The sequence below is a fragment of the Pezoporus wallicus genome, unplaced genomic scaffold (genome assembly GCF_028554395.1).
Source record: "Pezoporus wallicus isolate ANWC-B61680 ecotype Strahan unplaced genomic scaffold, APGP_CSIRO_Pwel_v1 contig_229, whole genome shotgun sequence".
Classification (NCBI taxonomy): Eukaryota; Metazoa; Chordata; class Aves; order Psittaciformes; family Psittacidae; genus Pezoporus; species Pezoporus wallicus.
In genome coordinates this window covers 3,137,378-3,208,280 of record NW_026638360.1, presented here as the reverse complement: position 1 = coordinate 3,208,280, position 70,903 = coordinate 3,137,378, and the positions used below count along the sequence as shown (strand labels likewise).

The following is a 70,903-nucleotide window of genomic DNA, read 5'->3' as shown; positions in this document are numbered from 1 at the left end:
AGCTAGAGCAGTCAGAGGTTAATATAACTTCTGCATACCTAGCTTCTACATTTCACTGAAAGAAGGTGGACAAGCCATAAATGCACACCAGTCAGTTTCTACTACACAGAAGCAGTAGCTGCTGCTTACTCCAGATGAACACACTTTATTTTTCAGAATCAGTTACACACTCTTCAAATAGAATGCAAAAGAATATGTTGCTACAGGTTAATATCCTGATGTCACAGACTACATCAGCAATGTTGTTACCACAGTCCATTTTGTTTTCATGAGCCTTAGACAAACTATTCTCCCAGCCAAAGCTTTTATAGTAGAGAATAGTAACAGACAATTCAACAATATGAGTACTATCCATGTAACTAGAACAAAAATACATATTAATTTTGTAATGTGTATGCAAACCCAGAATGACTTTTACCAATGACTGTTGGGGCTGAGTGAGCTACCCCAATAAGAGGGCACAAAGTCAGGTCTGACAGAATCTGTTAAATGTCTCCTTTACAAAAACAACTCCTTAGTTCAATTACCTGTAAAACCCATATGCAGAGTACTAAGTTGCTGTTACTTTTTACCATGTGGAAATTACATGTTTAAAGCTCCCAGGCTGCATCACTCTAACTCAGCTCAAGAGCCACTATGCCTTTACTTGGTTTTACTTCCCCTTGAGAATTTTGTCATGCAAGTGGACAGAATTCTATTCCAATTTTAACCCACCATTTATGCCTTACCAGTACTATTCCTTGCACTTAAGAAGTGTGCTAAGGTTGTAAGTCATCATCTTTCCCTCAACTTTACTTTCCCATTAAAGGAGAGAAGCATTACTGCATTGTGCTTCCTAGGCAGAATTTATTTTTCAGGAAATCAGAGATTCAAAGTGCAAGACCACCAGGGAAGCAGAGCTGCAAAATAAATGAATTTTCCATCATCCTGCAACAGTTGTTAGGAATCCCTCTCAATATATACAGAACAACAGTATTAAATGAGTTACATCAAGTTAGTGTACTCATTATATAGATTTTACAGTTCTCAATACCAGAAACACTACAGGTTTTTAGATACTAGGGCAAGACAGTTACTGCCCTAGTTAACAGCCCACTGCCTACCTATAAGGATACCTGTAGCTAGGTCTTCCATAGCTTATGTACTATTTTAAGATGCCGGTGATAAGGTATAAACATGCAAAGGAACTGTAACTCCATATTTCTCCATTTCTGCTCAGATTCTGCACCTCAGTCTTGAAGATAAACAACATCTTAAACATAATAATGAATGCTCTTTGGTTTGTGTACTCTAAATATGAACAATAATGAATTCTTGTCTTCATAAGAACTGAAACATGAAACTTTAACTGCAACACCAACCCCTGGAAAGAACTCAGAGACACAGTTCTGTATGTTCTGAAGTATCAATGCAGCAAGAACTGTCAATTAAGAAACTTAACATTTTAACAACATTATTCCAATGCAGAGAAGCCCTTAGCACTACCAAACAGACATTCTTACTTGTTACAACATCCCCAGATGCTTAATTGGTACATCGCAGGCTTAGACACTTATTGTCCCTTACCTGGTGGAGGAATTCAGCAGGCAGAACAGAAGAATTCAAGAAAATTTAGTGATACAGGCAAACTTAGGTAAGAGGCATGAAAATAGTTCAGTGATCCTGCAATACTGGAAGAAGGGCATTAACTGGCCTCACAGCAACTGTAACAGGCTTCCAACTAAACAGCAATTGGCCTTTTTAAAACATACTGATCAGCATGCTCAAACTTATTCATAAATGTGCTGACCTCTTATTTTGACTGTGTTCTGTTTGGGTTTGGCTCCCCCACCCCCACCATGCAGAAGAATGAGCTACCTAATCTTCACTTTCAGTTCCTACAAGGAATGCAATAGCTATCTTCTCAGTTAGTTGCTATGGAAACAGTATTTCACAACTGGACCTCTCTTGGAACAAAATGTAGAAACAACTGAAAAAAATAATCTCGTTTCTGACAATCAGTTGCTTAAAGACACACAAAGGACAAGGCTCTGACAACAGACTTTTTGGGAACTAGTTCAACACTTATACATCCATAAAATGAAACAACTAACTTCTTAAGTATCCTTAAGTCTCCCAGTTTTTTATGTGGCCTCAAATAATTTATGACTGGTATCTACCCAGCATGACTAAACTTGTGAAGTTATATCTGCAGATTCATATATCTGCTGGCATTTGATATTCCATTCAAAAAATACCCGTAACACCTAAACTTGTCTTCAGTTTCTGAGGGACATACATTGTTTTAAAACAAAAAACTGATGCAAAAGAAAAAAAAATAAATTTATATTGTACTTGCTCCTGATGTATATAACCTGTGCCTCCAAAAGAACATTAGTAAATGGACACATTTGCCACCACATTTCTTCCAAGGCATTTCATAGAAAGTCTTTCTGCCTTGAATGACCACTCAAACTTTTTGTGGCTAGAACTGACAGATTACAGCAAACCTTCAAGACTGTTACACCTTTTAATTCCCCTATTGCAGCCCTTCCTACCTTCAATGCTGCCACCCCACCCTCCCCATCACTTCCTGGGGAAGAAACTTTTATGAAGTTATGTCTTCCACATGCAGGAGAGAGCAAGGAGGTTATAAAAAAAATAAAGAACTTGTTTAGAATCACACAGACCACTAAGAATTCTTCTAATCCAGTGATATTGACTAATCAATCTTGAATTTGAACTCCGTCCAGTAAGAAATAGAATGAGTATGGCATATATTTTTAAAGAGGAGGTACAACTATCAGGTTCCTTCAAAGTAAGTCTTCCTGTAGATGACCAGATTTAAAGACAACAAAAATCTTGTTAATAGTTTTACCATTCTAACAAGAACTTGAACTATCAAAGTTTGCACATAAGATGAAACATTGCAAACTGGAAAAAATTGCTGGTTATCTTAGGAAAACAAGGAAAATTAGAATTTACAGCTGTCCTGGATGTAAAAAAGACCTTCAGTTACTGAAAGGCTTGGTTAGATCAGATGCACTTTTCAGCAGTCGAGTAATTCCTCTTCCTCGCATGGTGCTTGTTCCATAAAGGGAACAGGTCTTCACACCACATGGAGAATCACCTATTAAATTAAATACAGTTTGTAAATCAAATCAACCTTCGAAGCTTGCGTAAGTTAATGGACTAGTACTTCATACACTGTGGAGCTGAACCTATTGAGCAGCTCTAATATGAAAAGTCAGAGACAGAGGTTGTGCCCTCTATGCACACCAAAATCGTAAGAAATCATGATTTTCAGCTGCAACAGTTTGAGTTTGAATTTGAATTAAATTATCTGACACTACAGCATCTATTTCATATGCAAGGAAATAAGCTACAAGCTTAGAACTGCTACAGTTATTTGTCTTGCAAACTGGATTCTGTCCCTCTGAAGATTAGCTATGAACTACCCAGATGAATTGAGCTCATGTGCCTTCCATTAAGGAAATTTCATCTCTAAAAGCAAGACTTTAAATGAGCAGTCTCGATAAACTAAGTTATAGTGGAATACTTGCAACAAATATTAGTTGAGCCTTCACATATAATTATTTGAGAGCAAGGAGAGCATTTTAAATATGGCCCTGCCTCAAAGCACCTAAGCATATAAGAATGGATATCATATAGCAGAAAAATAAGAGGCTACGAATCAGAGAGCAAATTTTATAGAAAATTACATTTTGAGAGACCTTTTTGACCCCAAGATTGTGTCCAATAAAAAAAGGGTAACTCCGTCTTCAGAAATTCAGTGAAAGCCATATCCAGGAACAAATGCAGCTTATGCAGAGGTGTTTAAGCTTTATGTCACTTACAGGTAACGTCTAAACCCAGCAACTTGAAAAAGCATCAACTGGATTAAGTTTAAATACCTCTTTCCCCTTATAAATGTGAAAGTATCAAACTCACAATTAGAAGAGACAAACTCTTGATGCCAACTTGGAGAAGCAAAATGTCTGTCATATGCAGGACCCTCAGCCTTCATATTCTGTACGAAGAAATGAACATTCAAAATGATCTATGTGACTTTTAAAACGCAGCATACGCAACTATCCATGAAACCTACCAATTGCAGTGAAAACTCACGTGTACTGACCCAGGTAGTGATTATTTTTATTTCATCAGTCTTACCAATATATGCCACAAAGCATCTAAAGAGAAAACAGCTAAGCTAAAATTGGCAAATCTGAACACTTAAGTAAGAATAAAACAGGGTATCAGTTTAAAGAATCTGACCTGAAAACGTCCAGCATCCAATATCACCATCTTGGTATTTGTGCTTTCACTACTATCAAGGTCTTGAAGAGGCAGGTGAGCTGCTGTCAGTGAGACTCCATATACACTAGCTAAAGATTTACTGATGCAGTAACTTTATGGAGAAAAAAAAAAAACAAGAAGAGTTTAGCTAAGAGGGCTGTAATGCTCATGTACAGAAGTACAGCATTTTTAATTCTTCAGCTGGCAAACAAAGCAACCCGAGATGCACAGCTAAACAGTTACCCTATATCCTTCCAAGGCCACTAGCCTATACTACAGCTACACATGAAATTAAAACAATTGCTTCCCCAACTATCAAATGCAGTCAATTAGAAGGGTGAAAAGCAATATTCTTTTCACAAGACCTAGCAGTACATAAGAGGCTTCTGAATGAAAGGCTATTCATTATCACCTCCCTCAAACTGCTGCCAAGTGTGATCTTAAATTGCATTTCCTTGTGTCCCAACTATTTACTTTCCCTTTCCTCACACCTGAAAAATTTTAGAACCTTACGTATTCATGTTATATGTAAGGCAGTATAAAAGTTTATAAAACTTTTATGAGTTTAAAGCCTCTTTGAGGGTTTGGGGGAGGGGGGCATCATTCCATCCCAACACACCCAGTCAGTTGCCAGCACCTATAATAAGTGCTCGGAGCAATTTACATATATTCCAGCTGCTCCAGCCAATGAGCTGGCTTCATTTGGAGCTCGGCTCCGATGCCTCTATACAAACGCCTGTAGCATGAGGAACAAACAATAGGAATTAGAGATGTGTGCACATCTACGGGGGTATGATATAATAGGCATCGCAGAAACATGGTGGGATCGCTCCTATGACTGGAGTGTTGGAATGGAAGGTTACAGGCTTTTTAGAAAAGACAGGCCTGGCAGGCGGGGAGGGAGAGTTGCTCTTTATGTTAGGGATAGTCTGGAGAGTATGGAACTCTCTCTGGGGACAGGTGATCAGTTAACTGAGTTTGTGGGTCAGGGTTAAAGGGAAAACAGCTATGGGAGACATTACTGTGGGGATCCGTTACAGACTGCCTGATCAACAAGGACCTGCGGATGAAGCACTCTATAGACAGATAGGAAAAGCCTCACGCTCGCAGGCCCTTGTTGCCATGGGTGACTTCAAGCACCCTGACATCTGTTGGAATGATGGTAAGGCCCAGCACAAGCAATCCAGGAGGTTCCTCGATTGTGTGGAAGACAACTTCCTTCTGCAAGTAATAGAGGAGCTGACAAGGAGAGGTGCCATGCTTGACACCAACAGGGAAGGGTTCATTGGAAATGTGACACTCCAAGGCAGCCTTGGATGCAGCGATCACAAGATAGTCGAATTCGAGATCCTCAGGACAGTGAGGAGAGTGTGCAGCAAGCTCACTGCCCTGGACTTCAAAAGAGTAGACTTTGGCCTCTTCAGGAACCTGCTTAGTAAGGTTCCATGGGATATAGCCCTAGAGGGCAGGGGGGCCCAAGACTCTTGGTTGATATTCAAGGATCACCTGCTACACCCTCAGAAGTGTTGCATCCCAACTAGAAGGGAGTGCAACAGGAGGGCCAGGAGACCTCCTTGGATGGATAAGGAGCTGCTGAGGAAAATTCAAATGAAAAAAGAGGCTTATAAAAGGTGGAAGCAAGGACAGGCAGCCTGGGAAGAGTACAGGGATGTTGTCTGGGAAGCTAGGGACCAAGTTAGGAAAGCTGAAGCCTAGTCAGAATTAGGCTTGGCTAGGGACGTTAAGGATAACAGGAAGGCATTCTACAGGTACGTAGCGAATAAAAGACAGACTAGGGACAATGTAGGCCCCCCTCTGGAAGCTCTCAGGAGAACTGGCTACACAGGATTTGGAGAAGGCTGAGGTTCTGAATGACTTCTTTGCCTCCCTCTTCACTGCCAAAGGCTCTGACCATACCACCCAAGTCTTGGAAGGTAGACGCAGGGACTGTGAGAATGAAGACCTTGGGCCCACTGTAGGAGAGGATCTGGTTCAAGACCATCTTAAAAACCTGAACGTGCACAAGTCCATGGGACCTGATGAAATCCATCCACAGGTCCTGAAGGAAGTTGAAGTCCTGAAGCGAATGAAGTTGCTAAGCCGCTGGCCATCATATTTGAAAAATCATGGCAGTCAGGTGAAGTTCCCAATGACTGGAAGGGAAATATAACCCCCATTTTCAGGAAGGGGAAAACAGATGACCCAGGGAATTACAGACCAGTCAGTCTCACCTCTGTGCCTGGCAAAACCTTGGAGCAGATTCTCCTGGATGGCATGCTAAGGCACATGAAAAACAACAAGGTGCTTGGTGACAGCCAGCATGGTTTCACTAAGGGGAAATCCTGCCTGACCAATTTGGTGGCCTTATATGATGGGGCTACAGAACTGATAGGGTAGAGCAGTTGATGTCATCTATCTGGACTTGTGCAAAGCGTTCAACACTGTCCCACACAACATCCTTGTCTCTAAATTGAGAGACATCAATTTGATAGGTGGACCACTTGGTGGATAAAGAACTGGCTGGATGGCCGCACACAAAGAGTTGTGGTCAACGGCTCAATGTCCAGCTGGAGACCACTAACGAGTGGTGTCCCTCAGGGATCAGTGTTGGGACCAGTCTTGTTCAACATCTTTGTCGGTGACATGGACAGTGGGATTGAGTGCGTCCTCAGCAAGCTTGCCAATGGCATCAAGCTGCGTGGTCTGGCTGATACCCTGGAGGGAAGGAATGCCATCCAGAGGGACCTCGACACACTTGTGAGGTGGGCTGATGCCAACCTCAGGAAGTTTAACCATGCCAAGTGCAAGGTCCTACAGCTGGGTCAGAGCAATCCCAGGCACAGCTACAGGTTGGGCAGAGAAGAGATTCAGAGCAGCCCTGCAGAGAAGGACTTGGGGTGCTGGTCGATGAGAAAATGAACATGAGCTGGCTTCAGTGTGTGCTTGCAGCCCAGAAAGCCAACCGTATCCTGGGATGCATCAAAAGGAGCGTGACCAGCAGGTCGAAGGAGGTGATCCTGCCCCTCTACTCTGCTCTTGTGAGACCTCACCTGGAGTATTGTGTGCAGTTCTGGTGTCAACATAAGAAGGACATGGAACTGTTGGAACAAGTCTAGAGAAGGGCCACGAGGATGATCAGAGGACTGGAGCACCTCCCGTATGAAGACGGGCTGAGAAAGTTGGGGTTGTTCAGCCTGGAGAAGAGAAGGCTGCGTGGAAACCTCATGGCAGCCTTCCAGCATCTGAAGGGGACCTATAGGGATGCTGGGGAGGGACTCTTCATTAGGGACCGTAGTGACAGGACAAGGGGTAACAGGTTAAAACTTAAAAAGGGGAAGTTTAGATTGGATATAAGGAAGAAATTCTTTCCTGTTAGGGTGGTGAGGCACTGGAATGGGCTGCCCAGGGAGGCTGTGAATGCTCCATCCCTGGCATTGTTCAAGGCCAGGTTGGACAAAGCCTTCGGTGAGATGGTTTAGTGTGAGGTGTCCCTGCCCATGGCAGGGGTGTTGGAACTAGATGATCTTAAGGTCCTTTCCAACCCTAACTATTCTATGATTCTATGTTCCCAAAGTAGACATATACTAGAAAATACTGAGAATGTCTCATCAAATACAGGTATAATAAACCTCTACAGAAATTCAATGAATTCTAATGTAATTGACACTTCTCTCAACTCTCCAATAGTAAATGGATGTCCTGGGTTCAGCAGTAGCAGTCATTTTTCTCCTTCTTAGTAGCTGCTGCAGTGCTGTGTTTTTTACTTTCAGCCTGGGAACAGCGCTGATAACACTGATATTTTTAGTTGCTGCATAGTAATATTTAGTCTGACCAAGGACTTTTTGAGTCTCATTCTCTGCCAGGGAGGAGGGGAAGCTGGGATGAAGTAGAGACAAGACACCTGACCCAAACTAACAGAAGAGGTATTCCATACCGCAGCACATCATACCCACTATATAAACTGGGGGCAGTCACCTGGAAGGGTTAGATCGCTGCTCAGGTCAGGCTGGGTATCAGTCGGTGGGTGGCAAGTGCTTGTATTCTCATGTTATTTCCCTTATCATTATTATTATTATTGGTGGTAGCAGCAGTGGTTTGTGTTATACCTTAGTTACTGGACTGTTCTTATCTCAACCCGTGGGAGTTACATTCTTTTGATTTTCCTCCCCATCCCTCTGGGAGCTGGGGGGGCAGGAAGGGAGGGGAGTGAGAGAGTGGCTGTGTGGCTGGGCTTAAACTGAGTGGAGGTAGTGAAAAGATGAAGAGAGTGATGGATTAGTGTCACACAAGTTATATTACATCTAAGTGCTAAGACCCACAGCATATTGCTAAGCCACATAAACAACAGGTAAAGTTAGAACAAAATCTTGAGAGTGAAGGGAACAAATGAAACTCAAGATCTAGAACTACAGTGCTCCAGGCAGTCAGAGAAGCCAGAGCCAAAAAAGTGTCTCTATAGCAAAATAAAATTCATCATAATGAAGATAACTCCTTAGCAATACTTACACGATCTTTTTACAGGATGCCAAAGCACAGCAGAGTATGTCATTCTCTTCATGCCACTTGCACCTACATGAAATGAAGTTCACGCTTATTTCAGAAGCATCAGCATTTTTAATCAACATGAATAGCCGAGTCTGGTCAGAAGAAACAGGAACAGATATTTAAGATTTTTGTCTCAGTGACCTTATAATACCTTTACAATTTCACGGAGGACCAGTACTCAACAAGGAAGCTCTAAGTGGTTTATGAAGAGTTAAAAGGCATGCATAAAGGCAACCTTCTTTATGCTGAGGTGGGAGTAAAGAGAGGAAAGAGAACCCTGTAAGATAAAAGGGATTTAAAGGTAATAATTTTAAGTTTCACATTAATGTGAAACCGTTCCTTTTACTATAAGCACTTCACTTTCCTCTCCAAATGTGTTTTTTAAAATACATTTTCCCACTCTTGAGGTTTCCCTCCAATGTGAGGATACTCATGGAAATGGAAAACTTCCTGTCTATAAAAAGATAGTGTGACAATGATTATCCCAATGGATCTTAAAATACACACTGTAAGGAGACTTCAAACAATAGCATTTTCTTATTTTAATGATCTACTAAATTTTAAGATCAAATTATTGGTTCTTACAGTAGCAGAGGAGAAGTTAAAGCATATTTCCAAGCCAACTGTGTCATGACTAAACACAGCCCAAGCTACATCCACCACAAGCTACATACCACTTAGTTGTACAATACAGAAGACCGTGAAGGCAGAAAGAGCTTTACTGTCCAAGACACATTAAAAGCTAAAAAAAAAACCAAACCAACCCAAACCAAAAAAAAACCAAACCAAAAACCCACCAAAACCAAAAACAAACAAAAAACCAAGAAAAAGCCAACACCACAAAAACAAAAGAAAAAAAACACCCCACCAAAAGCAAAACAAGAAAACACACACACAGAAAAAAATCCTACAAAGTAAATACAGTTCCAGATATGTAACAAAGAACACTCATTCTGAAAGAAAAAAGACATGATTGAACCTTGAACACTTAGGTTTGAGAACTTGATTTGTACCACTAGCAAATATACCTTGTCCCTCATCACAGCAGCACCATGAGGCATTTGATACATAGTAACAGCCAGGTCCCATCCAAGCTACCCTTCTCAGAGTCTCAATCTTACCACTTTTACAATTTCCAGTTAACCACCACAATATATTTTATTCCCATTTTGACCCCCTCCTTCAAATTAGGGCTCAGACTCAACACTAAAAAGCACTTCACACTTCTCTGGGGAAAGAATATTCATTTCCACTTGTACTCACAATGTAACAAGAAGGATTCGGAAGCCTGCAGGACATTCCAGCCTTGCAGTTTACAAGCTGTACCGCAGAGCACCAGGACACACCAGGCTAATACATGCGTTCACAAAGAACACAACATACCTGGTATTACTGGAGAAATCCCACAGGAAGGCATCCAGTTCTCTACACACCCAAGTCTTGGATGGCTCCTTTTGGTATTTCTTCTGGTGCAGCTCTATTACCAGGTCCTCTACATCAAGGAGTTCCAAGTGGCTTTCAATGCCTATAACTCAGAGAACACCCCGGTCAGGAGACCAGGAGTCAGTGAAGGTAGAGTGGAAGGTGTCCCTGCCCGCGGCACGGGGTTGGAACTAGATCATCTTTAAGGTTCCTTCCAACCCAAACCGTTCTGTGATTCTATGAATATTCTTAGCTCACTTCTCAGTCTGTCCCTGTTCATTGTCCAGTCTCTTACCAAAGCATCAAAGATCTAGTAAAGCTTAAGAAGTTATCCCACCAGTGGTTTTACTAAAACCTGGCTTCTTAGAAAAGTGGGCCATCTTATATTCCCACAATTTCCCTCCACCTCAATAATAACGTTATCCTGCTTGCAGGCTAGCTCTCCTCAGAAGCTGTTAGAAACACATAGCAAAGCGATCTGCTCACCTTCACAATAACCTCACTGCCTCTAGTGCTCCTTTAAGTGGCTGAGCAAGAAAAGAGTATATATTCTCTAGATGTGTTCATTTAGCCAGTAAGCTGCTCATGCTGCCATTTTACTATCACTGATGGGGAGGAAAAGAAGAAGCAGCACACAAAACAGTTCTAGCTACCAGTACCAGCTTCTATGAAACCTTTGAGATCCCAAGATTTTTGACAAATACAGCTGTCCACGAGTACATAATCTTTCTTTGGGGAGAAGGATAGAAGGGGGAGGCCAAAAATGATCCATTTCCCACCTGTGATGCTAGCCATTCGATTGAGACACCAGCTAATTCGGAACCTGTCATTAGACTAGAGGAAAGAAAATTTCAGCCACATTGAAGAAGTACAGTATATAATTCTGACATCGGCAAGACTTCCGACTATATCTGAAAAGGTCACCTCCAAAACAAAACTCAATGTGTGTGGGATGGAATGTACACTCCTCCTGAAAATCATCCTGAAGAGGAACCAAATGCCACAGAGGCTTTCCAACCAAACCCCAGGAGAAATTCTGGAAATTAAAGGTTAACCCATAATACATTCCTTAAGTGTTCTGTTTTTTATTTTTTTTTAATATGTATATCTTCAGAGCTCTCTATATTTATGAATGGAGCCCAAGATCTTGACACTCCCTGCCTTTTTAAGGATATGAGGCTTAAATAGAATCAAAAGATAATATAGCTACTATGAAGCTTAAAACAGCTCCAAGTCCTAACATTTAATTTTGCTCACTGGCAAATTAAACTTGAGCAAAAATTAACATGTACAGTATTCTCATGGTGAAAGACAAAAACATCCCTTTAAAAAAAGCAGGACTGTCTATTATTCAGCACAATCAATTTAGTGTTGATCTTAAAACCCCTTAACCCAAGGCAGAACAATGTTAAGAGACCAAGTGAAACGCTGATCAGTAGACCAGAGCCAGAAGCGCAGGCTGAAAATAAGAAGGCAGAAAATTAGGTCTTTGCTTTATGGAATTGGGAAGCTTTGGAAAAAGAGTATCCTTTCCCATTCATGGGCACGCTGACTAGGCTTTAGAGGGGTACCTTCTTAGTCATCCAACAAAACTGAAATTACAGATTTTGATTTAAAGCATCTTACTTTGACCGTGACCATACCCTGCAGTAAAAGCGAGGCCAAACACCTCTGGCTGGGTGGACAAACTCAAGAAGTTCCCATAAGACATCCGCATAACAAGTACGTGGAAGATGAAATCCAGATACAGGGATCTTGTGAGTGGCATCACCTGGGTAGGACAAGAAAAAAATTACAAGAAGTCCTGCTTCCTTAAATGATCAGAGCCCCCCCCCCCCCTTGTATCTTTTTATATACATACATGTATACACAAAAGCACACCTCCCATGCTCTAAAGGCAGGGTCTCAAATTAAGCTATTAAAATCTGCTTCTTTCAGCAGAAGACTGGCGGGTGTGGGCTGTGAGCAAACACACACACACCCCTTTTAAAAGTCCATTATCTTAAGTTTTCGGTATAGGAAAACATGGGCCAAGTTTGTTCCCTTTATACACAACAGGAGGAAATGTCCTAATAAAACAAGCTGGAATCTATAAACACTGAAGAGTCACAAGGGAAAGAAGGCAGGCCAAGCCAGATAGAACAGTTACAAATACTTTTGACTTTGTCAATACATGTACAGCTGCAAAACACAAGTTCTATATACAAACAAGTATCTTTGAGTTAACCAATTACGAATTAGCACTTCATGCTGAAGATACACACAGACTATCAAAGAAACGATGCTCTGCTCAGGTAGCCTTGAAAGCTTTTGAAGCCGTACAAGGTTGTCACATTTAAGAACATACTGCAGTTACTGTTGAATTAAAATAGAAAGGTGGAATACAAGTAACTGCCATTGAACCATTTTGGGTGTACGCTTTGCCATTTGTGGGTACAAGAAACATAGAAGGTGAGTGTGACAGCTGCTCTGTCACTCCGTTCTCTTTGAAACTTGCCAAGTTCCCAGCGGGAGAAACTGCAGGCTCAGAAGACATCTGGATACAGATGAGGTAAGCTGAGTCTAAGCCTGTACACCTCTGCATACTGTTCTTTTTCTCCAGTGATACTCACTAGCAGCCTGGCAGTGGTATCGAAACCCACGTGGTGGTACTTCTGCAGAAGAGCAGGGGAGATGGAAAAAACAAACCACCATCATCCAACATCCACTATGAGAGATCCTTAACTCTGAGTTAGGCACCATAGTTTCATGTACAGAAAGGAACAACTTAACCTTCCCTTACAGCCTTGCACAAGTGCCACAACTATTTTTGAAAAAAGTTCAATTATATGCATTTAAAACCCCAAGTATATTGTATAGTGTGTGTGTTCAGGTCAAATCAAGACAAACATTCATTGCCACACAAACATGTGAATGTCCTCCTGGATTTATTTTACACTTTTTGAAGCTTCCTGCATTCCTGATGCTTAAGTCCATCTCCTCAGGAACAATCAGCACAGCTTTGATATTTTAACAAGCCCAACCACTTACAATCAAAGAATAAAGCCTATCTTAATACCAGAAATCTAATCCGGGCAGTAGTAACTGACATTAGAAAACCTCCCTCTCACCCCAAAGCAACATAACCTACAGATTATCTCCCTTCCTTGGAGCTCACCTGGCTCTATAAAGTGATGGAAATCAGCCATTATGCCATCCCGCAGGGAGTACTTGACACACCCAATCTCACAAGGCAGGAAGCGCTGTTCACAGTGGGATGGCAGCTTGCCATGGCTGTAAATGTTCAGGAAGTAGAAAATGTCTACAAGTACAGCTGAAAGAGAAAAAAATAAATTCAAAAGAGCCACCAAAAGTTACAGCAAGCCATCCTGGCCACACCTCATCCAGCAACAGTTTCAGTGTGCTTTCTTACATGAGTAATGTAAGGAAGAGAGTAATGACCAAGTAAAACACACAGCTATTCCTCTGTATTGCAGGCAAGGTAGCTAATACTTATGCAACAGTCAGGCATCTTGATAGCTCTGGTGTATCTTCCACAGATGCTCATGTGTGTAGCAACAGGGTCAGAATAAAAATTAAAATTAAAATAAATAAAAGCACTTAAAATTAGACCCCAAACCCATAAGAACATTGAGAGGCCTGGAATCCTATTATTGCTTTTCATGACAAGTCTCTTCACCCTTTAGGAAAATAAGGTTGGCGGGGGGAACCAAACCAAAAACCAACCCAATCAGAAACTACAAAGCAGCTTCACAAGCCCAATTCAGTAACTTATACAGGTCAAATGAGCTGATAATATTCTGGGGTAGGAGGAGATAAGAAACCTGCCAATTAAAAGGACTGCTTCTCCTCTGCCAAAAAAGCTCCCAAAGGTGGCAGCAAGAACACCCAAGGCAAATGTTAATAAATAAATTGTTTACTAATTTAAAGAGCATCCAACTATGAAAAATATTTCACAATACACCTTAATATTTCTCTTTATGAGCATCACCTAGCATTCTCACTGAAATTTAAGATAGCTGTTTAATCCTTATGCTTAAACTCCGTCTCTCATCAAAAAAATCCTACATTTCTGTCCTGAATTCAGCAGTACCAGTCATTTTTATCCTTCTTAGTGCTGTATTTTTGACTTTAGCCTGGGAACGGTACTGATAACACACTGATGTTTTTAGCTGTTGCTAAGTAGTGCTTACTCTGATTAAGGACTTTTCAGTCTCACGCTCTGCCAGTGAGGAGGGACAGAAGAAGCCAGGAGGAAGCAGAGATGGGACACCTGACCCAAACTAGCCAAAGGGGTATTCTGTACCACAGCACATCATGCCCAGTATAGAAACTGAGGGGAGTCACTCAGAGGGCCCAGATTACTGCTCAGGTCGGGCTGCGTATCACTCAGTGGGTGCTGAGCAATTGTATTCTTTCCCTTTGTTATTTCCCTTATTATTATCGGTGGTAGTGGCTTTGTATTATACTTTGGTTACTGGACTGTTCTTACCTCAACCCATGGGATTTACATTCCTGCGATTCTCCTCCCCATCCCTCTGCGAGTGGGAGGAAGAAGGGGGAGCGAGCAATTGGCTGTATGGTTCTGAGTTACCGGCTGCATTTAAACCACAATTTCCTACTGAGTAACAGAGATCTGTAACTGATTTTACACAGAAACAATGCTGTATAGATACCTGACTTTATGCCGCTGAATACCAGCTATCCTAAGCTTGAATGCCAGTGCTTCCTTACACGGGTCTTAAAACTTCACAAGCTATAGGGTCACAGGAAAGATAGCTCTCCTAGCCAAGTCTGAACTGCTTTTCTTGTGAAAAAAATCTCAGGCAGCTACAGCAAACCATACAGGACTTTTACTGAAAAATATTAAGGAACGGCATCATAAAATGCATCTTGGTTACCCTTTATCATTATACCTCTCATTCAGTTTTAAAGATCAACTGTGCCAGCTCAAGCCATGACCAACCCATCTGATCTGCATCACAGTGACAGAGGAGTATGCCCTCTGGCAGGGAGGCTGCTAACAGGTACTATACTTTTTATGGAGCTCTTTCATGCCCCTCCATAACCATGACAACAGGAATACAGTTCATAGACTTCTTGGGTAAAAGGCTTGAGCTGAGTCTTAACCATACAGCAGACACAGCTTATATGAACTGGCTGTTTGACTTACCTTCTAAGCATTAGCATTTATCATTTTTCAGACTAATGTAACATTAATTGAGGAAAAGACTACAGATTATGTTCATTACTCAACTCTAATTAAAATGTCCATTTGAAAGGAGGGTAACAGATAAAAACGGTTTCATTTTCAAGAGTTCTTTCAATATGGAAGCAAGCCAGGATGTTATAAAAGCACTGACAAGGTACATATCCCCTCTTCTAGTCTCCCAAAGAGGCCAGGTCATGATTTAATACCTCTACCATACAAATTTTGAATTCTGATATCTAACAACTCTTCACCCTTTAATACAGTTACAAGTATAGGTTCAGGTTGTACAACAGGTACAACTTGGATTAGGCTTTGTAAGTAACAAACTTCTATTAGGAGTTGAAGAATTATCTTTTTCTTAAAAGCCTTTAAATAATTGTAAAGAAATTATTAGTGGCTATACTCCCATCAAGCTAAAAAACAGAAGCTAGAATTATTTCAGGAGTGGGAGGTGGAGCAGGGACAGACACATTTATTTGCACTGACTTCCCTTGATACTACAATATGCCTTTTTACAACAGTAGACCATTAGTTTAAAAAAAAACAGCTGACACAGACGGTTATTGGCAAAACGTAAACAGCCTTTGTATAGGTACCATTGAGAGTATCTACAAAGGGCAAGCTTTACTCTATCAAGATTAACTGCTTTAAGATTACTATACCCTGATCATTCTCCCAAGACATAACAGAGGCATCTGGAAAAGTCACACAGGGCATCTTTGTGGTGGGACACGCAGGAACCGGAACAGCCAGATTACATGCCTGAAAAAGATTGAAAAGTTAATAATAAATAATCAAGACTCCTGGCACCACAAAGTCCTTCACCTCCTTATATTAGAGAAAAATTTAACATCCACTAACAGCTATGATTAAGTGGAATGGTCTGCAGTTTGTATATAAGCTGTAGACCAGGAAAGCAAGATTCCTCATCTAACAAAAACTGAGATACCTGTCTTAGTACCTCAGTCAACTCACTACAGCTGGAAAGCAAAACGTAATTCCGGGGGAGGGGCTGGGGGAAGGGAGATTTTGCTGGTTCAACCACTTGTCACAGGCAAGGGATTTTTCAAATTACAATTTCAAATTTTTTTCTGTAAGGTTTATAAAAAACTTTGGCACATGAAATTTATCTTTGCTAGGAATCAAATCAATGGAAAGCTGATAAAACCTGGAGGAAGCCATCAGATTGCTCCAGCACAGAACAAGTGTAAGGGGCATATATGCTCATGAAGCACTGCAAATCCATGTATGAACAATCAGCTTTTAAGAGGACAGGAACGGATACGTGGCAGGCACAGAGAATTTAATTCAAGACCCCAACTGGGAATAACATCCACATCTAGGTACACTAATTCCAGATTACCACCTCAAAGTTTGTTGATTATTAGTTCAAAATATAAACAAAAAAAAAAAAAAAAAAAGAAAAAAAGACAAAATTAGTCTCATTCAAGTAAGCTTAGTCTTCTCTGAAAGATGACCAAGACCTTTCACTGCACAAAATAACTGTGGCTGTCTACATATAAGGGTTCTATTAATATACTGTGATCACATATAATCTTACACATGCACACTTCCCTATTTCCACTGACCGGCAGTAAGGATGATGGTCTTTGTTTTGGTAAAGTAATTATTTCTTTCCATGATTACAGCTTCCTAAAATGCTACAACTTGTGGAAGGAAATACAGAAGCCTCCATTTATGACTTAGTTGTCATTTCACACATCTCCCATTTTTGAAAATGGAGCTTCATTGATTACATACCCCTAGCACGCTAAGTCATACAGGATAAGTCATGTTTTAAACAGCTCTTTTCCATCCAGGTAGGCCCCCCAAAATCTGAAAACACTGCCCAACATCTCCCATCTAGTCTCGAACAATTAATTTGACTAATCCAGTTTTACTAGTTACTCCAAGTGACAATCATCCTGTCATGCTTTTAGCATCATATAAGTGTTTTAAAGTCCCAAACTTTGCCATCACCGTTAGCATTAAGCAACATGGGAGGAAGAAGTAATTGCAATATTATCCATTTACTCAATTGTGCTCTCTGCTTTGACACACAAGGCTTTAGACTGCCAAACAAGACTGGAATAGAGTGAGGTTTCTGAAACTTCACATAGTTCAAACCCACACCCCTTTTAAGAACAGTACATAGCATAAAGGCTCTGTTTAGTACTCTATCTCACCACAACCTAGTATCTTAACCTGTTACTTCTACATTGTAGGACTTTGTCCCCCACCATAGTCTTACTATTCTCTTCATAATCAAACCAACCTTAAAATAATGGAAAGGTATAATCGATCTTTTTGTGCATAGCAAGATTTCATTGACCTGATCCACCACAGAGACAATCAAGAACGCCAAATCTGCTGCACATGGTTTCAGACTGTCAGACAAGAACAACCTAAATTAAGGACATCCATGAAGCAAAAGCAACATGAACCTATGACCAGAGTCATACAGATTTACAGTATTCTAAATCAATTAAGAAACGCCAACATTGCAGGTCAGCCACTGCAAAATATCACAAAACATAAAACTAAGTTGTTAGAGAACTACATTTTACTTGGTAAAACAGCCCAAAGGAACAAGCTGTGCTTGTTTAAAATAGTATAGAATATCCTCACCTTCAATTCAAACCAGAGCATTTTTCTGCCTAACCTTCATAACAGCATGGATTACCAGAGTGTCCATTATCTCCAGAGACTGAACGCTATGGAGAGCGGGTCTTCCATAGCATCATAGCTGACCAAACCCCAGCCACACTCACTCACTCCCCCTCTTATTTAGCTACATTGGAGGATGTTCCTTTCTCAGCATTTACCTCTTTCACTGTCTTCCGAGAGCATTTTTTTCCACTCAACTTACAAGCCTTCTCTGCATATGCCATCTTTTCTTCCTCAGTCAGCATCTTGAAGGAAAACAAATTGGTAAAAAAGGTTTTTACTGTTTCCTTCTAGCAGTCCCACAAACCAAAAAAAATTCCATGAAGAAATTAACTGTGTCTTTCCAAAGGGCATTATCAATACTTGGCAAGAACTACCAACTACTAACACTGACCCAACCAGTGGCGAGTAGTAGCTTTCTCTCTAACAAAGCCATACGCTTTGGTTTGAAACACCTAGCAAGCATATGCCTTTGAAGCATTTTCAGGCAAAGGCAAACTAGCACTCCTCCACCACAAACAAGACATCTTCTGAAACTCCTCATTCCAGCCAGGGATGCCAGTATCCATTGTACACAACACAAAGCTGTGCTTCCCCCCGCACCCCTGCGGCTGAGGGGAGGACAGCCAACTACCTCCAAGAAAGGCAATTTTGTCCCCCACACAACCTACGCAGTAGTACCATAATATAGCTCCATCTTACATGACGGGTGCTGCTTCTGCACCAGCAAGAGGCAGGTGAGCTACTACTTAACCCATAGTCCCCACGCACCACACCGGGAGCGGAACCCCTCTGCAGGCCTTTCACTGCCCTCGTTGCCATCAAGCTGCATTAACTCGAGGCCGTTCCCCTCACCTCCCAAGCCTGGGAGCAATAGGGGATGGCGTCGATGACACAGGCCACGGGCAAGCTACGCCGCTGCAGCTCGGGGAGCTGTTCGCTCACGAAGAAGTAGTACGGGCTGATAAAGCCCTTACGGCGTGGCATGGCGGCGGCCGCCTTCCACCTGCCTCGCAGCTAGCCAAGCCACGGCTGACTGGAACTCCGCCTCCCTACAAGAGGACACCTAAGAAAGCGCCGCCGGGGAGGAGCAGACGTGTGCCCGCCCACAGCTTTTGGCAGCGAGGGAGGGAAACTGTTACATGGAGTTCCTCCCGCCCGCCCCTGGGAGCTTCGCCGTCGCCTGAAGGTGAGGGGGAGGAGGGCGTGGCGGGGTTGCTTGTTTGGGTTTTGGTGTTGGATTTTTGTCGTTGTTGGTTTTGGGTGTGCTTGTTTTATTAGTTTTCGTTTTTAAATGCTCTTTGGCTGCTGAAGGATGAGAAATACCCAATGGGAGCTTGCACCAAGTTCTCACAGACATACACTGGGTCCCCAACCTCATAAAAATGGCAATATGCTGATTTTTCAAAGTAAAAGGATCATGCCCCTCGATATCCTCTAAATCTGAATAATGCTATGTATTAAATTTAGTAAAATCCTTACAAACAGTGACTAAATTAATTTATGCAGATATATTCATAAAATCACAGACTGGTTTGGTTTGGAAGGGACCTTAAAGCTCATCCTGTTTCAGCCCAAAGGAGGTAGCTGTTGTTCAAGCTTGTATCTTTGGCTTAGCTAATTATGTTTGTCACTGCTGGAACTGCTGTTAAGGTTAGATCAGATTCCTCCTGCATCTCACTTGCAGCTGGTTCCTCTGCGACTTAAAAATGCTGGCACTGTCTTATGGAGGCTATTCTGTCTTGCTCAAATCCAATAAAACAGTTTGGTTTATGTTTGTGAACCACTGACTGAATTTGCCATTAAACATGAAGGAGAGATCAATGGCACAGCTACAGGTTGGGCAGAGAAGAGATTCAGAGCAGCCCTGCAGAGAAGGACTTGGGGTGCTGGTCGATGAGAAAATGAACATGAGCTGGCTTCAGTGTGCGCTTGCAGCCCAGAAAGCCAACCGTATCCTGGGATGCATCAAAAGGAGTGTGACCAGCAGGTCGAAGGAGGTGATCCTGCCCCTCTCCTCTGCTCTTGTGAGACCTCACCTGGAGTATTGTGTGCAGTTCTGGTGTCCTCAACATAAAAAGGACATGGAACTGTTGGAACAAGTGCAGAGAAGGGCCACGAGGATGATCAGAGGACTGGAGCACCTCCCATATGAAGACAGGCTGAGAAAGTTGGGGCTTTTCAGCCTGGAGAAGAGAAGGCTGTGTGGAAACCTCATGGCAGCCTTCCAGTGTCTGAAGGGGGCCCTGTAAGGATGCTGGGGAGGGACTCCTCATTAGGGACTGTAGTGACAGGACAAGGAGTAACAGGTTAAAACTTACACAGGGGCAGTTTAGATTGGATGTAAGGAGGAAATTCCTGTTAGGGTGGTGAGGCACTGGCATGGCCTGCCCAGGGAGGCTGTGCATGCTCCATCCCTGGCATTGTTCAAGGCCAGGTTGGACAAAGCCTTCGGTGAGATGGTTTAGTGTGAGGTATCCCTGCCCATGGCAGGGGTGTTAGAACTAGATGATCTTAAGGTCCTTTCCAAACCCTAACTATTCTATGATTCTGTGACATTGTTGAAAATTTATAAAATTGTAATGTACACTCAATGAGAACAGGGAAGGATTTTTAAAGTCACTTGTGAAAAATCATTCATATCCTGGTCCAGTTCCTGATACATTAATGCTAAATCTCTTGAGGAGACACTGCAAGAAATAACTTTCATCTTGTCAGCACAAACTTCTGCTCAGAGTCTAGTTTTTCAGGCAGAAAGGCCAGTATTTACTCTTACATTTCTCTAAGAGTTGTTGCTAGGAGTGCATCTGTGCACATTTGTTTTACTTCACCCCATGTTCTCTCCTTTGCAGCTTTGAGACCCACACTTCAGCAGCTGTTCCTTCTAAAGAAATTTAGGTAATGTGTTCATCAACTGTTTGAAAAACATGAGGCTCTAGTAATAGCTCTCCTAGGTCTAGAAGTGTGGTTGGAAAATAAAATTCATAAGCAGCAGAGAGAGAAGGGATGTTCTAGTGGGATGGGGGACAGAGAGAAAACAGGGAACAGATCATCTTCAGATCACCATGTCATCAGTATTCTTTCCCAGGGCCCTTAGGAGAGCCCAGCACCTCTGAACGAACTTGCGTTTTAACTCTTTGATTCTCTGCTTCTCAACTTAGGTGGCAAAGGAGATCTCTGTAGCATTTACACCAATCTGTAAATAACTTTTGTAACACTGAGGTCATTCCAGCAGATAAAAGCAGTATTTATATATTACTTTTTTTTTTTTTAAGGCACTTAAATTATTTGATATGCCAACACTTAACTCTTAGGTACCTGGCCTTGGTGGAAAACAAGGACATGGCTGTGATAACCCAGATATATGTGACCCCTAAACTGGGCGCTTGTTAAGACATCTGTGTTCTCAGGACTATCTGAGCATGCAAAGAAGGAAAAATTTGTGTAGTCAATTCTGACAGTACATGTGAGTTTTCAGTCTCAAGCTGCTGCTGAATGAAGGTTTTTTAAATTGCAGTTCTAAATGTTAGGTACCATTTTTCAAAGTCTTGTTTTGGATCTGGCCCTAAGTAGAATGACCTGGGTAATTACAGACTTTTCAGACTGACAAGAGTCCCAGGCAAAAGAATAGAATCACTGATACAGGAGTTGCTTCAGTAATGAATTAATATAATGAATGCCAGTTAAGATGGGTTTGCAGAAAATAGATTCTGTTGCATTTGTTTGTAATTGCATGAAAAAGACATTAAGTGTGGTTACTAAAGGTAATGCATTCAGACACGAGGCATGTGAATTGACACACAATACTGAATCAAGGAATTGCAACTATACAGAGACCATTCAGTCCCCAGTTAAAAGATTAGCTTAGGATGTCTCAAAATGTAATTTTAAATGAGGAATTGTAACAGCGCCTGGGATGCTCTTTCCAGATCTGGTGTTTGCTCAAGAATATAGAAAAATAACAAGTCTGTTGAACTTCCATAGAGAATGCTAAGGGTGCTTTGATCATAACCTGTTGTTAACTCTGTTCAGAAAGGCCTTAAGAAGGCCCTTCCATCTAGCTTAACAGTACTAGAAGGTGAAGTTAGTTGAAATCAGGGGCAGGGTGAGGTCCCTTCCAACCTGAAGTATTCTGTGATTCTAGTTCTAACAGATACGCTGTAGTTCAAAAGGGATGTAGTGTGGCAAAGTGATGTGGCCTATTTTGTTAAGAAAGCTGGATAAGACAATAACAAATACCCAGTTTGTGAATTCCAGCTCCCTGAAGGTATTTGTGCTGCCCCCAGTTTCTCTACAGCCAAACCCATAGAGGATTTAACAACTCATTATCTCCTTGGTTATCTGTAGATACGTCTTATTCCTGTTCTTTGTATTTTTGCTAATGGTGACACACAGAAGAGCTGGGATAATTTACTTATGATCTTATGCTTACACGATAACTTCACAAAACATTGCTGATGGGCACTTAGTGTTTTACTTAAAATTTCAGGTTCTGTCTAAAAGTGTAGCAAAGGGACTCTGATTTTTGGTGTACGCAAAAGAATCAAGAGCAGCACAGGAATTTTATACAGAGGAGTGAACACTACAGAAAGATGCTGGGGGGATTTTTTGTTTTGATTGGTTGTTTTGTTTTGTGATGCTAAATTTATATTACAGAACTCAAGGTTCATTGGAATGAGAAAGTAAAATTTCTCCTTTAAGTATTTTAAACATTTGGTACAAACGTCATGGTTAAGTTAAGAGCAAAAGCAGTTTTATGTATCTGTATCACTCACTCCTGACATTAATGGTAAGTAAAAGCTCTGTGTTATTGTGCTATCAGATGTAGCCAGGCAGCTCAGAAAAAAATAACATGCCCAGAGAGTGCATGTATTTCAGCAATGTCTTCCTGTGAATCTATCAATGATTAATAAGAGATTTCAGTGTAACAAAGTAAACAAGAAAAAGTTTTAGTTAGTAGCTATTCTGAAGAGACTCACTAAATGCTTAATAGCTACTGTAATGTGCTGGTCTCAGTACTAAATCAAAAGAGCAGTGTCTAATGGCTGAATCTAGTATGACATCCCAGAAAGCTGTTGAAATCACTGTTTCTATGGAAATTTCTACAAGGGAAATCTGGGGGGCTGAACGGACGTGCAAAAGTAGGCATGAAGAGAAGTATCTTAATGGAGTGTAGAAGGTTTTCAGGGATGTTGCTAAGATGGGTCATTCAGAGTGAGGTGTTGGTGTAAATTATTCCATCTGGTAATTTAAAAAGCTGATTCCGCTTATCATGATAAGGTCATTTCCTTATCAACAGAGGAAATGACCACAAAAGACCCATGCTAGTAGATGAAAGGAAGGAGTGAAGTAGTAGGCAAGAGTCAGCAGCTGCTACAGCATGAACTGTGAGTTTGTGTCTATATTGTTTAGCTGAATTTGTTCATGAACCCATTGCTTAGAGGGGAACTGATCCAGATAGAGCCACAGTATCACTTATATCAAACAGTGCTGTAGCATGGTATGTTTCCAGTTCAGTCTGGGGATAAATTATGCAGGACAGGCACGGGGAATTTGGCTGTTTGGGTTATCAAGTGACTGAGGGAGACAAAGGTTGAAGTCTACCAGGGTGCTGTTTTCAGGGGACAGTGAATCCCTGCTGGGCTGTGGCTTGAAGCAATCTGGCTAATTGCACAGAAATTTACCCACCCTTTGAAGGTGAAACTGGGCTAACTGCAGCCCTCCTAACTAGTGAAAAGGAAAGACAACATCCCAGCATTAACTATTAAGCCAGCTCAGATGTTGCAATGCTCAGATCAAAGGTCTGCAGAGATCTGGAACATCTATTCAGGGCTCAGGCATCCATCATATCTGCATATATACAAATGACAGATCGATCACATTAAGTGAAAAAGAACCGTACAGTTAGTTTGAGTATGAAAATTTCAAAGCAGCTATAAATCCAGTGTTACAGGCAAAACAATGGTGCTTCTTCCTTCTATTTAAAATCTTTCCTTCCTTTGTTGTGAGTCAAAAGTTTAGCAAAACTGATGTATGCCAAATTTATTTGCAAAAGCTGGAGTAGAGTAAAAAAAACCAAACAAATCACGCTAGGAGTAGCTAACAATAGTGACGCACAAGGGATTGTACTGCTCCCAGTCAGATCATATCAACATCAGCATTGTTGCAGGAAACTCTGGATGAGGTCCTGCCCAATTAAGCTGCAGAAGGTCAAGGCACTGGGATTTCACTTGAAGTTTTGAGAGTTATCAGGAAAAATAGTTATGGGAAAGAGAGTAAAATAGCTTTGTGTTCATCTTTCAGGAGTCAGCCCATACATATCTTCATGTATTACAGCCTATAGATCTGTAACAGTGGTGAGGCATACCCTCAACTGATGCAAAGGATCACAGCTCCATCCGAGTTGTGTTTCTGAAAGTTGAAGCTGTGGCCCTAACATGAGTTTCTGCTGTGTTTTCCACCTGCAAGTACGCACAGAGGCAGTGGGGTGTCAGGTCACTATGCGCTGAAGGAGATCAGCTCTGTGCTGTTGTGTATGTACATTCTTTAGCGTAACAGGGTCTTGGTTCTTAATAGTGGCTTTTTGCCAGTGCTGCAAAACAGTTAAATTCATCATGTATTAGGTCATAGGAACACCAGGACACTGATTGAGGTGTAGGGTTTTGTTTTCTTTTTTTTTTTTTTTCCAAAGCAGTGTTGAATAAAACAAACTTCTATGTGAAAAGTATTTTTAAATGACACTGAGTAGCGCTGAATAAAATACTTAAACCCAAACTTGCTGCCTAGGGATTATCTCCTTGCTTAATTCCACTTTAACGCTATTAACAGAGGGACTGCAACTGTTCAAAACCAAGTAAAATGTTTCAACACATCTTTTATCATAGCAAACATGCTGTTTTGCTTTCTCACTCAGAAATTATTGATCTATTTTTATTCACGCTTTGGAAATAAGCTTATCTTGCCTATAGAGAGGTTCAGTCTGAAAGGCAAAATTATGAGGGATCTACACGCAGTCAAAAAATATTGGCTAGAATGCCAGTGGCTTGTTCAGTTTTACTTCCAGCACCCCTGTGCACCCTGCCTTCAGCAGTGGGGCACACTTCTGGGGCCCAGCTTTGCGTTAAAAAAAAACAGAATCATAGAATAGTTAGGGCTGGAAGGATGCTAAGGTTGTTTATGTTCTGTGGCAGATTCCAGATGAGAAGCTGAAGACTACTCCCGCCTCGCAAGGGGCTCACTGATGCCTGCAGAATCCAAACACCAGCCAAGTGGCTGAAAAGAAAATGCCAGAAGATGAACAATATGCAAAGGGAAGCTGTGCTGGATGCTCTGAAGGTGCTTCTCTGGTGCTGAGCCACCAAAGAGCATGTTGCTATTTAGCCAGCTTTAGGCCTATGGACAATTCCACTGACTTATTTTGCTTTCATAGGAAGTTTAGAGGTTTTAAGTATAGTATGTGTGTATACGTGTGTTCACTGTGGCCAGGACCATTTCATTTCACCGCCACGTCCATCTTTTTAAAAGTGATCTTCTTCAGCTGTATTTCTTGTTGGCTGTGCCCTTCCTCCAAAAATACTTCCACCCCCTTCCAGTGTCATGGTGGCATGAAAATTTAACACCCCACAACTTAGCTGTCCATCGTTAACAGCCAGAATATTTCCTTTTCATCTAAAATTATATCATAAATGGGTTGGATTAGAATCATAACATCATAGAATCGGTTCGGTTGGAAAGGACCTTAAGATCATCTAGTTCCAGCCCTCCTGCCACAGGCAAGGACACTGTCCACTACACCAGGTTGCTCAAAGCCATATCTTAATCTAAAATTACAGTAATTAGTTGCATCAGTGCCCATGCTGAAAGTGGAAACCCCAGGGAAATTCCTCATTGGAACTGTCTACATTCATTTCCCGAGGCATACATTTGTTAAACTCGGGGAGGACAGATGATCGCAGTGGACATTTCCCAGAGTTCACTAGTGAAGTTGTAAAGCCGGACGGGGCAGAAGCGAGGGGCTTGAAGGAATTGCAGAGAAACGTGCCGATGTGCCCGCAAGCCGAGGCGAGCTCCGCCCCCCTCCCCCGGCAGCACCTGGCAATCGCAACGTGCCTTTGGCAGGGGAAGCGTACTAGGGAAGCAGTTTCGGGAAGCTGCCCCCCGCCCGGGCAGCTGCGGGGCCGGCCTCGACAAGTGCCCCCCCCCGCCGCAGGGGCCGGCAGCAGGGGAAGAGCGGAGGCACACAGCACGAACGCTCGCCGCCAGCCCGGCAGGCTCCGAGGGGAGGCTGCTGCGGGCGCGCCGGCCGGGGCCGCCCCCTGGGCCTCTCCCACCGCCCCTCGGCATGGTCGTGCCCGCCCTGGCGCGCCCCCGCCCCGCGCTTGCCGCCCGCCCGCCCGGGCCAGCGGGAAGATGGATGGGCACATTCTGGGCTGGATCGTCCTTCTGTGGCTAGCAGGTAGGGCGGGGGCTGCTGGCCGCGGGTGTCTCGGTGGCCCCGACGTGCTTTTTGCTGCGCCTTGCTCGGCGGGCTTTACGTCTTTCTCTAGGATGAGAACGGGAGGTTTGGGGATGTGCCGCGGCAGACTGTGGAGGGAGCCGGCCGGGGGAGGCTTTTCGGGAGCGTACCGCCGTGCAGTTTGCGGACACTTCGAGGAGAGCGCTGGATTCGCTGGGGATGGGGGGAGGCAGCCGGCGCCTCCTACCCGGGCGGAAGAGGACAGGTCCTCAGGGCACCGGCGCTGCTGCCCGCGGGGGGCGGTTGGGCCAGTGTTTACCGCGGCGCTAAGGGAGGGAGGAGCGCTGTGTGGCTGGGAAGGTGGGAGCTAGCCCGGGGAGGCAGCAGGAGAGCAGGGGGAGGCAGCAGGAGAGCAGGGGGAGGCAGCAGGAGAGCAGGGGGAGGCCGGAGCGTCCTTGGCTGCGGTTCAGGGGGGATGTCGACAGCCCTCGGCTCCCACGCCGGGCCGGGAACAATTGCAGGAACTTCTCCTTTCCCGGTGTCCTGGACGCGCATTCCTTTTGACACAGGTGTGAGAGAAGGGGGCTGCCCGGGAGGGGCAGAATCCGGCTGTGCTAGTGATGGTGTAGTATGCACAGCATAGGCCTTTGAGCCCAGGACGGGACTCCCGCTCGATAGCGCAGCTTACCGGCCACCTCCTGCCCGGCTGGCTCCCTAAGACGTCGAGCTAGCCCTTCCTAAGCAAGGAGGAGGGGAGAGGGAACAAGCTGAAAAGGAGCTGGATCTAAAAACTGGATAACAAGGAAAAGAGAGGGTAGGGTTTACGGCAGAATAAGAGCGGCAGGGAATCAGGGAGAAACAGGATCTGCTAACTCCTGTGAGCTGGTGCAGCATCCAGGCACAGGCAGGAGCATTCCTTAGGAAAAGCTTCAGCAGGCTGGTTTTAGGCAGGCAGGTTACAGGCTGAAAGAAGCAGCAGACACACTTGGATTAAGTGGCATTTATTTCCTACCACCACCAGTGTATCCCACAAAACCAAAACCAAACCCACCCCCCCCCCCCCCCCCGCCCAAAAAAAAAAGAAAAAAACCCTCAGCCTTTTCCCTCTTCCTATTCAGATTTAGGATTCACAAGCAGTAAATTCGGCTCTTAGTCATAACACCTCTCTCCCACCACCCACCTACCACTTTCCTTGCTTTTGCAACTTGCTTTTGCACTCTGAGTCATCTTCAACACCAGTGCCTGCCTACTGTTCCCTTCCAGGGTTTCATGGCCGCATCGGGGCTTTGGCAGCTCCTAGCTCATTCTCCTTTCTTGCCTCCCTCCCTGCCGTTTGGCTGGTTCCAAACGTATCCCACTTCACTGAGTTGGTCTGTAGTTCAGCCCTTCCACAGCTACCACTGTTTTCCTACTAGCCATAGTGGTATGCTGAGAAATAACATAGGGGGACTGGTAGGAGGAGTATAGGGTAAAGATAAACTTGACATTACATTCCTCGCTCTTTTTAAAGAGCATTATCTGGACATGTCAGGACTTTTCCGTCAAGCTGAAAGGCTGGGCTGTTGACACCTTTCTCCCTCCATTAAAAGTAGTTAATGATTACCGGCAGCTACCGCTGTTTGAAGCATGCAGAGAGAGGTATCGCTGCAGTAGGAAAACCTTCCAATTTCCTCTAGTCCTGGACTTGGAGACAGATTTGCCTGCTGCTGGTGCTGTCAGCCGCAGGCAGGCAAAGGCTTCTGGCAGGCAACAGGTTAGCTGCAGCCGTGTGCTGAGAGAGGGAGGCAGCCAATATCCGCTCGCTGCCCTCCAGCCTCTTGCCGCTGCCGCCCAGCGATGGAGCCCGCGCTGCCGTCGTCTTCCATGACTGGGGGAAGGCAAACAAGTAAAGGTGTGTGTGTGAGTGTGAGCGTCTATGTGTGTGTACAGAAAAGGGAGAGAGGCTAGCAAACATGGATTCAAGGTTCTCCTCTCCACAGTGGCTGTGCGAAGGAATGAAAGGTCTGCAGTAAGGTAGGGAGCCCTAATCCATCCCGAGTGGTACACTCCACTCTGGGAAAAGAGAAGTGGGGGTTGGGAAGTGCAGGGGCCAGGGTAAGACACAGAGTAGAAAATGGGGAGGAAGCAGGGAAACAAAAGGCAGCAAGAGGCTTTCGCCCCCTTCTCTCCCCTCCTCCCTCTTTGAGGTGGACTGAGAAATGTCTAACAAGCCCTCACGGTTCCTTTCCTCCTAGCATGAATTCTTCTCAGTCCTTTGTTTGTCTTTAATTTTTGGCTCCTGCATTTATCTTTTGTTTTGTTTTGTGCATTGTGACTTCTCACTGGAATTTCAAAAAAATCTGTGTGAGATGCAGTGGTTTTGGTTTGGCTTCTCATCCTCCTGCCCTGCTTTCCCACGTGCCTAAAGCTGGTGCTTGAGTAACAACAGCAAAGGGATGGTCACCCTTTATTCCTTCCTGTGGAGTGACATGGGTTTAAGTATGTGTGGGACTGTGTTCTCATTCTAGAAAAAGAAGGTACAATTTGCCAAGTATCCTTAAGCTCCCGTATAAAGCTGGTTCTTGTAAATCACCAACTGCATCTTGATTCTGGAACGAATCCTCCCCTCTTATTTACCATTATTCGTATGAAAGCTGCAATTCCTAATGATTTAAAACTAGAGAGAAGTGAAGACTGAACTCCAGTTTTACCTATAGAACAAGCAGAGCACGTTTTATTTTTCTGATTCATGACTCAGGATAAGCTTGGAAAGATGACCCTTAGAAGACTGTTCACATTAAAATGTGATCTTCTCTTCCTGTTAAGCAGTTTTTCAGCAATGCAATGGTACACTACAAAGGTGGGTAGATTTACCTTTGCTTTCTCAGCCACAGTTTAGGAGAGCAGGCAGAGGGGGCATGCTGGAGCGCAGTTGTGCTTTCCTGTTTCCTGGCCAGCAGAAGAGACTTCTTGGGAAGACAGGGAAACGGATGGACTGTTTTATCTGCCTTGAGTTAAAGTGTTCATTAGACTTCCTTGACTGGCGGCACACAGCATGTAACTGGGAAGAAATCTCATACTTTTTTTACTTTTTACTCCTTTGAGATCACCTTGAGCAGGACTGCCAGCAGTGGAAGTCCCAGTGCTATCCCAAAGACAGGCTTGGTACTACAAGGTTTGGAGAGACTCTTCTCATTTCTTTCTCAAAAGTTAGTGGTGACCAGTTGCTGAGTGATAGTTTTGGGAGTGATTTCTGGGATGCTGAACCAAGTCTGTAAACTAGGAGCCACGTGACAATTCTAACAGCTTTTCAGACAAGGTGGATTTGATCTCGTGGCCAAAGCTGAGATAATTCACCTGAAAGCATCCAGGGTGACTTTTGTGAATGTGTGAAAGGGGCAGGTAGTTAAAGAGTATAATGAGTGCAGGAAAGCTGGTGTAGAGGCCCCAATACCTAGGAAAGCCTGTGGAATGTCCTGAGATCTTGGGGAAGCCCTTACACAGTTTCTGACATTTCAGGGCTGTGTACTTCCTTAGAGAAGTCAGGAGCATGGAGGACAGCATCACAGAGAATGGGGAGAGCAAAAAAAAAAGCCTGCTGCAGTCAGTTTGAAGAGTCTGGGCCATGTCCTACATGGAGTGTTCTGTTTTGAGGTTCTATGCTGTGAGTGCTGGGTGTGCAAGGTTGTGCTTTTCTCTGAGTGCTTTGGTTTTGCCCCTTTCCAGGTTAAGCAGGTAGGGAGCTGAAATTTTCGGGTTTGCTATGGAGCTGTAAAAAGCAGTGCCATGCTGCTGACCTAGTTAGGCATTGGTTTCTTGCTAGCTAAAAGAAGTTGACAATTAGATGCCAGGTTGCTAAGAACACATGTCTGATAGGAACCAATCCAAGGCATCCAATAATTTCCCATAAACCACTCAACATAATCTGATGGTGATGGCTTTTGTTAATAAATTGCGTAGATTGGATTTAGTCCAGCATGCGTAGGCAAGAATCTGTACAATACAATCTCAGTGATCCCGCTGGCTCTCCAGTCACCTGTTTACACATCTGTTTATCATCTTTGACTTTTCAAAGTCCAGATCTTCCATTTCCTGGAATGGTATGTCTGTATTCAGCAATGGGGGAAAGAACAGTTTTATTTACGCATAGTAGCCGAGGTGCAGAAAAAGATACAGCATCTCCTAGCTCAGCATTTTTTGTGTGGGGAAGTGATACAAACGACCCTAGGAGCACTACCTCTTACCAATGAATGTATGCTTTTCTGCCAAAGCCCTTAGGTATAGTCTAGGAATAGTTTTCCAGAGGTGCATGGCTGAGGGCATGAGGACTTCCATTCTTTGTGCACAACTGCCAGTCCTATCGAGAAAGTTGCATAAAATTGGAGGGTGTAATTTCTGTGGTTTCACAGCATCAGCTTTAGTGTCTCAGGCAAGTGGTAGAATGAGCCAAGTAATAGCAAAGAAAGAGATAGGATGTATCAGCAGATACGGACACCCGTGCTGACCTGAAGAGTAATGTGTGCTGCCTTCTCTTGGACTCAAATCTTACATGCCAGAAGGATGCAGTCTGAGACTTGTTACACTGAACTACAGTGTTTGGCCTTGCCACTATTTACAGGCATTAGTGCTTCTGATCAACCCTTTTCTAACTACATCATCTTTAAAGGTTCCTTCCACCCCAAACCATTCCATGATTCTTGATTCTATTCAAAAGGGCTAACTTAAAGCTAGGTTTTGAAGCTAAATCTTCCTAGGATTCATCTAGCCTCAGGGAGGCTTCTCCAGGGGCAACTGAAAAGCAAGAGCCTAAGTTACCACCTCTCAGTTGCCTTCTCTTGCTCGTGGAAGTTGCTTATGAAGATCAGGCTCACAAGGCTCAAATGTGCCCATATCAATATCCCCTTTATAATCACTTCCTGGAATTCTCTTTAATCACCACTAGAACGTATTAGTGATAGCTTGTGCATAATGTTGATTGCATAGTTTGAATGCATAATCTGAGGACGGTTCAGGAAAAGAATCAGAGAAAGGAGACAAATATACTTTGCCAATGAGAAACAGACAAACCCCATGCAATTATGTTTCTGAAGCATGATTATTTTTAAGCTCTTTCTCTGGGAGTGTATACACATGCCCAGATACACAAACCGGTGGATCCTTTTATTCTTTGAGAGGAAGTATATCTGTTGTTTTTAAGATGCACTTGATTAATATTTGCAGACCTTTCTCTGGGGATTTAGGAGAACAGAAAAAAGGTAATCAAAATTGTCATGTATTTATGAGACTACTCTCATGATTAGGGTTAGATTTTTCTTGTGAAAGTTCAAACATCATGAAATTCACGATGAACAGGTTGCTTCTTTGGAGTGCAAGAAGTACATTTCCATGATGCTTTTGAAATAAGGGCTTATCTTGCTCTGGCTGCATTAGTCAAAACAGCAGAGCACAATTCAGTTTCTTTTTAGTCCTTGTACTAAACTAGACAAAGAAGTACGATGGTTGTAAATCCACCATCTTGTCTTCAGGCAGCTGAATATCCTGGTGGCCCTTTTGATGGATGCTGTTACAGCAGTGACGTACTACATGAATCGATTCTGACACTTTTTTTTTGGCGGAGGAAGTAACAGGTGTATAATTTCCCAGTTCAGCCATAATTATATATAATTTGACTTAAATAGAGTTTCCACTGCTCCAGTCTCTCAATCGGAGGCACTATGTTGCTCCTAAAATACTATTTCTGGAAAGAATCTGAAAATAATACTTCAAATGTTAATAAAGAGTTTGGGATAGAATATAGAAGATGCCAGATAATTCACTGCACATTTCCCAAATGATTTTGGGTAGAAAAAGAGTTTCTGTGTTTTCCCAACTGCTTTGCTTTTTTTGAAATAGATATTCACATGAGGGTGGGTGGAGAAAGTTAGATGAGAATTTGCTAAAGCTCAGTTAATCATTTAGTAAAGCAGTCCCTGGCTTGCCAAACTCATAAATCTCATTAAGAGGGAAGGAAGGCTGTGGTGCATTTTTAGCTGAAAGCACTGTGTTTAGTAAGCAGCATACTTTGTTCACAAGGGAAAGATTTAAATATTCATTGTGTCACTCTTTTGTCCCTGAAGCTGCAGTAACATGATGAGTCACCTGATCGATCAGCTCACGTCACAAGCTGGCTTTGGCCACAGGCTGCATGGGGTCAGGCATAGAGTTGCCAGATGAAGGTCTCACCTGGACCCATTTGTTCAAGGTGCTTGTCAAGTGTCTTGCATTCAGATACAACCTGGGAAGCACAGGTCTCTGGAGAGGAAAGAATAAGACATCACTGCTTGGTTCACCTTGGGAAGCAAGTGGTGACATTTTCTTAGTGCCATGTAGCCCCCATGTTTCTGCCCCTCTAGTCCCTGGGAAAAGGAGTTACCTCTCTACCTGTTCCTTGGGAAAGTGGAGGAGCTGCCTAATGCTACTGCCTCTCCTGTGGCAGCATCTTGTTGGGACCTCACCTGTGTTTTGTGGTACTCTGGAGATCACCCACACTTAACGGTGTTTGGATTCAGGTCCAGGCACTTCTGGCAGAAGTAATGACATCTCCTGTGTTGCTTTCACATGGCGTAAGTACGATGTGGGTAGTGTAATGCATCCCTCTGCAAACGCCATAGCACCCTTCTGCACTGTAAGCCTTCACACAGCAGTCCCCAGGATCAAATCCTGCCTAGATCGCTAAGTCTTTGTTATTATCAGTGACTGTCTTGCCTCTCTGCAATGTGCTTTCCACTAGGTTCTTTCCATACTGTGTTTTTATCCCCTGACTTCATTGTGATTTTTGGTTTGGACTCTGATAATTTGTTGAAATGAATATTCATTCTTGGTCCAGCCTCTTCACTTTCCTTTGATTTTGACTTCTGATCATGAATCTCTTTCTTGCTTTTACTTTTCAGGTCTGTGGCTGTCTCCAACTTGATCTTGTCCCTTCATGCTGGCTGTTATACCATTGATACATATATGGCTCTCTCTCTGCTTTAAGCTCCAGTACTTGAGTCTACTTTTTTTTTTTTTTTTTCCCCATCCCAAAGATATCTCCTGTCATATCATTTTCTTTTGCCAACTTCCATCTCCTTTTCATCCCTGCTTTCTGGAGCGGGTGGTTTATTTTTGCTGACTCTATTTCCTCTCCTCTCTACATCATTTCTTAATTTGCAACCTGGCTCCAGCCCTTCAGAGACAGCCCTTCCAGGGCCCTTCTTCAGCTTCTTCCAGCTGAACATAAGCTTCTTGGTTAAACATGACATTCCATGATTGTCACCCTGCCTATCCTTCTGCTTCCTATACTTAACCTGATACTTTATACTTACTCTTCTTTCTCTGCTTTTGCCCTTCTCTGCTTCTGTTTCCCAACATCAGGAATGTTTTTTTTGTCCTGTCTTTCGATTCCTCCCTTAGCTTCCCCTAAAGTCCATAAGTCCCTCTTCATGTTGCGTAAACACATTCTTCTGCTTTATTCTCTTGCATGTTTCCTTGTGTCTTGTCCCCTTTTTCGCTGTGCACTGCTCTGGGCCCTGGGATGTGGGTAATTGCATGTAGGGAGCTGCCATCATAATTTCCTGTACTGAAACTGGATCCCATTTCTCGTATGAACCTCCACCATCAGGTACTGCTGCCCCTCAGCTGCAGAAAACACCTCTGGTTAGAAACTTCCTCTTAGTTGCTCTCTCCTTGCCCCTGGCCTGGGCTGTTTCACAGGCTGCACATCCCTGCCTGGGGAAGTGTCAGAATGTATTCCAGCATGTGTAAGTGCTCTCAGTCATTGCTGTGCAGCACAAGGAGAAGGGAAGCAATGCAGGACATGCATGCGAGGTTTTGGCCATTCCTCTGTAGGTGGATGAAGTACCTCATTCTCCTGAGAGCTCTATGCTGGCATTGCTCTTGGCTTTTCTCTAAGCTACACAAGGATGTAGGAGCATTCCCATGCGTCTTCTCCAAGGCTTAAATATGTCAGCTCTGGGCAGCAGCTCTCCTGTAGCTGGTAGATAAAGATTGGGTTTTGAGATCCATCTCCTCCCTGGGAATATGACAAACTTCAGTGTTTGGGCCATTTTTCTCTGCATCTCCCACATAGAGCAGTTTCTCTCAGTGCTATACGCCAGGCCTGGCAGGAGCTGTGTGATTCTGGATCCACTCCTTCATGCACTTCTAGAGTTTGGCAGAGCAAGCACCACCAGCTGGGCACCCGTGCACCACGGGCTGGGCCAGGCACTGCATGCTGCCTGACTTTCAGAGAGGAGCTATGATGCCACCAGAATTGTGAGGGGGCTCACTTATTCTGCATTGGGATTGCTGTGAACTCAGGATCTGGCCCCTTGGCAGACCTGCTGTAGAAGCAAAGTGTGGCCATCCCTAAAACACCTCTTCCTTGTCTGTGTACCTGCCACAGAAGCCATGAGTCGTCATGCCACTGGGCTAGGTTATCTATAAAGCATAAAGATATTACATTTGAGTGTTTAGCCCCATCGTGCTGTATTTTTCCCTGTGGCTGTAGGCTATGAAAAAAGCAAACTTCTGCTGCCAATACCTATGCTTGAGGAGTTATCGCACCCTAGCACCTGAAACAGATGGATAGTTTAATTTTATGTACGTGGGGAAAATGGTGCTATGATAAAATGCAGTAGCTTCCTCTTCGGGTAATGCCAAGGCATATGACTCTCATGCTTTTGTCTTTTAGCTGAAGTGGAAGGCTTGCAGGTTACCATGCCTGAGAAGAAGAAGGTGGCCATGTTGTTTCAGCCTGCTCTGCTTCGCTGCCATTTCTCCACTTCTTCTACCCAACCAGCTGTCGTGCAGTGGAGGTTTAAATCGTACTGCCAGGACCGAGTGGGAGAAGCTTTGGGGATGGCGACTTCTGGTTTACAAACGATGAGCAAGAGGAACCTGGACTGGGATCCCTATTTGGACTGTGTGGACAGCAGGAGGACAGTCCGAGTTGTGGCTTCCAAACAAGGATCTGCTGTGACTATAGGGGACTTCTATAAGGAAAGAGACATCAGCATTGTCCACGGTAACTCTTCCACCCCAGTGATGCTTGTTGCGGGTTAGAACGGACCCTTGGCAATTTGGGATACTGGAAGCTGGTAGTAAAATTGTTCAATTCACTCCCTTAGAAAAGCCTGCTGGATGTCAGACATTTAGGATATAGCCAACCAATCCTAGACCCAAAGTTAATTTCCTTTGGTGCATCCCTTCATATAACTTCATGTAGCTCTCCAGCCCTCACACAGTATTCTTTTCCCTTTGAAGAACAGGTTTTTATTTCTGGCTTCTGCATATTGGTCTCTGCATAGATTTTACGTAACAAAGCAGCACCAGCAAGAAAGGTATAGGTTCAGTCTCCATGCACTAGGTTTCTCTTCCTTGCAAACTTCACTGATTTTTTTAACCAGTTCCGAAATACCAAAGTTATTCTACATCTCGTGTTTGCTCAACTCTGGACTTCACTAGCTTATGCTGTCATGAACCTAAACCCATGCAACCTTCAGCAGTGTGAAAGGAAGAGTTTTTCATGGGGTGAAGTCAGGTTGGGTGGACATGCGGGCTGCAGGGTCCTTTAAACATTTGGTCTCGAAGGATGTGTGGGAAACCTTGTCCCTCAAAAGCACAAGGCTTCTGCTTGGCTTGGGAGACCACCAAGCCCAAAGTAGAGGCTCCCTCGTGTGGAGAGTATGTGATCAGCCTCAGCAAGTGGGAGTGTTTTCCTTTGTCTCTGTGTAACCTCTTCAGCAGATGACTGAAGTGCTGTGGAGGAGATACTGTCTAAGCACTTCTTGCATGGCAAGAATACTGTTGGATCCCAAGCTCAAGTATCAGGAAGGACAGAGAGTGACACTGATTACCCCTTATGCTCTTTGGACTTGCAGAGTGAGCTGTCTCTTGTGGCATTACCTGTCTTCTCCAGCCACAGAGCCTGTTGTTTTTTTTTCCTGAGTACTGTGATATTCTGGATAAAGTTAACCCCCCTTCTTAGTAAGGAAATGAAATGGATTTGGGGCACAGAGATGGACCCAGTGCGTTCAACACTTCACTCTTCCCATAGGTGTTGGAAGGAAAGCCTGACTTTTCTTTTTTGCCTTTCAGATGCAGACCTTCAAATTGGGAAGTTGATGTGGGGAGACAGTGGGCTCTATTACTGCCTTATTATCACACCGGATGATGTGGAGGGCAAGAATGAAGAATCGGTGGAACTGCTTGTGCTTGGTAAACCTTCTTGTCAGGTTGCTTTTTCAGTACATAGGTGATATATCTTTCCTTCTGCACTCTTGCTCTCTTTACATATCTGTGCACCATATTACTCTGGGTGTAAGATCTATGTAAAACAGTACTTTCACCATTGCCTTGCACCCTGTGCAGTCATTCACACCTAGACAAAGAGGGTGGCAAATGCTACCAAACCAGAATAGTAATGTTTACACCCACCTTGCTAACACATTACACTGGCATAAATGACTACAGCAAAGTGCAGGGCTGTGGAAAATCAGAACCCTTGTTCTTAAGGCATAAAACAATAAACTTGCAGCAAAGTGAACACTTGATTCAGAGTCTCTTAGAAATAGACACCCAAAAGATATAAAATTGTATGCTTTTTGCAGTCTTTTAACATTTCCTTCGCCCTTTCTGCTGACCTGTGAGGATGTCAAGAAGCACTGTGTTTTATCTGCTTGAGTGTGTCAATATGGGAGATTTTTGTCTTTCCATAATTATACTTGTTCAATTAGAGGTGCAGTTTCACAGCCACCTTAATCAGGTCTAAGCTGGTGCTGCCACTAAAAGGACCTGTTCTCCTTGCTGCATGCTTGGCCCTGTTTTTGTTAAGATCCCTTGAGCAGTATGGTGAGCAGGATCAGTTTCTTTCCTGTTTGCAGGGTTAGCTTTCAGTGATAGCTTCCACAGTTCATCTCACTGTAAAGGTCGGAAAAGCACTCATTCCCACTAGGGCAGAAAAGAGGAGTGGAATGGGCCTTTCAGGGACATTGGTTGACACTTGGGTGAGCCAGCTTTAGTACTTTGCCCCTTAGACTGCCCCAGAAGAGTAAGATGAGTTTTTCCAAAACTTACCTTAAAACCTGCTGACACCACCGTTTGCTTGCATGGTTCTTGAGTCTACAGATCCTGTCGATCTGTGAAGGAAAAAGCTTGGATCTATGGTGTCTAGGTGATACCTAAAGGCATACTACAGAACATGTCTGTCAAGTGCCCCTACTCTCCTGGCTAGGGTCAGAGTTTAATTGGCATTTATGCTTGGAGCTGTAGTTGTCATCTCAAAGTAAACCAGATGGAATGGGTGAGTGACTATGACAGTACCATCCTTACTCCTTCAGATGTCAGTCAAGCTGTGGACAGCTGGAGAATGGATCCCTCCAGAAAAGTGTCACAGCCCTGTCTAAATCCCCAGTGTGACTGTGTATCATATGCTAGCTAATAACAGGCCCAAGACTGAACTGTGTTAGTTCAGGTGATGTTCTGTCTACCAGGTGGCAGTTGTAGCTGTTCCGTAGCATCTCCAGAGGAGCTGTCTGTGACTGTGTGGTGATGGCTGCTGAATTTAGTCCCTTCTTCACCTTCCTGTACAGGATTTGGTGTCTTCCTCTTCTGTGTGTCTACACTCTGCTCAGATACCAGTGATGAAACAATGCCATGGTAACAGGAAGAATCTGTTTTTCAGTGTGTACAGAAGACTATGTGGGAGGGAAAATAAAGACGTCCTCTCCTCTCCTTGATGATGTCACTGGCCCCAGTTTGCTGTAGTTACAGTGGGAGGAAACACGTAGCTTAGGCTGTAGCTTGACCACATCTGTTTTTCTGTTCAGCCTGTGGGTCTGACCCTGTGCTTTTTGCAGCACTCTCCCAAGTTTGGCAGCAGCATGAAAGGATACTTTGTTCTGCCTCATGCTGCTTGGTGCAGCTTGTGTGTCTTCCTTTTCCTGGGTAGTGTGTATGGAGGCAATATTCCAGCTTTCAGAGTGATTCCAGGTTACCTACCCATTTTCATCCCCTCCTTCATCCCTCCCTTCCCGTTCCCACCTTAATCTTTCCCGCTTCCCTTTTCCCTTTGCTCTTATTTTTTTTCTTTCTTTTCATTTACCTCTCCCCATTGATGGCTAATGGAGGAAGCAGCCAGTGGTGAAAATACCATTTCTTAACATTCTGGCATCTTCTGGGACATTTTTTTATTCCATCCAACTGCTTTGAGGGAGGCAGTGAGTACAGATGAAGATTGGAGCAATTCTACAGTCCTAAGGGACATGTGGTAAAAGGGTTTTGTTTGATGTTTTGCTGTTTGCTGCTCTTTCAGTGAACCCAGACTCCCTGTTAGAGCAGTTGGAGCAGTGGAAGGATAGTGTCTGCAAAATACACTGCAAGATACAACAGTTCTCACAGCACATTGCTGTTTGTTCCCTGCTGACAGTGGTCTTTCAAATATAATTGACATTGCTTGTTTTGGAGCTACTGCATGACTTAAGCATAAATTAGAACATTGAAAAGAGCAGAGGTTCATGCTATCAATGGGGGAAGACAGGAAAATCAGAACAGAAAAGGAAATAGGAAAGCATCCCTTCTAGTAGTTTCATATTAATTCCAAGTTGAAAGGTGTGTTTAGGTTAGAAAAGATCCTGTTGGACAGGGCAGTTTAGTATAGTGTATTAGAAACCTTGAAAGGTCTGAGAAGCAAAAATGGTGGATACCTATAGCATGAACAAATTAGAGGAAATCTCCTTACCTAGAAGTGGAGGATCCTGCTTTATACAGTGAATTACAGTGGTAAAATTGATCAAAAGTCGCTTTATTCACAACTTGAGGCAAAATCTAAAACACAAAAAAATTACAGTATTCTTTTTCCCTGAGGGAAGCAATCACAGATTTCCAGTGCAGTCTTTAGTGTCCTTCACTTAAGTCGGCCTGGGTCACGATGGGATTGCATGTTGAGTTTTATCACCTGGGTATGTGGTGTTGACATGCAAAGCAGATGGACAAAATCAGAGAATCCCATGTGCTGTCTTCCTTTCAGGCCTATTTCAGAAAAGCATATAAGCATTTATTTATATCCATTTGTGCACAGCAAGGCTGATAGGATTTATAAGGCATACCTGATGTTAAGCATGTGCTTATGTATTTTGCTGAAAGGACCATTCAGTAGGTTTTGCTTAGTCAGGGATTTTAACCCTCTCTAATGGAATCAGTGAAGGCAAGGGAAGAGGGGTGGTAACCTCTGTGTCTCAGAAGCACAGAAGGAGGTTGGCTGGTAGTGAGCCTCCTGCAGAGTGAGGAAAAAATTAAACTAAAAATTGTTATCATGCTTTTATAAAATAGTTGTATTTTAGTGGTATTTGGAATCTCCAAACAGGGTCTAGCATGACTGATAAGAACTGTGCTTCTGCTGCAGCAGTACTAGACTAGTACAGAGCTTAACAGCTCCACAGCAAGAGTCAAGTGATGCTCAATTGAATCAAAAAGGCCAAATCTTATTTTGAAGGAAGTCTGCATTTCCACCTTAGTAGCTAGCAGCTGTGTGTCCTGCTTCTTGAAGCACAGTGCTATTAATCAAGTTGTTTTCACAGCCCCTGTGTTACTGCTTTTTATCTGAGAATGTCAGTGAGCTTCAGTAAAATTGTTCATTGCAGCTTTTGTTGAAGGGAACTGCAAGGGTACCAGTGCAGTGGATGCTGTGTGCCTGGAGTAACCTCAGAATCAGAAGTACAGGTCAGTGGATACCCCATCCTAGCTTCATGTGACCCAGCTCACGTCAGGAAGCAGACTATCTTACTTGCATGGGATTGTATGTAACCCAGTAAGCCTTCCTGAGGGTCAGAATGTACTAATCAGGTGAGGGTCCTGTGAAAGGAGCTATACTGCTCCTTCACAAGCTGGTACAGCTACATGGCAGTGGCTGTTAGGGATAGGTAGGCGCAGCTGACTATCCTGAAATGCATAGGTCCGTGCAGGGTTGGCATTATGAGATTTTACGCAGCTTAGGCATGCGTCATGGAACAGGCTTCATTCCCAAGGATATGTCGAATTCCTGGAAGAGGCAGGAAACTGATCTGCTAATCCCAGTTGTCAGTTTGATACTTTGGTTAGGGATCCACTTGCTTTGCTAGATGGCTATTGCCTGCTTGTGTTTTCCATCCAATTTGGCAGCTAATACTACATAAATTATATATTAGTGAAATATTATTTGATAATTAATCTTTTAGAAGCTTCAGCTTCTGCCTTTGTTAGGCTTTAAATAACAGCAGTTAGCACTTGAGGCTTTTGTTAATTTCTGAAGTCAGCTAGCACTTAGCCTTGGTAAACTCACATCTTTGGTAGTTTGTATTACCAGCCAATATCCATGAAGGCTAAACCCAAAATCTATTAAGTCTAACACCCATAGGTAAGAAATAATGTAGATATATACACAGCATATTGCATAGTAATTAATGTACTAATAGAGACGTGTGTTGACTTTCAGAGAGGATACATCTCTATTAGGATGTGTGTGTATGGTGTGCAGTGCTAATAAGGCAGTTCTTACTCAGCAAAGTGACTCAATAGCTGGCATAAAAATAGCCAGATTTGGAGTCTCTTGTGTGCCAGGAGAGTCTGTAATATAAAAGTTTCGGAGACAGAGAAGTCCTTGGCAGAATTTTCCCTTACAAGAGGTTGGTTTTAGGATTTTGCTCTGTTTTACTGAAAAGCTGCCAGTAGCATCTCAGCCAGTACCTGGTCACAGCAGTTGGCAGGGATGTCAGTCCTGTTGGCCATGTGTTGGGGATGAGAGGAACAGATCTGGGCCAGCTAGGTGTCTGTAAGCAACTTCACACTGAGGTCTCTCCAACCTTGGGCTGTGCCTTTGTCACCAAGGGCAGGTAGTGCCAGCAAGTGATGGAAGTGGCATGAGAGCCCTCCATTTAAAAATCCAGGAAAGGCTTTTGTGTCCTCCCAGCCCCAAACCGAAATCCTGTCCTCACTGGGCGCCGCTGCCCTGCTCAGGGCCACTGTGCTGCTGGTTTTGTAATCCAGGCCCAATCCCCCTTGTCCTGGCCCAGCCTATTCCTAGTTATTTATTTCACACCATTTAGGAGTGCTACTTGTTGCCAAGGTTTTTTACCCCTCTTTTCCTCCTTACTTGCCAGCTGCTCACAAAGGAGGCTGGCATGATTAAAAGACCTCCATTACCAAGGTAGCCATGGCAACAGCCTCCTCGGAGGTCTTTGTTGCCTGCTAAAACTTTGATCTCCACGACGGGCTGCTGCTGTTTCTCCCTCCAAATGAAGAGAAGGATGGGAAGAAAGGATAAAGTTTACTCCAAGCAGAGGGAGCACAGAGGAACTCATTGCAGAGCCGTGCTCTCCCAGTAAATCTCACAGCAGCTTCTGTGAAAAAGTATCTGAGTTACAAGGGCCGCGCTATCTCTGATGTGCTTTCCAGCCTCCCCTCAGGGCAGCGTCCTGTGCTGGGGCCTCTTGCTGTGGCACAGCTGGCTTTTCCACCACTGAGGAAGAAATAGTTCCCTTTATAGCTGCTGCCTCCTGAGGTCCCAGTGCTGCTGGTAGGAGCTGTGGAGGCAGCCCTGGGTAGAGAACCCAATTCAGCAGTTACTCCCATATCGACCCAGTATTTATCCCATTTATGCAATTGCCAGTGTTCACCATGTTCCTGTATTTGCCCAGTTGCTGTGTTCCTGACTGCACCTGTGCCACCTTTATTCATGCCATCATTTTTTTTTTCAGCTGCACCACTTACTTACCCTGATTATTTTTCTGTCTCTTCTTTGCAGACTTTTTGCTAATTTCTGCTTGACTCCAGGTCCTCCCTTCATCTGCTGCTATGTGCTTCTCACTCTCTCACCCGCCCACCTCCTGCGTATTAATTCCTGTCCTCAGCTGCCTGTTCTGTATCCCTGCACCACCTGACGGTGCTCTGCACCCCCATAGCTTTTCCTTTCCCATTCCTCTTCCAGCCCTCTGCTGCTGCTCTCTGCCAGGGCAGACTGAGGGCTTGCAGTCTCCCTTGAACTTCAAGGCTGGCCAGGGCCTGGGGTGTGCTTTGGGTGCCCAGTGAGAGGCCACTGTGAATGGGTAAAGCCCCAGAGCGGCATGGTAGGAATAGAAATGGGAACATGTCCCAGATCCATAATGGAATGAGGAAAAGCCTGTAGTGCTAACAGAGCTGCCCAGGACAGCTCTGGTAAATGGAGCCATTGTCTATTCTGTCTTTCTCCTGGGGGGTGTGACAGCTCTCGCAGAGGAAATGTAGCCCTTGCAGGTGGGAGCACAGAGCTGCAGCCTATGCCCAGCCATGTCTTGGGGTGCCTGCAGTCGTCTTTCTCAGGTGGGCAGGGCTGCTGTGCTGAGGTGGTGTGGTGAGGTGGTCTCTTGGCATGACATTTTCCTAACTTGTTTTCTCCCACCAAATGCTGTCTAGCCTCAGCCCTTCACCTTAAAAAGTTTCCTTAAGAGAAAATAAAACAACCAAAAGAAAAGTCTGGTGAGCTTAATGCCCATGCAGAGAGCAGCCTGAGTATGGAGAGCCACTGGTAGGACGCTGGCTGTGGGCACTTGCTGGCATTTCAGCCATGGCTCCAGGAGGTGGCCTTGCTCACTGAAACCCTGCCCTCTGCCACAGCTTCAGGCACTGTGTGACCCACCATGGTGCCATGCTCTGCTCCACTCCACTGGCTACTGCCTGGCTTTGGGGTGTGCCATGCCCAGGACGGGCTTGCACAGGGCAGCAGCAATTCTTATCTCCCCCAGAGCTGCCCTGCCCCTGCTGTGGGCAGACTGGGTGCTTTTGCTCCACTTGTTGCTGGCAACAGCAGTGGCAGGGAAGGCGCTTTCAATGAGTGTCACCGTTGGGAAGCCTTCTGTTGCTGTGACAACCACAGGGTAGCCATGGCAGAGCGTGTGCAGCCTGTCTTGGCTTTACCCGCTAAGGGTGTGGGGAAGGTTAGTGAATTAATTGGGGCCAGGATGGGGAGGGGGAGAGCTGGGGTGTGTTGAAAGCTGCTGGGGGCTTGCCAGTGCAGGGGCAGGCTTTGTGCTTGCTGGCTGTTGGCTGGGCTAGTCAAGGTGTCAGAGTACAGGCTGAGCCATGGTGGGGTTTATTCTTGCCAAAGGCCCTTCTGGGCTTTGTGCATCCCCTGCAAGTGGATCTGGGCCCCCCAGTGTTGTGTGAGCACCTCTGATGGGGCAGGGGGAGCAAATTCCCCAAGCAGATGCACAGCAGAGCTGAGTGAGGCTGCACAAGCTGGGAAATACTTGGCTGCTCTAGGGTACCACAGAGGAGCTACTTTGGATGTCTTTGTAATGAGTTACCAAGTTCTCAAGCACTGTTACTTTTGAGGGATGCTTCTTCACCCTTGAACATGGGGTTCCTAAGATCCAGCACTAGCAAGGATTAAAGCTTTCCGGGTAAGTTCAGAATAAAGCAGGCACTTAATTGGACTCATGAGCTAGGGCTTCTGCTCTTTATAGGTGTCACTCCCTTACCTTCCGTACCACAAATCCCAGCCCCAAATTAGCGATGTACCTCTAGCTATTTATCCACTGGCATCTGCCTTCAGGAGAGAGCTGCATGTGAGTTTGTCTGGAGATAATAACAGGTTGGAGTCAAGCTATGTGCTTTGTGTCTGCATGAGTGTGGTTCGTGTGTACACTGTTTACATGTACACAGAGGCCTATGAAGAATTGCCTGTTTGTGCATGCTTGGAAAGTAAGGAATATATTTAATGTATGCATGTAATATAATTTAAATCTAGGATTTTGTGACGCAAGGCATACATTTGGTGCATGTGTTTGGAGCCCGCTTGTGGCACCTGAGACTTAAGCCACGTGTGTACATGCCTGTATCTCGAGGGCAGGAAGCATATGTAAGCATTTTCCCAAGCTGGTTATGAGCAGTTTGGACACTTGATGTTTCCAGAAAATGGACTGCAAAGAATGTCATGAAACTCTTCATATATGTAGATAAAAATGTTGTAGTAGACTGATGGCAAGAGTCCTCCTTCAAAGTAGTAAATGAGGAACAATTATCTCAAGGATCACCATTGTATCTTTTGGTAAGGCTTCGGGAACACCTTATCATGATGGTGTTACTGTGAGAACTGGACAGATTCGATGAGTTGCAAGCAGTTGCAGAGCACTCCCTGCATTCAGAGCATGTTTATTATGGTTCCAGTGGACATCCTTGTGGATTTTTGATCTCTACAGAAGCTCTGCTGAAGCACTGAGTTAAAAAAGGACAGCAGGAATTTGATTATAGTGTGCTTCAAGGACAGACTATATGCCAAGGAGCTTGGGATCCAGTTCATCATTGTGTCTGAGTGCTGCTTAGTGCAGGACCTGGAGGAAGGTAGCACTTGACCACTTTTGCACTGGCTTACCCATAGCTGCTTCTGTTATATCCACAATGTATGTCTCTCTTAAAAGTGCAGTTCTCCTACCTTTTGCATAGCTTTATAAAAACTTAGCATGATCCTGATGCTATATGTGCTATATATGCACATAGGGTTGTTCTGCTGATACACACCTGAACACTGTGCAGGACATTTGCTGTATGTTAGAAATATCCCAGACATACAGTGCCAAAAGAAACAGGCACCAAGCTGCCTTTGTGCTTGCACTTTGTTTGTATTCAGTTATAAATTAATTTTTTTTTTTCTCATTTTGCAAAGCAATTCCACAAATTTCTACATGGATCCTTCCCTAGTTGGTTTGCTTCGCTTGTGGCGTGGTTTAAGCCAAGCCAGTAATTCGGCGCCATGCAGCAGTAAAGCCTAAACACAGCATGGCACCAGCTACTAGGAAGGGGAAAAATAACTGCTGAACCCAGGACAGCTTGAGAGTTAACCTTATATCACACAATTTCACTAGGTTGCTTGTGCATCTTGAAATCAGTAGCACATACTCACATTCGTGCTTCAAGACCCCTTTCCTGGAGGTGTTTCTGCAGTTGCAGAGCCCTACATGGAGAGCACCACCCACAGGTGTTGTATGCATGTGGCTGAGTTGTCAAGAGCCTTGGGTTAAAGATGTTTCACACCCACCCAAACTGCATCAGTTCATTTTAAATGTAAACTAAAGCCTTTGGTTTGAGGGCTGTTGTGCATTTCCAGGAGCTTTTTGCATGTGTAGAACATAACTCCAGAAAGATGTTACCATGCAGTCGGGCTAAGGAGACCGACCTCTTCTTGTCATTTTGTGCCTAGATCGGAGAAGCTCTGTTTAAGATTCTTTTCCCCCAGCTCTGCTGATAAAGATAAAATGCAAGGACACAGAAATGGCAGAAACCAGGCATCAAGCGGGATGACATCTGTGATTGATAGGATGCACACTTAACAAAGTGCAAGTGGGATGATGAGGAAGGGAACTGGAGGCTAAGACAGGGGCTGGGGAGTGTATTTCTTGTGGTAACCTATCTCCTTGTTCTCCTCCTTCTGTCTTTTCTAGGCAGGACAGGGCTGCTTGCTGATCTCTTGCCCAGTTTTGCTGTGGAGATTATGCCAGGTATTCAATCATTTCACCCTTCAGTCACCCAGTCCTCTGTCATCTTGTCTGTTTATCCCTCTGCAGCATCTTTATGTGGTGTACATTTCACTCTTATTTGTGTTTTATCTGGGGAGAAAAAGATAAAAACTTATAGCTTACTGGGAAAATGTGTTGGGTTTAGATCTGAGGGAGCTGATGCTGGCACTTGGGGGAGGAATGCCCATGCTGGGATCCAACATACAGAGATGGCTGGTGTCATGCCAGGATCAGTGTGAGAGCAGAAATGCCAGGACAGTTGAGGAGAGGTTTTATATCAAGCTCTCTGCTCTCCCCTGCTAGCACAAGGGTAATGCTGCACCAGTCTGCAAGGTCTTGGCAGCCTTGTGTGCCTGTATGGTTTTGTACGTGAGCTGCTCCTGTGCAGTGGTACCTTCTGCTCCCCAGACCCTATCCTACAGGCACTGTTACAGCCATCACCACAGATGGTGGCACAGGAGGTGTAGAAATAGAACAACCCATCAGTGGCATAGCCCCTCTTGTGCTGCATGGCCAGAGCATCATCTAGGTAATACTAAGTGGTTGGACCACCCATGAAAGCTCTGTGGTCATGATAAATCCCTTGCTAGCCAAACTAATGAGGGCCACCAGTTCTGGTACTTTTTGCAGAGGAAACAGTGATTTTGCTTAAAAGGGAAATAATCTCCTTGAAGGGGAAAAGCTGTGAGAACGTTTAGCCCTTGAGTCATCAGATCATCCCCTGACAGTGCCCAGAGAGTGCTGCTTTCATGGGTTTGTGTAAAAATGCAACTCCATATAAATGTGTGAAGCTATTTTGAAGTCTGCCCCTAGATGCAAATGGAGAGAAAGCAGATGCTCACCCACCTCCAGTATAACCCAAAGCTCCCTGGAGTTTCAGCATGGCAGGAGAGGGATTGGTATTTCCAGCATAGGCAGAAGTTGATTATCTGTTGCCTAATACATTTTTTTTTCCTCCACTATTTACAATTTTATTGAATGGGTATGAAATTCATGCTATTGGCCAGGTAGCTTTCTGGTACTCTCACTGCATGGGTATAGACAACAAGAAAGTGGAAAAGGCAGCAGCAAAACAGCAAGGACACTTAGCATTTCAGCTTGATCATCATCTGAATCTCAAGGTTACACAGTTGTTTCTGGGGCTGGTCGGATCTCAGTTTTGTGCATGAAGAAGGAGCCGGCAGGCTCTTTTGCTGTTTTCTTAACTTCGCCAGAGAAGCCAATGATCTAATCTCCTGTGAAGCGAAATCCTTCCTGATTCATAGGTCCTTATGAGTGGGACACTTGATTTCAAACATCCACTGCAGTGCTGAGCAAGCATCTTGCAATGCACAGTGTACGTACTATCCTGACCTTTTGTACTCCTAGACTGTTTTCAGAGAGATCACAGTTACACTTACAATGGACTTGCTGTTTGTGTTTTTTCCTTTGCCAGGCTTTCATCCTTTATGGAGTGGTTGTGAACTGTTCACTAACAGATGTCTGAGCTTCATTGCATAGCTGCGGCTGGCCACTTCTGTCATGCGATACTATTTCACCACCTTCCTTGTATCAGTGATGGTTGTAGAGAACAAGATGAGAACATGACAAAAGAAAAAGCCACTGTACTGTTGCCCTGCTCAGATTGGTGTATATTAGGAAGTGCAGTACAGAATAATATGGCTCGCTATCTTGATTACTATCCTGAGTGTCATTAAATTTATCCTTTCCATAAGCTTAGCAACTTTAAGGGTACTTTGGATTTGGCATTGGATCACTTGTTTTGATGTGCTTCTTGTAGCTTCCACCTGCGTTACTTGTAGCCTGTTTATGCCCATTTATGTAAGACCTTTAATACCTGGTTTTCTTCCTGGTGTTCATCCTCCAAGCATATTAACAGGCATCAGCTACATCTGCTCTCAGCCCTCTTTTTAACAGACTAACACAGCAAGCTTCAGCTCTCCTGCTGCAAGGCAGGCTATCAAGTCACTTCATCCTCTCAAATCCCTGCTTTGCATCAGCTCCAGCCTGAATTCATCTTTTCTTGTCCAAAGAGCTGTATAATAACATCAGTAACTTCAGATGAAGTTACACGGAGGCCTTGTATGAAGGCATTAGTATTTCCTTAATGCTCCTGGAAATCCTCTTCTGTTGGGTGTAGGAGTACATTTGCTGTTTCTGTGGCTGTATTGCCTAAGTGGTTACAACTGTTCTGTGACAGACATTGGGTAATTTCTCTTGGTTTTTATTGTTTCCAACTAACAAACCCCTGTTTGGAACACAAATTGTTCTTAATCTTTGAACGTGTGACCTTGAAAGTATTGCTGTATAACTTCAGATTCAATATATTGCTGCATTTCATGTTTCTTATTGTAGGCCTAAGGACAGCTATCTCTCTAACATATCCCAATCTTCATCTCTAATGACAATGCTTCGCTACCACTTACCCTCAAGATACATTGATACATTCTTATTTTCTGTGTCAAAGTCATTCATGAAGATATTAAGATAGTACCTAGAACCATCACTGGAGGAACTGTATAAGTAATCTCCTCTCAGCTTTTACTTTTCCATTCATGAATGCTTCCTTCCAGCCATTTCCTTATTCATTAGCTGAACTTTTCTCAGTATTTAGTAATTTCACCCCAAAAAGTTACTCCACAAGGTCCAAAATTATCTGTAAGTTTAAATGAAATTCATCTGTTTCAGCCAAAAAAGAAATAAAATATTAAAAAAATATAAAACATTTCACTTGACATTTCTGAAGTATTTTGATTTGTGAATGCCAGATCTCTCACTGTCATTTTTTAAAGGGAATTTTAAGTTCTAGATTTAAAGTGACATTTAAAAAGGGGAGTTGTTTGTAAAAGAGTTAAGGAAAACTCCAACAAAGCAAAGAATTTTACTTTCATTCAAACAGAATGCTGTGGATTAATCAAAATTGACACGTTCTTATTTTTGCATTTTACTAAGACCTAGAAAAGGAATCTGGTTTGATTGTTCCAAGTGAAACATTTTTGCTTGGCTTTTCAGCTTAGCGACGCAGGTGAGAGGTGCACTGTTCTTCCAGCGTGATTCTGTACTCACATTGTAATCCTTGTATCAATAGCTCTTCAGCTAACGATAATGTACCAGGAGACCCCTTAGGGAATGCTAGACGTCTGTTTGGTATCAGTGGTGTGCTGCTTTCTTCCCACTGGGGTGGGTATGGGGATAAGCCCTACCCCAGTTCAAGGCAGCCCCACTACTTCTTTCTTTGTTTTCTCACCATCTTTCCATGGTTGGTTTCTACCCTGGGTACACCTGGAGTTTTCACTACCAGCCCTCTGACTTCTAGATAGGTTTGTGCATCTCTCTAGTGAGCTTAAACCAACTCCAGGCCTCCTGTATGTTCCAAGTCTTGAAGTTCCTTTGCTAGGATGTGTTCACCAACCACTTTCCTAATCCATAGAGTTCCCACATGGCAGTAGGCACAGCTCTGTGCATGCCATCTCCTGCCAAGTGTGGCGGACAGCCATGTGCAGGGCTGGGAGCTGCCCCAGCAGCCTCATCTGCTCCCACTACAACTGCTGCCCCTTCCTATTCAACCCCATCCTGTTTTTTGTGGACCGGCTCTTCTGTAGTTTCACTCGTTGAATGTTTTTCAGCTGCTCCCTTTTGGGGCCTGGCAGATAACATCTGAGGCTTCAGCATGGTTGTTAGGTTTGCTGGCTGGCTGCAGCACCTGAATAGGATGTTCGTTTGGCACATTGAAAAGAATAATTGCCTGCGTGAGCCTAGTTGCGAAGGGGCAGGCGTGGCTCATTTACTGGCCTATTTATAGCATGCTTTGCACCAGCGTTTGTCCTTAAAACTAGGATGTGGGTAAGGAACAAACACACAAGCAGGGCATGAACATGGCAAGAAAGAATGAGGCTTTGACGAGATCCAAACACTAACGGATCTTGTTCATTAGTGTTTGTAGTGTTTTAGTAATGGAGCATATCCTGCAGCATTTGTACAGGTCTGCTGTGGGGTGAAGGGTTTCTCTGCTGCGGAAGAGCAGAGCTCCTACCTCCCAGCCAGCCAGAGACCTTGCAAAGGACCATTCTGTAGCTCCATTTCTCACTATAGTGTGCCATTTCTGCTTTGACACAGAGGAGGATGTAGTCCTAGACCCACAGGGAGTCAGCTTCTGTTATTCACCTATCTGTTTTGCACCTATGCTCTTCCGTGCCAGGATGTTGCTGACGTTCCCTCTCACAGCAATGTGCAACTCTGTAAGTATCTCTGTTTCTCCCCTTATTTTCCAGAGTGGGTCTTTGTGGGCCTGGTGATCCTGGGGGCATTCCTGTTCTTCCTCCTGGTGGGAATCTGCTGGTGCCAGTGCTGCCCACACAGCTGCTGCTGTTATGTCCGCTGCCCCTGCTGTCCCGAGTCCTGCTGCTGTCCCCGGGCCTGTGAGTGACCCTGTCCAAGCCTAGTGCAAAAATTCTCCTGTGCTACTTCTGCTCCCTGGCAGAACAGGAGAATCTGCTTAATATTACTTCCTTTGCCCTGAGCACTTTGCTTGACTAAAGAACTAGTTCTTAGGGAGAGAAGCATCTGACCTATTGCTTAATTGTTAAGCGCTCAAAGTTAATTATGAGTGTAATTCCCCAAGCCCTCTCTGCCTTGCCAGCTGTGCCTGTTTCTCCAAAGTGTCATGCTCCCCTTCCAGAGTTGTTGTCATGTCAGTGAATGTTGCAGGTCAGAGCCAGAAGTATCCTGGGAGGTTTCTTCACAGCAATGCAAAGCAGCTGCCCTCTACAAGAGTGCAAAATCCAAATGACCCAGCAAGGTTTCTGGTCAGGCTCAGGCAAATCTGTCAAGTTTCATGAGCCTCATCCCTGTTGTTTGAGTCGTCGGTCGTTTTTAAAGCTGAACTGCCACTAAATCATGGCAGTGGTCATGCCAGCTCTAACACCCTGAACTTTTTTCAATTGCTGGGCATCTTGCAGGGCTCATCTAACCTGCTGTGTGCATTTTTTAAACTTCCCTCAGTGCCTTTTGAGGCTTAGAGAGGTTCAGATTGGTCCTTGTTGTTTCATGTGTCCAGTTGTCTCCTGCTGGGCTGTCACCAGTGTTGGTGATGTGCAGGTTTCAGCCATATGCTGTGTGGGTCTGTGGTAGTCCAGTTGTCTCCTGCTGGGCTGTCACCAGTGTTGGTGATGTGCAGGTTTCAGCCATATGCTGTGTGGGTCTGTGGTAGGCCAGTGTGGTGCTGACTACTCTTCTTTTTCTTTTTCAGTGTATGTAGCAGGCAAAGCAGCAAAAGCTGGGTACCCTCCTCCAGTCTCTTCCATGCCAGGTGCATACTACATCCCCAGTGTTCCTGTGACTGGTGTCCCGTCTCCTGCTGTGCTGATGGATAAGTCACACCCTCCTCCCTTAGCCCCAGGTGACGCCAGTGGAGGAAGCCAAAATGGTAATTTGCAGTACAAGGCACAACATTCAGTCTTCTTACTGGGAGTGGGGCTGGGAAAAGGAGGAATGATTGTCATTGATAGAGCAGTGTAAACAGGAGAAACATGGAGAAACTGCATTTTAATCCTGGCTGTCATAATGACATCTGCATCTCTTAGGGCCACATGGTCCAACTTTTCTAGTGCCATCAGCACAGTGTCAGTTTGTGGGTGCCTAATTAGCTCAGCAGGGAATGGGAGGCTCAAGTTCGTGACTGGAACCCCTCTCATTACTACTGCAAACTTTACTTGTGGAGGACAGAAACAATTTCAGGGGAGCAGAGGCAGTGGCTGTTTTTTCCTTAGAGATGATCCTTTGCAGGCTGCTTTCTTTTGGTATGCTGTTCTTCCTACTCTGCTTACCCTCTGGCAGCAGATCTTGCTGCAGTGTGTTTTACTGTCCCCATGGCATTTTGGGCACAGGGATGTAATCCCTCAGTGTTTCTGCCTAAGAATATTTGCACTGGATCCCCTCCCCTGTTTTACAGAAGTCAGTAGGTCACTTTTTGTTCAGCCTTTGTATTTAGAAAATATGAGTGATAAAAGGCTTCTAACTAGAAAGGAGTTGTGGATCAATGTCAGACATAGAGTGTAAGTATGATGACTCTCTCGGTGAGGGTCACTTCTCATCAAGGAAAACGAGGGTAGCTGTTTAGCCCCATGCTAGTTCCTTAACGCTAGCATTTCAGGATCAGAGTGGCTGTCTAAATTCAAACTTGCTGCAGCAGAAAGTGACTCTCACCAATGCAGTCACCATACTGACACAGTATGTTTGCCATTCATCCAGCCACATGCTTGGTTTCAAAGCACTCCAGTAATTGTAGTTTGTTAAATTTTCTCATGACAGTGTGATAAGACACTTCTGAAAAGACAAAATCAAGTAGCATAATCAAATAATTAAGCTTTTGGAACAACCCTATGTATTATATATACAGTATATGAACCTCCTGGAATTGCAAATAGTATTTTCCTCTAACAGTCATACTTTCCCCCCCCCCCCCCCGAAATCAAAACAGAGCTGTGGAATGGAGCATTTAGAAATAGGAAATAAGTCAATCACTGATACAAAGCACAGCATATCTAACTCAGAAACCTTTGTCAGAAGATGGTAAATGACAGCCCGGGGTTTTGTTTTTTTTTTTTTGCCTGTGAAAAATGTCACTGCATGTAGAGTGTGGGGTTGGCCATGGAACTCCAGGGATTTTTTAAGTTGGATCACAGCCCGAGTCTTGTGTGTGCTGTACATTACTAGCAGAGCACAAATGCAGAATAAGAAACTGGATGTGTTTGGTAACCAAATGGAATGGCTTTCCGCATCCCGTTCCCATTAAGCAGGTAGATGCATTTATTATATAGTCCACATCAGCTGGCTGGGCTTTATCACTCAGCTCAGGACCTGACAGGAAATACTATGTATTGCAAAGAAAACCAGTATTATAAAGCTTTATCTATATAAAGCAAGACATCAGATATTCTTCAGCTTTTTATTTTTAATTAATAGTTTTTGCAATATTATGAACAAGCCCTTCTGGATCATGCACCTATTGTTTTAAGGTGTTCCTTGAGCTGTGGAGCTAAGGAAGGGTGATATGCTTCTTAAAGTCGTTTACAACGCCAGAATATCCCCTAATTACAGGCTGTAGGAGAGAAAGCTTTATGTGGCTTTTCCAAGCTATTTATTTGCTAGTTGGCCAGACAGGAAGCTAAACAAAACAGGTAATGATTTGGTTTATAATAAAGGCCTTTTCTCAGGAAGAGATTATGGTTTCTGTGTCCCCCACACAGCCAGTGTAGGTCTGATCTGAAATCTGGCATCTTTTGACACTTCAACCTTTCTGTCAAGTTTATTTAAAAAAAGGGGGTCAGAAGTGCTGGAGGACAGAGACTGGATGATTCTCCAGTGCTGGCTGCCAGGCTACAAAGGACAGCCTTTTGCCCTAGATAGTTTCTGTGCTTACAAATGACCCCTTTGAGGTGATATAGTGAGCAAACATAGGCATGAGGATATTTAGAAGATTTGTCTAGGGTTACATAAAACCCATGTGACAAAGCTACAGTGAAGCCTAGGAACTCCATCCTAAATTTAGGGCTGAACAGGATAAAAAGAACCAAAAACTTTCACATTTCTTTAGAAGAGTGTTGGAAACACATATGCTAGGATGTATGCTCTGTCTATTTTAAATGCAGTAGTTACCTGAAGACTCTTGTGTAGATTCCTTAAAACATGCACACAGGGAAGCTTTTGATCCAAGAGGTGGCCTCCAGACCTTTCATATGGAAAGTGTATAAGGATGAGACATCATTTATTTCCTAATCACACTTGTCTGAAAAAAATAGCAATGCTGTCCTTTCTGGGGAGGGAAGCAGCTCACAATTTTGGCTGACTTGGTTCCACCGACAGAAGAATAAAGAAAGTGTCTAGTTAAACACAAATTAAACATTAGAAATTTATGAAGTGTTCAAGAGAAGAAAATATGGTCTAACAGGGAAAAATGTTCCATTCCCTTTGAATTCAGTGAATAGTTCTGGACAAGTGGTTAATATCTCTGCATCTTTATTCCCTTATAATTAAGATGGGCCTAAAAATATTCAGACCTTATTAAAGGGTTCTGACAATTTACAGGTGAAGAAAGAGGTTAGGAGGAAGCAATAATATCTTTGGTTCTCACATAAAGAAGTAATAAAGAGATTTGGGAAGTTGAACATTCAGTTGCGAAAAGTAATAAATAAACGTGGACACAAAATATCCTTCATCTGTCATAGAAATACTTTTTATGAGCTGTTCATGGTCATCTTTGCAGATTTAAATTCAGTTAATTACTAGATACTTAAAGAATTAACCAATAAATTTACTTGCCCTTGATACACAGCTGCAATAGCAAGTCAAGCATGAAGCCAGCATGAAACCTAGCTAATCAGAGAAGTCTCCATCAGTTCCAGGAGCTATAGATGCTGCCCCAGTAGATATCTGGCACAGCCTCAGCATGAGTAGTGTCTCTGGGGAGACAGAGTTTGGAAGTTGCCTGTTCAAGTTCCCAAAAGGTTGTTAGTAGGTCAGAGTAATTTCCAGCTGATGCTTGTTTGTACCCGTGGGTATAAATGAGGTGGCAGCCTAGGTGAGCTCCTAGTAGACACATTAGAAGAAAGGATATTGGGAGATTCCCTTCCTAGCAAGGTACCAGACAGGTCAGCAGTGACGGTGATGTGCAATTGCTTGCACAGTGCAGCCGGAGTCATCACTTCTGAGGCTAGTCAGCCCAGCCCCTCTTCATAGCAGCAGCCTCACTCCCAAGAGACATGATGGCCTTCCACTTTGGAAGGCAGAGGCACGGTTCCTCGTGTTCTGTAAATCACTGCGTGCATTTGCAGTAATTGTGCACACATTTGTGGGGATAATAAAACATAGCAAAACTCAGACTGCTGTCAGCTAAGCTGCCTTGAGACACGTTGAAAGCAGGACCCCAATAGTCCCATATTATGTTTTAACATCTAATACCTTTCCCAAATACACATAGACAAGGTAATATTTCATGATGTAGTTACTTACCTTACATGTGCACAATCACAGTCCACGGTAATGCAATTTCCTCCTGAAGCAATTTGTGGGATTATTGCAGGAATCATTCCATCCATTTCATGGCACAGCCATTTCTGAAGCAGGGCATGGTTATTTAATAGCACACAGACACATGCACAGCAGTTTCGTACAGAAGGTGCCTAAAAATACCTCTGCCAAGTCCTTGTTCAGCCCACACAGTGCATACTATGCAATGTACCATCAAACCCATATGTTAGTAGCTTAAAGTATTGGAGTGTGGGATAAAACAGAAAAACCAGGTTGGTTCAAAACCACCATCCAAGTATTTAAATCGTGGCACAAGAGAAGGACTCGTACGACACTGCAGTATTCACACAAGGGAACATTATAACCCTATGCAAGGCAGACGGGCTCCATTTTGTAGTGCTAAGTGGATTGTCCTCAGTTTTTTAATGAGGCTGAATTTGAGGCTTGTAGTACTGGTTTGTACTTAGACCCTTGTTTCTGTCAGTCTTGAAATTGCCTCAGGCTGAGATTTTTCTTAAATAATCTGCTATAAAAGCCTTATTTTCTTCAAAATCCTGATAGGTGGGGTTCTGTGCTTGCTGACTATAGACCTGCCTTGAGATAGTCAGGCTTTTCATAGGATTAGCAGTCAAAGTGTGCATGGAGCCAGTCTGCTGGAGTAAGAGTGAGCTGCTGTGGCTCCAGGTGTGTAGGAGCTTCTTTTCTACACTCGGGAATCTGGGAAAATCAAAAGAGCTGCCCAGACTTCCCTGCAAATGGAGTAATATCAGGGGTCAAGTACTTAATGTATGTGTAAAACATACCTTTTCTATAAAATCAAGCATGTAAAGAACACCAGAGTAGGCAGCTTCAGTTACCCAGTGGTCTGGTTGGCCCCATCATTAGGTTCGGTAAGCATCTCAAAGCACTGTGATGTACTTTGTGGGACTTCCTGTGTTTCCTTCTGTATTCTCTGGAGCTTCTCCTACCACATGCACTTCAACCTGCGTGAGCAGAATTCATGGGGATGGGAGGAGTGGTCTGCCTAGTGACAGCTCCCAAATGCTCAGCCACCTGCTTCCCCAGCAGACTGAGAGCTTATAGCCCCTACTGCATAGAGGAAGCCTCATCTTCTGAAACTGCTTCTCCCATACTATGACGAATCCTTTCTGGAGTGCTGAGGAAGGGGAAGTGAGTGCTTTTCTTTCTGCCATCCTCTGTGGGGGCTGGAATCACGCTGTGGCAGTGACACCACTTGATGCATTTGGTTGTACAGATTGGGCATTTCCAAATCATTTTTGCTGTTACTGCAAACTTTATAAATGATGCAGCTGCTCACAGCTACACATCCCACGTTACAGACAGATTTCTTCTGAAGCAAAGACTGACTCAGTCTGTTTTGGAAGACTCAGCCTACCTGCCTGCAGGCATTAGCTCAACTGTAGAAGCAATATTGTCAGAAAGTCTCCTTGGACTTAAATGTGTTTTCCACTAATGCTTTTCTTTATTCTCTAGCAGTGTGCAAAGGGTACAGGATCCAGGCTGACAAGGAAAGGGACTCCATGAAGGTGCTTTACTATGTGGAGAAAGAACTGGCTCAGTTTGACCCAGCTAGGAGAACAATGCGGGAACGATGTGAGGAACAAGCATGGTTTGATTATTTGTTTTTCTCACTGACCTGAAAAAGTCTGCATACTCATAATTAAAAGTTCACTGGCTTTGCCAGGATATGATGTCCAGGATATGGTACTTGGGGCAGTTGAATAGATGCCTGAATAGATTTCAGGCATCTACAAGTCCAGTATCTGAAGGGGGGATGCTGGGGATGGACTATTCATTAGGGACTGTAGTGATAGGACAAGGGGTAACGGGTTCAAACTCAAACAGGGGAAGTTTAGATTGGATATAAGGAAGAAATTCTTTACTGTTAGGGTGGTGAGGCACTGGAATGGGTTGCCCAGGGAAGTTGTGAATGCTCCATCCCTGGTGGTGTTCAAGGTCAAGTTGGATAGAGCCTTGGGTGGCATGGTTTAGTGTGAGGTGTCCCTGCCCATGGCAGGGGGGTTGGAACTAGATGATCTTAAGGTCCTTTCCAACCCTAACTATTCTATGATTCTATGGTTCTATGTTCTGATTTTAAAGATTTGCTGCTTACCCAATCACCACAGAACAAATAAGGTGAGAGATACCAATATTCTCATAAAAATTGTCTACGTGGATAATTAAACTTTTGGATCATCAACATCTGCAATGCCTTCTACATCCTGTGGTGTGATAGGTAATAGCTGGGATATTGTCTTCGCAATTTCTATATCCCTTACAGTGTGGTGACTATAAATTCCTAATATGACAAAATAAGAGACAGATGATTTTGTTAAAAGCATCTTTTCGTGGGTTGCAATAACCACGGTGTGGTTTGGAGGATGCAGAAAGGTAGTTTGGAGTGGCTGTTGCCCTTCAGAAGGAGCAGACACTACAAGAAAGATCCGAGAAACTAGGGGTTTATCAGATTTTGTGACACTGGTCAACATAAGATCAGAGGTGGCACACACATCAGTATGACAGCTTGGCAGTCGGACAGCTGCTGGTGAAGGGCAGGAGGGTGGTGAACAGGGACATGATACAAACTCAGAACTTCTGTGTGGAGCTCCTCCCTGTCTTCTGATAGCCTTTTGCAAGCTTTATTTCCCTAAAGAATGGCTGAGGCTGCACTGAATGGATGTCAGAATACAAACCCAAGTGAGGATCTTTCCACATTAGGAGGCAGAGATGCAGTGGTAGGACAAGGTGTCTGCATGAGGAGGGCTTGCAGTGCTGATTGTTATCCTCTAGCTGTTCCGTTGGAGGAACAGGCTGGGGGCTCAGTTCCCCCGGCAGCATCTGACTCATGCAGAGCTAACACACATTAGGCACTGGTAGCAGCTCATTTAAAACGTGTGAGATCCTGCAAATCAATGAAGGTGTGTTAGGGAATGACACTACATCAAAGCTCTGTACAGATTAGGCATAACTAACAAATTATATATACTTCTAAAACAGTCACTGCTGAACACACTGTATTCTCCACCCACAAGATCTACTATAAAAAGACCTCTCCAGATTGGTATGTCAGGCTTCCAAATGTCAATGTGCTTGACAGGGTACAGACTGACAGCGATTCAGACAGTCTCTTACTTTTTTGTTCATCTTTTTTTGAAGGGGTTGGTTTTCTTTTAGCTGGGCAAGTCAGGCCATATCCAGAGCCAGCCTGTTTCATACCAGGAGAGGAAGAGGTGGCACAACTGCACTGATGATATTCCACCAAGCTCAGTGCCCACCTCATGAGGCGGCACAGCTCTCATGTATTAGTGAAGCAGGGCTAAGGAGGGATTTATACATGAAGGTTGGACTGTTATCTGCAACACAGCCATCTGATGCGATGTGTGATGATCTTAAAATATCCCACCTGCCTGCCAGCTACCAATTTAGAAGACCTGTAGGTCTAACAGCAGCTCTGTGTCCAAACTGAGCCACAGGAATCTTGGGCAGGAACAGTCAAGGGTTTGGAGGAGGTCCTGGGATTCCATTTTGATTTCTTTCTAACAGAGGGCAGCTCACTTCTTTCTGAAAAAGCTGCATCTGGGCTTTCCGCAGCGTTCCTGTCCTGTCCTCCCCTCCCTTCTCGCACATGTTATCAGGTAATACCTATCTTACCTCTTTTCTGTAATATCCCCTACAGATAACAACACCATCTCTGAACTCAGCTCTTTGCATGAAGAGGACCTGAACTTCCGTCAGCCCTACCATCAGTCACGAAGGAAACCTCTGCCTCCTGCCGGGGACCTGGATGGCGATGCTGAATACTGGGCTGGAGTGATGGGTGGGGGCAGCACGTCCAGATCACAGGCTGTCTCTGATTACAGAGATGAGCGGGACACTTTCTGGCACAGGTAAGGAGCACCATGTTGGGAAGCAGCTATATCTGGCTAAGTAGAAAGGAGAAGGGACAGATAGACTGATAGCTCCTCTCAATTTCCTGCTGCTGTGGTTCTGCTCAGCAGGACAGAGGGTTAGAGAGAAACATGAAATCTGGAGATGTCACTAGATGAGGTCAGAATGAATCTGATTCCCACAAGCTGGCTGAAGCCTACCCAGCTGGGCAAAGCTACGTATCAACCCCATTCCAGTGGGACGTAAAAGTGAGATCAGTAGGAAACCAAACCACCCTTCCCAAAAATGCTTTCTTGAGATTTGTACCTGATCCTTCCAGCACTTCCTAGTGCTGATGCGCTGATTGGGAGTCACACCCTGGTGCTTTGGTGCAGCAGGACCTATATGCCAGGCCTGAAAGACTGGCACTCTGATGCCTAGCAGAGATACCACATCCTTACCTCACATACCAGAAGTCCAGTCTCTTGAACAAAGCATCAGGGATTTCCTTCCCTAAGTACTGGACTATTTTGCTAGTTTGGTTTCTTTAAACCTGCTTCAAAATCACTCTGCTGTGAGCTTCTGTAGTGGGGCTCTTGGGTTTTTGCAGCAGGACATACACCTACAAGCTTTTCGGCCAAGGAGAAACAAGTCTAGCCCTACATATTGGAGGACAAGGAGGTGCTCTCTAGGGTTAATCTTGGGTAACATTAGACATGCACAGTCGAAGCTATCCGCACCAAGCTGCTATGACAGTCAGCAGAGAGAAGCAGGGATTTTGAGGATGTGATGCATCTCTCCCTGCAGAAGATGATGAAAACAGGTCAGATGATTCATGCTCCAGGAACGCCTGTTTCTCTCCATTGCCTGTGAAGGCAGCTGATGAGATGAGCACAGCTGAATCCTGCCCTCTAACACTATCTCTTCCCTCCTCCAGCCAGCAGAGATCCAAGTCTGAGATGTTGTCCCGTAAGAGTTTCTCTGTGGGAGTGCCGGCTGTCTCCATGGACGAGCTGGCAGCCTTTGCAGAGTCCTACAGCCAGAGGATGCGGCGAGCAGACAGCCAGGAAACACGGCGCTTCGAGCGCTCGGAGTCGCATGGCGGCCGCAGCGGAGGGATGCCCCACCAGGATGGTTCCGTTGAAGAGTACTACACCAAGCGCAACAGAGGGAACCGGGAGCTGCTGACAGACTCAGATCAGGGCTGGTCATACAGCCCACCCCGGAGACGGGCCCATGAGGAGAAGCACCTGCCCAGGCTGGTGAGCCGGACGCCTGGAGGGAGCCAGAAATATGATCACTCCTACCTCAGCAGTGTGTTGGAGAGGAAATCTCGGAGCTACGATGAGAGCGGTGACCATAGTGAAACTCCCTCGAAGCTGAGCTCGCAGCCCAGCCAGAGAGGAGGGGGAACATACTATGCCTGGTCGCCACCCTCTACCTACAAAGCTGAGAAATCGCAGCAGCAGCCACAGCAGCCACCATCATCGCCTGAGCAGGAGGATGAGGAGGACACCCTGCCCCCATACAGTGAGAGGGAGCTGAGCCGAGGCCCTTCGTATAGGGCCAGGGAGCAGGCCTACCTCAATGCCTCTGACAAGAAGAGGAAGAAGGACCCCAAGAAAACAGTGAGGCCGTGTCTGGTGCTCATGATCCAAATAGGCTGAGCAGGGAGCCACCAGGCAGGAGTTTATGGGCAAGGGGTTCTGTAGTCTGAGTGTGGGGAATCCCAGTTGAGGGGCGTCACTGTGGGAAGCGGGCTGTCACTGTGGGTGTAGGAGCCCTACACAGGACTTCATGATGGAGGGGAGAGCCAGACTGCCTGAGTATGGGGAGGTAAGGGATGTTTTTGGCATCTAAGGCCTGGTGATCCAAGGAAGTGGGAGTTCATCTAGTGTTCAGGAGAATCATGGTAGGGAAGGGGACTTACCTGGGGTTTGCAGAAATCACAGGGCATTGCTTTGGCCTTGATCCTTATTAAGGAAGAGTTGAGAGCCTCTGTTGTTTTGGGCTGGGACAGGGCTAATAGCAAGGCATGGTGTAAGAGACCTCATCTTTCTGAAAGGGGTGAGATGGCAGACTCCTGTGGGTGCATACCCATGGACACACGTAGGGGCCATGCTTGCAGAAGGTGTTCCTTGCTCAGGATACCAGCAGGATATCTTGCCATAGCCCATGCTAGTGAGGACTGATGAGTTCATGGGTTTTGGGGAAGGGGAGCTGCCCAAAGTTTGCTCCATGAGTGAGACCTTGTCGCCAGAGCAGCTTGGCTGTTAGGCCTCAGCTTAAGTGATGTGTGAGAGAGGAAAGGGGTGTGAGAGGACAAAGCTGTTGCTCTTTTGTTGTGTCTCTGTCAAAGCTACGTCTGTCTCTTTGTGTTCCATGGGTGCTTTCCTGCTGACTTTAATCTTCTGTTTTTCCTCTCAGAACGATTTCCCAACAAGGATGTCCCTTGTGGTTTGAAGTTGTTGTGGACATGTCGTGTTGATGGGCTGGATACTATGAGGTGACTGCAATGGAAAAGAGAGAGAGCAGCAAGCAAGACAAGCCTCCCGTGAACCTGTGCAGTCATTGGCCATGGACTCTGTTTCTATTGTTTGTCTCATCAGGGGAGTAGAGGCTTTCACAAGAGACAGACTCCGATGAACAGTACTCGGTCTCAGAGGCTCTGTGAGTCTGCCAGGGATATGAGGCCAGGGCTGTCTTTGGCACCGTGTTTTCCAGTGCGCTCCATTTTGTGCTGGAAGGCAGCCACATCCCCACTGTCCCTGCAGCCCTGAACTACAAGTGAGGCTGCCTGTGTGCCTCTTGCCCTGTCCTGTGTGCAGAGAGAAGCCTTTGCGCTTAGCTCTTGCTCTCTCTGTCTCCTCAGTTCTCTGTTTGGATCAAAGTTGTCTCCATATTTGCAGTTGGAGCCTTTTCTGTATCATCCCTATGCCGGGAGGAAGCTTTGTTCTTACAGCTGCAGGCCGCCTCCAGCTTGTCTATATCGTGAAAGAAAATGTACATCCTTCCAGACACCATAGAAAAGGACTGGTGAGATGTTACTTTGGCAAGGGCTGAACAGATAGAGAGACAATTATGGGCTGGTTAGTTCAATATATTTAGTTCTGTTCATTGTGTGATGAAAGTTACAGGTGAGATTGATGTATTATTTTGAAAGTGGATCAAAGTAGCTTTTATTGTGAGAGCATGATGTGTTTTCCCCCCCACCCCCAACTTTGTTTTGTTTTGATACTGTTACATTTCTTTGCAGTCAAGCTATGACCTGTAAAGCTTCAAGCTAGAGTATCTACTCCACCATACCATAAGTAGTGCTCCAGCCTTGCTGGCATTCTGCTTCCAGCACCACCAGACATCTCTGCATAGCAAGCTTTTGTTTTAAAGGGCCTTTTTGTTTTAGAGAAGCTAAAAGGAGAAAGTCTCAGAGGGCAGCTGTCTCCATTCTGTCCTACCAGTATTACTCTTTTCTGGTCATTGTTCCCAGACACTGAAAAGAGTAGTAACACCAATGAAAAAAGAACTAACACTGTGGATGAACACAAGCTTTAAAAGTCACCTTTTTCACGTACAGCCATTTCATTTACCTCAGTTGTGACTGAGATGTTAGTGGCTGTTGTCTCAGGAACAGCTTAATTTCAAAGTGAAGTACTTCAAACTGGAAGCCTGAAGTTCTGATTTACATTCTGTATACTGCAGCCATTTCATTAATTTTTAGCTGCTGACACCGTAACGTGAAGGAAGATGATGGGAATATTTTAAGGTCCAGTATCTTGATCCCTATTATAGCTAGAAACAACTTAGTGCCCTACTGTGTTACAGACATTGTCAGCCTACGAAATGCCATTTCTGTTCTTACTGTGGAAATCTGGCGAGCTGTCTGGCCTCAGGTGCTCATTCTGGCAACACTGGTTTGAACACAAGATTTACTAACATCACCGCAATTCTCTATTAATTCCTGTATTACTCTGTTGCCAGATCAGTTCACCAGGGACAGTCAAGGGAAAGGAAGACTAATCTTCATAGAGTTGATGACAGTGCAGTCTTCGTGATGAAAAACTGGCTCGCTTGTCCTGTGCTCCTCTTTACATCCAGTTACAGTGATGTAATTGTGCATCCAATTACAGTGATGACTGTAATTTTGGAAATCCTAGTCCTGGGACTTGCAGGCCACAGGACTAGAAGTCCCCTCTAAATATAGATAGCTGCTGTATGGTCTCCCCAGAGCTGCCTTCTCTCCAGGCTGAACAAGCCCAACTCTCTCAACAAACCCACCTCCTGTCTCCATAGGAGAGGTGCTCCAGCCCTCTGATTGATTTCTTTGTGTCCTCTGACCTGCTCAGGCATGTCCATGTCTGCCTTATGTTGAGGACACCAGAACTGCACACAGTACTGCAGGTGGGGTCTCACAAGAGCAGAGTAGAAGGGGCAATTCACCTCCCTCTGCCTGGTGGTCACAGTCCTTTTGATGCAGCCCAGGACATGGTTGACTTTCTGGGCTGCAAGTGCATATTCATAGAATCATAGAATAGTTAGGGTTGGAAAGGACCTTAAGATCATCAAGTTCCAACCCCCCTGCCATGGGCAGAGACACCTCACACTAAACCATATCACCCAAGGCCTCATCCAACCTGGTCTTGAAAACTGCCAGGGATGGAGCATTCACAACCTCGCTGGGCAACCTATTCCAGTGCCTCACAACCCTAACAGGAAAGAATTTCCTTCTTATATCCAATCTAAACTATATTGCTGGTTCATGTCCAATTTTCATCCACTGGTACCCACAAGTCCTTCTCCATAGTGCTCCTCTCAATCCCTTCATCCCCCAGACTGCACTGATACAGGGGGTTGCCCTGACTGAGTTGCAGGCTATTGCACTTGTCTTTGTTGAACCTCATGAGGTTCACATGGGCTCATTCCTCAAGGCTGTCAGGCTTCCTCTGAATGGCATCCCTTCCCTGCAGTGAATCAGCTGCACTGCTCAGTGGGGTGTCACTTGTAGACTTGCTGAGGGTGCTCTTGGCTCCACTGTCAGTCATTAACAGAGACTGAACAGTACCGGTCTTAATACAGGTCACCCTTGAGGGACCTTGCTGTTGACTGCAACTCTCAGGGTGTAGCCATTCAGCCAATTCCCAATACATCAAATAATCCATTCATCAAACCCATCTTTCTCCAGTTTACAGACAAGGATATTGTATGGGACTGTGCCAGAAGTCAAGCTAGATGACATCAGTTGTTCTTTCCTTATCCACCATTGCAGTCACTCCATTGTAGAAGGCCTCCAGATAGTCGGGCACTATTTGTCCTTTGTGAAGGACTGTCTCTCATTGCCTCCCTGCCACCCACATGCCTTGACATAGCTTCCAGGAGGATCTGTTCTATGATTGTACTGGACATAGAGGTGAAGCTGATCAGTCTGTAGATTCCAGGGTCCTCCTTTCTGTCCTTTTTAAAAATGGGTGTGAAGTTTTTCCTTTTTCCAGGCACTGTGGGCCTGACCGCCTGGGAATGGCTTAGCAACTACATTTGCCAGTACATGCCAGATATATCTATTTGTATTTTGTCTGGAGAGACTAAATTTTAAGTATTTCATCTTTTCTCATCTTTGATACATGTTCCTAGGAGAATGTCAGCACAGTTAAAAAGAAGTGGTTGCCATCTGAGGTCTCCATGGCCTTGAGAAGCCTACAGGGCTACACTACACACTATATTATATTAAATTAAACACTTCATCCCAGACATATGATGATACTAGCAGCAAGAAACGATTGTGTTTTTTTTAGTCTGAAAACCTTGGGAACCCTATGCCATTAATTTCAAAGGAGCTTAGCGTGCTATCTTTTCCATCAGACATCCAGCAGACCCAGGAGACATTTTGCACAGAAATTTGAAAGTGCATCTGCAACAATGACTGTGTCAGTCAGGGGCCAGAATGGTGATGTAGCAGTCTCTAAATATCTGTGTCTTTTAAATCACACTGAAATCCAGAGCGTCACAATCTCCTCATGTCAGTTATGTCTGTCCCTTATCTCAGTCACTGTAGTTTATTTGATCAAGCCCTCAGGAATGAGTTGTATTAAAAATACAAGCTTTCTCAGTTTTTGAATCAGTTTTATTTGCTCAGTGCTGGTACTTTAGGACATTGTGTACACTATGCTTTAGAAGTGGCCATTTATGTATTTAGCTTATAAATAAGTTGTTGGCAAGCTAATTCTCCTCAGAAAACTATTTTAGTTGTAGAACCAAGTGTTCATAAGAATTTTCTGACATTTCCTTTAAATCCAAGTACATGGAAAAGTATTGAAGATTTTGTGATGAGTTTTACCAGGTGGTAAAAATTTCAGCCTCAGAAAAAAAAAGGAGGTCTTAATTCCCTGAAGTCAGATGTGGGCAGCACCTATTAGTTGGCTGCACCTTGCTCTAACATCACGGATTTCTTATCTCTGCAAATCTGAAGGACTTTTCAGTTACTGATAGTGTCTCCTCAGGCCATCTGTTTTTCTCATTAGAAGTGCATCTGCAGCAGCACTGAATGGACCAAATAAAAAAGCTGAGGCAGAGCGGGGCTTCTACCTCTATAGCTATGCAACCCTAATGAGCTGTGTGACTTGCAGCAGAGGGGAGCCAGAGGGCCAGAGGCTGACAGAGAGCCTGAGAAGAGCCTCTTGTTTCAGACAAGAAGTGATGGTTTGTGCCTGTGCCATACGGTTCAGAACATCTGCAATAGTGCTGGCCCTGGAAGATAATGAGCCTGGTTATTATGGGGACTCAAATGATAAATTTTCCAGTGATAAATTTTTATTGCTGGCCTAAAATCAAACCCCTTTTTATACAGGATATGGGTGCCTGGGTCATGTCAAGGACATAAATGGTTTTGTGGCCTTAAAATGAAGCATCGCAACAGTGACTTGCTGCTAAGACAACTGAGATGATGAGTGAATCCCGTAAAGAAGAAAAAAAAAAGAGCCCTTAGAGCAACAGCGGGATGAAGTATCAGCCTGAAGTTTGGCTGTGCTGTCAAAAGCGGGATCTGGCCTACTGAAAAAGTTTTGACATAATAGAATGGGAAGATAAATACCGATAGTAATGACTCCCCAGCAATCCCATTATTCCTTTTAAGTACATTGTAAAAATTCCAGTGTGTGGCTTCAGTGGAAAATTGACAAAACTATGAATCCTTCAAAATGTTGAGAAAATGCAGCATCTGTTATCTGAGACAGCCAGCCAGAATTATTCAGGCCCTTGTGCTGGCATACAAATGTCATAGATGACTGAAACTGTAAGCGTCCCAGCCTTCGTTAGAACAATTAGGTCAGTGAGGGCCACCTCCCCTTCCCCCCTGGCAGCAGTGGGCGCCAAAATTCCCTGGGCCTCCTGCCTTGATGTCTGGATCTCCCATTGTAGCTCATTGAATTGGGGTTTTCAGTCTGGATTGTGACTTTGGGTGCCCGTTGCCCATGGATCAGCAGTTGCACACCCATTTCCTGACCTTTTACAACCACCCCCTTCTAAATGGGCAATACCAGTTCACCTGTAACGTAAGATAAATGGTTTTGCAATCACCAAAGAGGTTTTCATATGCTGATCCTCGCTAGAGCTACCTAAAACTGGCCAGAGAAACTTGTGGGAGGGAGTAGCAAAGAAAGTATCAAGCCTTGTAACTGGCCTTTGCAGGGAGGAGAGAAGGGCCATTCTTGGAGCATTTTTCTTCAGGGGATTTCAGTATGGGTAACCACACATGATACCACCACTGGGCTGTGACCAGCTTCCTCTGCCAACAGAGTGATCTGATGCTGCACAGAAGAGCTCTGCTTGGTCAAGTTGCCAGTTTTCTCCTACAGTTCCAGGTTATCTTGAGCAAAATAACTGCCTACTTTCCACATGGTTGAAAAGGACTCCTGTCTCTTTTGCACCAAGGTCCCTCCCAAAGCTGCTTCCCTGACTGAAGAGAGAGGCAGGACAGCCTCCAGCCTTTGTGTCTGTACAAATACAGAACCCTGAGATGGAGCCATCAAGTAACATTTTGGAAGCCAGACCTTGCCACAGCCTGTTACAGGTAGATAAACACACCACCACAGTGTTTATCATGCTCTGGCTACTCTGAAAATTGCTTTAATGTCATGGAGATTGTTTTGCTGAGAAACTGCTTGGAGCTATGTTTCTTCAGGGAGCTTTCACACAAAGATGTGGGTGAGGATTTGTTCTGTGTTGCTGCGTACAGGGTTTGGGACACATGGAGAAGCTAAAGGGGCTTTAGCTCACTTGAATGGGTTGAGGGGCAAAGAAACCTTTGCAATAAGCTGTGTACTGCAGATGTGACCATGTGACACTCCGGAAAACTCTGTGATACAGCATCTCCATTGTGTTGTACTGGCCATTCCTGCTTTGTACAGCAGCTGTGACATTGGAACCACCTTCATTGTCACTTGGGGCTCCTAAAGTCCCTTTCCCATTGCCTGCAAGATCAGAAGAGAGGTCCATTACATAAGGTGACAAAGGTGACATTTTGATATGATCTTAAGAATGCCAGCTGGATTACCAGCATTAGAAAAGTAAAAATCTTAAGAATAAAGTTAGCTAATACTAAAGGAACGCATCTGCCATGATTCCCATATGAATTCTCTTGTGACCTTTATAGTTGCTTTTTGACATCCACACCTGCCTGCATAGAGGCCTTTGACAGGAAAGACTTTCCCCTTCCTTTCTGCCTGTCGTTTTTTGTCATGCTTGTAATCCCTCTCCATCCACCTGTTCTCCTTGGCTGTTGCCAATTAACCTTCAGTGTTGCACGCAGGGGTTCTGGGCAATTCAGATGCAGAGTGAGTGGTATTTTGTAAAAAGACATTTTTACCCCCTATAAAAGCAGAAATTAGAGAAAAAATAAAATGACCCCCCTTCTGGATATTCTCTGAAGCCCAATGGAGGTGTTACTGGAAACATTTTCAAAATTAAAGCTGAACTAATTTCAAAACAATTAAGTATTGTTTTCAAGCCCAGGGCTGCTGCAGTCAGAGCTCTGAAGTGCAAACAACAGGAGCAAATGCATTCAGTTTTCATTCTTGGTGAGAGCAGCAGCAGAGAGAAGCAGCATTTCATGAGTCATAGAAAGAAAGCACATGGAATGCCAGGATGCTATTAGTTACATTTGAGTTTGAAAGTATACACCAAAAGTTGACAAGCTCATTTGAGAAGCATCATTCAGTTCAATGAAATGGCAAGGTTTTAATCTAATGCCTGGTGGTGGCATTATCCACCATCTATCTCTACCACACCTATGCTCACTTCATATAGAAAAAATACATCTTTTATTCTGCAAAACCTCTACTGCTTTTGAGAACAATGCATCCTCTGTGCCCCAAGCACCAAATTTAACTTGGAGGTGAAAGAAGCTTATCATGCACTCCTGACCCAAGCTGTCTGCAGAGCACCAGTGCTGTCCTGATGGTGCATCCCAACAGGGTCACCTTCAGTTCTGTTTGTACAAGCCACACAGCCCGGAGAGTTGAGCTGGGAGTGTGGTTTCCACTGCTGCTACCTTTTCATAGACCCTGTTTGAAAGCCCTGGCCCAGGGTATAGTCCTGTTGCTGTTTATCAGTGAGCTCTGGGGTTCTTTTTCCTGCTGCTGTTGCTTACCTGCAACAGTCATTTCCACCCATTATGCAGTGAGTAGTTTTCTTTGCTGTACTTAGTTATTTTAGATTGTCCTTCTCTCCTGTAATGAATTATTTTCAAGGGGGAGGGAGGAGGACATAAAAATACCCTGTATAATGAAAATACAACACTTTTATACCTTTTCGGGACACATCCTCAAACCCTATTACCAGGCATTATACATTTGCCATGCTTGGAGTTTCAAAGTTGTTGTTTTTGAGATGTCACCATGGAAAATAAAAGCAGGAAAACTACTGCCAATCTGCCTTTTTATTACCCTGCAGGCAAATAATTTGTCCACTTTTTGCTAAGAAATGAGTGGTTTTCAACCCTTTTTTGATTAATGTATGATAAACCAAACATTTTCTAGTGGAGTAGCAGACCCCTGCATGAATTTCATACCAAGCTCACAGGGTAACATATTCAAGCATGTTCTGCCCAGCCTCCTTTCATACAACAAAGCTCTGTAAGTACTCCATGGAGCCACACTACTTCACAGAAAGGATAAACTGATTTTGAAGACCTAAAAACTTTTTCCTTGTGGATTTTATTGGGAAACAGTCTTTTCCTACAGACATGTTCCTTCCTTTTGGCAGTCTGATCCTTTCATCCTTATGTCTGCTGAGCTCTGGACCAATGTTTTTCGTCTCTCATAAGCAACTTCATTTAGATCCTATCTCCATGTTATAAATAACACGTGGGCTCTCACACTGTTTGCAGACGTAATCTGACAGGCATTTACATGTTTAAACCCGTATTTGCCAGGTGTTATCCAGCCAGGCACAGAAGAGCCACAGGCAGCTCCCCACTCTGTTTCCCAGGATGCATCATGCCTTGGCTCCTCAGCTTCCTCCCTGTGGAAAGGGAAGCAACGCAGGGTCACCTGTTTCCTACAGGAATAGTGGTCAAGCCGCAGCGAGCTCAGCCCTGCTCCGAACTCCTCAGGGATGCATCAGAACTTACTCGAATGTTCTGGCTATGCACTGAACTATTGCCTTAGCTTTATACCCGTAGTAAATATGGATCCAGACAAGAACGTTAACGAGAGAAAGCCCACCGTAACTCAAAACGATACCCCCGTGCCCTTAGGTGCTGACGAGAGGATTGGGGAACCTCTGCCAGCTTCCCCACAGGAACGCCCGAGCTCAGCCGGTCCCCACCGCTGAGGGGCTTCAACAGCCCCACCGCAGGTTGTGGCTCTGCGCCCCCTGGCGGCCAGCCATGTGCCGCGCGGTGCGCAACGGCCGAATGGAGTGTGTGGTGGTTAGGATCTGTAACAGCCGGGTCTGAAAATTGTTAATTGTGAACAGCTCAACGTCCAGTGCAAACTGTCAATGGTGTTGGGACCGGTTTTGTTTAACACCTTCGTCGCTGACATGGACAGTGGGATTGAGTGCGCCCTCAGCAAGTTTGCCAATGACACCAAGCTGTGTGGCTCGGTTGATACCCTGGAGGGAAGGAATGCCATCCAGAGGGACCTTGACACGCTTGTGAGGTGGGCTGATGCCAACCTCATGAAGTTCAACCATGCCAAGTGCAAGGTCCTACACCTGCGTTGGAGAAATCCCAGGCACACCTACAGGTTGGGCAGAGAAGAGATTCAGAGCAGCCCTGCGGAGAAGGACTTGGGGCTGTTGGTTAAAGAGAAACTGAACATGAGCCAGCTTCAATGTGTGCTCACAGCCCAGAAAGCCAATCATGTCCTGGGCTGCATCAGAAGAAGCATGACCAGCAGGTTGGAGATGATCCTGCCCCTCTACTCTGCTCTTTAGAGACTGCACCTGCAGTACTGTATTCAGCTCTGAGGCCCACAACACAAGAGAGATGTGGACCTGCTCAAGTGAGGAAGGCCATGGAGATGGCCAGAGGGCTGGAACACGTCCCTTGTGAAGATAGGCTGAGAGAGCTGGGCTTGTTCAGCCTGAAGAAGAGAAGGCTCTGAGGAGACCTTATTGCAGCCTTTCCAGTACCTAAAGGGGCCTACATGAAATCTGGAGAGGGGCTTTTTACAACAGCATGTAGTGACAGGAGAAGGGGGAATGGCTTTAAACTGAAAGAGGGGAGATTTAGATCAGACATTAGGAAGGAATCCTTCCCTGCGAGGGTGGTGAGGCACTGGCACAGGTTGCCCAGACAACTGCGGCTGCCCCATCCCTGGCTGTGTTCAAGGCCAGGTTGGATGGGGCTTGGAGCAATCTGGTCTAGTTGAAACTAGGTTATATTCAAGGTCCCTT

At 44.4% G+C, this 70,903-nt stretch overlaps 2 protein-coding genes across 10 annotated transcripts; one reads left to right on the top strand and one right to left on the bottom strand.

The window, feature by feature from the left end:
* Positions 1-2,836: 2,836 nt before the first annotated feature.
* On the bottom strand, positions 2,837-19,117 carry MAEL (maelstrom spermatogenic transposon silencer). 2 transcript variants are annotated; one of them, XM_057410519.1, is made up of 12 exons: positions 18,980-19,117; positions 18,283-18,369; positions 16,120-16,219; positions 13,403-13,558; positions 12,858-12,899; positions 11,889-12,016; positions 11,025-11,079; positions 10,207-10,348; positions 8,785-8,847; positions 4,258-4,390; positions 3,931-4,009; positions 2,837-3,109 (listed from the first exon to the last, which is right to left on the bottom strand). In XM_057410519.1, the coding sequence occupies exons 1-12, from the start codon at positions 19,109-19,111 to the stop codon at positions 2,991-2,993; spliced, it is 1,236 nt and encodes a 411-aa protein (XP_057266502.1). In that variant the 5' UTR covers positions 19,112-19,117; the 3' UTR covers positions 2,837-2,990. The 2 variants fall into 2 exon arrangements, with proteins under 2 accessions (XP_057266502.1, XP_057266503.1); XM_057410520.1 differs by lacking the exon at positions 18,283-18,369.
* Positions 19,118-26,519: 7,402 nt separating this feature from the next.
* On the top strand, positions 26,520-62,202 carry ILDR2 (immunoglobulin like domain containing receptor 2). Of its 8 annotated transcripts, none has more exons than XM_057410511.1 (10): positions 26,520-26,579; positions 35,269-35,601; positions 36,675-36,794; positions 46,025-46,081; positions 50,371-50,517; positions 51,348-51,524; positions 56,624-56,740; positions 58,824-59,034; positions 59,952-60,642; positions 61,442-62,202. In XM_057410511.1, the coding sequence occupies exons 1-10, from the start codon at positions 26,534-26,536 to the stop codon at positions 61,475-61,477; spliced, it is 1,935 nt and encodes a 644-aa protein (XP_057266494.1). In that variant the 5' UTR covers positions 26,520-26,533; the 3' UTR covers positions 61,478-62,202. The 8 variants fall into 8 exon arrangements, with proteins under 8 accessions (XP_057266494.1, XP_057266493.1, XP_057266492.1 ...); XM_057410510.1 differs by having other exon boundaries at positions 59,952-60,696; XM_057410509.1 differs by having other exon boundaries at positions 56,621-56,740; positions 59,952-60,696.
* The last annotated feature ends 8,701 nt before the right edge of the window (positions 62,203-70,903 follow it).

Excerpts from the sequence above, each read along its gene's own strand:
- MAEL (XM_057410519.1), bottom strand. The coding sequence starts at position 19,111 with ATGCCACGCCGTAAGGGCTTTATCAGCCCGTACTACTTCTTCGTGAGC. Across the intron at positions 16,220-18,282 it reads CTCGGAAGACAGTGAAAGAG|GCATGTAATCTGGCTGTTCC; the intron begins GTAAATGCTGAG and ends AATCTTTTTCAG. Across the intron at positions 11,080-11,888 it reads GGCCTCGCTTTTACTGCAGG|TCTAATGACAGGTTCCGAAT; the intron begins GTATGGTCACGG and ends TCTTTCCTCTAG.
- ILDR2 (XM_057410509.1), top strand. The coding sequence starts at position 26,534 with ATGGATGGGCACATTCTGGGCTGGATCGTCCTTCTGTGGCTAGCAG. Across the intron at positions 26,580-35,268 it reads CGTCCTTCTGTGGCTAGCAG|CTGAAGTGGAAGGCTTGCAG; the intron begins GTAGGGCGGGGG and ends TTTGTCTTTTAG. Across the intron at positions 46,082-50,370 it reads TGCTGTGGAGATTATGCCAG|AGTGGGTCTTTGTGGGCCTG; the intron begins GTATTCAATCAT and ends CTTATTTTCCAG.